Below are 72,089 nucleotides of genomic sequence, written 5' to 3'. Positions count from 1 at the left end.
TTGACCAGAAAAACTCATCACAGCCTTCAGCATTATCTTCTGCTACTAATGCTGTCAGTTCGGCTGTCTGTTGCTGAGAAACTCCTTGAACTGCATAAACTTGATTTGGAGTCGTTTGGACCTTTTGATATACAACAGCCTTTTCCTTGAGGACGTTGGTCTTTTCTTTGGATAAAGGAGCGAACTCAACAGAATTTTCAGAAATAAGATTTTTTTTTTGTTTTGGGTTCGCTCTTGACAAATTCGGAACAGTCAACCTCATCTTCTACAGATATTACACTCATATCATCATCCTCATTGAATTCAGAAGTGTTTTCAACATCAATTTTATTTTCTGAACTCAACTTGGCATTCAAAGAGTTAAATTTCTGTACAGTTTCGGTTTTGATTTTTAATTTGTCATTTTCATCCAACAAAATTTTGAGCATGTCCTTATGGTCTTTTGACTTTATGAAGGACTCTATTTTGTCAAGACCAATTTTGTAAGCAGGAGATATATCATTAGAAGAAACAACGTTTTCACAGTTATATGCATCGGCATCGATTTCATCCTCCTTTAACTCAAGGAAGGGTAAAATCATACGATGTATCTTCTTCCCTATTTCACAATCAAGATGCAATTGAGTAATGTTGGAATATAATCGTTTAGCAATTAAAAAAAGCATTTCGTTGTTTTAAAAGCTTTAAATTATCTCTTTGCAAATAAATTGTTTCATCCCTAGACCTAATCAACTCTTTCTCCTTCTTCTCAATCCACATACGCCTCTCCTCACTCTTCGATGATACCCTGCTGATTTGATCAGTTAGGTTAGAGTTTGTGACGCGAATTTGAGTTAAACTACCACTTATACTAGAAAATTTAGATTTTAATCCATTTATTTCTTTTTCATAGTTTGTGATGGGAATTTGTAAGGAAAAAAGAATAGATTGTACCTTCTTGATCAACTCATCACATTCGTTGATCTGCTCACTGACAGGTTTCACTGCAAAACACCTGTCTTCTCGCTCCTTTGCTTCATCCAGTACCCCATCCCCCATCAGTGGTATAGCCTCTCATTTGTGACACCCCAGAAGTCACCATTAGACACTTTCCTGCAACGTCCTCTTCTTTAACCAACAAAGCACTTCCATGAGTGGGCTTCCTCACTTCTTCATCTTCTGAATCAGTGGACCAAACTTCAACACCTCCGAATTCATCGTCAACAATATTTCCCTGTACAATAAGAGCATTCATAGTGTTATTAGATCCAGCTTTCTTCTTCTTGATTTCTTCCAATCGTCATGTGAGGTTCGCTTCCTCGTCCTCATCATCATTCTTTTCTGACATCTTTCTCAGCATGCAATCTTTGGCGAAGTGATTTTTGCCTCCGCAGTAGTGACAATTAATGCCTGAGTCACCACCAAGTTTTACTTCCTTCTTTGGTTCTTCGGTCTGAGAAATACTCTTCGGTTCCTCCTTTGCTTTCTCGGCACTATAGCTACCTTGCCATTTTCGGTTCTTATTTGTTGGGAACCTTCTTTTGATGAACTTCTTGGGATTTGACACCATCAAAGCATACTCTTCACTTGTTAGATCATATTCAGAAAGATCCAAATCTTCTTCTTCTTCAGCATCATTCTTTCCTTTGGAGAGGGCCAAGGAACCCATGCCAGAGACCACATTCGTTTCTTTAGTCACGGCACTCTCATGTGACTTTAATATTCCCACCAATTTTGCTAGAGAATAAGTCTTGAATTCTTCATGTTCCTTCACAGTAGACACCACAGCCATCCATTCGGGTCTAAGGCCATTCATGAATGTCACCTTCTGTTCAATGACTTTCCTTTAAATCCCATGTTTTATCATCTTACTAAGGAGATGAATGAAGCGATCGAAGGCTTGAATAAGCTTCTCTTCGGGCTTCTGCTTGAAGTCACCAAATTCTGAGAGCAACAATGTTTGGATTGAATGCTCAAGATCTTCATCCATAGAATACAATTCCTTCAATCTGTTCCATAATTCTTTTGCCGTTGTGCATGAGCTTACTAATCGAAACGTGTCCGATTGTAAAGCAAACCTAATCATTCTTAAAGCTTTAATGTTGCACTGAAACTTTTCCTTCTCATCTTGGGGAATGTCTTTCACATCATTAACGAGTTGATTGTACTCCTTTTGAGTTTTAACAATTCTTGAAGTGCTTGAGTGAGCGAATGGACCTACAGTAATCGCCTCCCAGATCAAGTATCCATTGTCTTCTGAGCCAATCACGTAGTCTTCAAAGTGATGCATCAAAACCTCATAATCATGAGTGTACAATATAGGAATCCTTGTCGTCGATCCTATGCTGTTGGAGATATTGATTGGGTTTGACTGAGAATCATCCATGGACATGACGATGTTTGTTCAAAAACCTACTTAAGATCAGACTTGTAAATAACGTTAGGGTAACATCGAATATTTAAAGAACTACGTCAATAGCAAATGACGGCTCTAACAATATCAATCAAAGCAGAAAACCCTAAGATCTTCTTCAACAGAAGAGATGTGTATGAATTACACAGTCTCCTGCTCTGATACCAATTGACGAGATGAAAAACTCTTAGATCGATTAGATCTTCAACAGGCTAAACAATAAAAGCAAACAAACACAATAAACACGATATAGAATCAAGTAATACTTAATGATTCAAATGTAGTCACGCCTCAGCAGAGCTCGATGAAGAACTTCTACTGTAGAGGCGAGCTAGGGTTTGTAGTAAAATGACAAGAATAATAATTAAAGCGCTTACAATAAAGGATGCATGCATGCACCTTAAATACTAAACCCTAATAAAACAAACACGGTTGGATAGGCCCAAACCGGATAACAAAACTGGGCTAAGGACCGAGCCCAAGGACGTAACCCTACTAGACCCAACAAACCTCAAAAGAATCTAGGAATTTCAATCCAATTAAAAAGTTAATAATCAATTTCATTTTTCATGGTGGAAATTGGTAAATCGTCATTTACATACCTTCAAATATTTTGCAACTAGATTACGACATCCCTCTTCCGAATTGTAAAATATTGTGTTAGGTCCTAGCCTTAATATTTCATTTGGGTGTTATATTAAGGATTCTTATCTAATCTAAACTTTGTCTTTCTTTTTAGATGTTTTCCAACACCGCTTCTGGCTCCAACCCTTTTGACTCTTTCTCCCCCATAAACTTGTGTGGGAGGGTCATCTTTGACGGTTCGGATTTCAATGATTGGATTCGAAAATTTAGGATGGTTACTCGTTACGAGGACAAAGAATATGTCCTCGACAAAGAGCTTAAGGAGGTTGATGAAGCCACTGCTACTCCTGAAGAGATTGTAGAATATAGGTCACATGAGAAGGATGCCACAAAGGTGTCATGCATCATGCTCGCCACTACGTCAGCTGAACTTCAAAAGTGCTATGAGGACTACTACCCTTTTGAGATGCACCAAGACTTGATGGAAAGATACCATCAAAGTGCTCGTCAGGAAAGGTATGAAATCATTGCCTCCATGATAACAACAAAAATGAAGGATGGAGAGTCCATCACGGCCCACTTGCAGAAAATGCAAAGGTTTGTGGACCGCTTACTGAAGTTGAATGTTAACTTCGATGAAGGTTTGGCCATTGATATTATCGTACACTCTTTGCCTCCTTGTTATGATCAGTTTTGTATGCCTTATCATATGAACAAGGAGGAGGTCACTCTTAGCAAGCTTCAAGGACTTTTGAGAACTGTTGAAAGTAGTCTAAAAGGAAAATTTGTTGTATCTACTCCTACTCCTACTACTGCTGCCCCAGTCCTGGCATTTGGACATGGGAAAGGGAAGAAGAGGAAGGCTCCTTCTAAGAGCCGTAAGGGAAAGTCTCATGATGGATCCTCTTCTAGTGGGACCAAAGCTGGTTCTGCTAATCCCTCTACCAATCTAAAAGAAGCAGAGTGCTTCTACTGTCATGATAAGCGGATCTGGAAGCAAAGCTTCCCCAAATACTTGCAGGATGTCAAGGATGGGAAGATAAAGCTCACCCATGCAGGTATTTACACTATTCTGTCTAATAACTCATCACATGCTAATTCTTGGGTCCTTGACACGGGTTGTGGTTTTCACATTTGTTCTGATATGCAGTGATTAAAAAGAAGTATGGATGTGAAGCACATAAAGATGAAATTGATCATGGGGAATAGGAAAATGTCGCATGTCACCAAGATTGGAGTTTATTCTTTATTGCTTAGTAGTGGGTTAGAATTAGATTTGAATAATTGTTGCTACTCGTCCGATATAGCGAGAAACATTATTTCCTTTCATGGTTTGTACAAACAAGGTTTTAGATTTTCATTTGATAATGAAATTGGTTCTATTAATGCTTTTTATAATGGTGTATTTTATTTTAAAGCATTGCCTTGTAATGGTGTATATGAAACTGTGATGGTTGTAGACAACTTAGGAAATAAAGTATTGCATATTGCTTCATCCAATAATTTGGACAAGGCATGCTTGTGACACTTTCGTCTTGGACATGTCAACAAGAAGCGCATAGGCCAACTCCAAAAGGCTGGTGTGTTAGAGTCATTCGACTTAAAGTCGGATGACACTTGCGAATCTTGTTTGCTTGGAAAGATGACCAAGTCACCCTTCACCGGTACTTGTGAAAGGGGTGAGGGTTTGTTGGATCTTATACACACCGATGTGTGTGGACCCTTCAAATCCGCCACAAGGGATGCTAACAGCTTCTATGTGACTTTTATTGATGATTACAACAGATATGGCTATATCTACTTAATTAAGCATAAGTCAGAAACCTTTAAAAATTTCAAAGAGTTTAAACAAGAAGTGGAGAATCAATTGGGCAGGAAGATAAAGATGCTCCAATCCGATCGGCGTGGTGAGTATCTTAGTATCGAGTTCCACGACTATCTTAAGGAATGTGGAATTGTTTCACAATTGATGCCACCTAAGACGCCACAACTTAATGGTGTGGCTAAGAGGCACAATCGAACCTTGTTGGACATGGTTCGTTCCATGATGAGTCGAGCATCGTTACCTATCTCATTCTGGGAGTATGCGTTAGAGACTACCGCCCATATCCTTAATCTATTCCCAACTAAAAAGGTTTCCAAAACACCTCAAGAGATGTGGACAGGGAAGGTTCCCTCGTTAGCACACATCAAGGTTTGGGGTTGCGAGGCTTTCGTGAGGCGTGAGACTCACGACAAGCTTGAACCTTGTAGTGAGCGTTGTATTTTCATCGGCTACCCACTGAAGTCTTGTGGATATCTCTTCTACAGACCAAGGGACAATGTTGTCTTCGTTGTGAGTAGAGGGTTTTCTGAGAAAGAGAAATCATATTCCAAGAGGACAGAGAGAGGAAAGTTGACCTTGAAGAGCTTCAAGAGTTAAGTGATGAAGGAACCTCAAACACTAGCGCTCAACCTGAGGAGGAAACTCCTTTTGAACCAGTTAACGATTCCTTACCTCTGAGGCGTTACAATAGAGTTAGTGTTCCACCTGTATTATATGGTTTCCATATTACTACAGATGGTGATACATTTATCAGTGATAGCACACTGGTAATTTGAATGAACCTAACAACTACAAGGAAGCCATCGCAGGCCCCGAGTCTGCAAAATGGAAAGAGGCTATGGACAGCAAGATTCAGTCCATGTATGACAATCAAGTTTGGAAATTGGTCGACAATGTAACAGGTCGAAAGATAGTTGGGTGCAAATTGATATTCAAGAAGAAGACCGATATGGATAGGAAAATACACACATATAAGGCGCGATTGGTTGTGAAGGGCTTTACTCAAACTCATGGAGTTGACTATGATGAGACCTTCTCACCAGTAGCGAAGATTAAATCCATAAGGGTTATGCTTGCCATAGCTGTATTTCATGATTATGAAATATGGCAAATGGATGTCAAAACCACTTCCCTTAATGGGAAGTTGGCTGAAGATGTTTACATGAGTCAGCGAGAGGGTTTTGTCAGTGCAAAGTACCCTAATAGAGTGTGTAAGCTTGAGAAATCCATTTATGGATTGAAACAAGCATCTTGCAGATGGAATCTTTGTTTTGATAAGAAAGTCAAAGAGTTTGGATTTTCGAGAAGCGAGAATGAGTCCTGTGTATATGTCAAAGCTAGTGGAAGTATAGTTAGCTTTCAGGTGTTGTATGTGGATGACATACTTCTCATAGGAAATGACATCCCAACCTTGCAGGAGGTTAAGTCTCCTCACCATACCAATGGGTCGAAGGCACCAAGGCCGACCCTCTATTTGCTATGTGGTATGCTAGTTGATTATGTGGTATGTGGTATGCTAGTTGTATTTGTGATACTTGTATGAAAGACCTCGGGGGATTCCTGAGGCACTTGGGTGTAAGACCTTGGAGGGTTTCCATGGCATCCTTAGTAAATACCTTGGGGAGTTCCCGAGGCACTTGGGTTTAAGACCTTGGAGGGTTTCCATGGCATCCTTAGTAAAGACTTCGGGGGCTTCCCAAGGCACTTGGGTGTAAGACCTTGGAGGGTTTCCATGGCATCCTTAGTTAAGACCATGTGGGGGTTCCCATGACATTGGGCTAAGACCATGCGGGGGTTCCATTGGCACACGGAGTAAGAACCTGGAGGGTTTCCAGGGCATCCTTATACGTTTGTATTTATGGTTTATATGGTAGTGGGCTAAGACCATGTAGGGGTTCCCATGGCACCCGGATTAAGACCTTGGAGGGTTTCCACGACTTCCTTATATGTTTTTATGCATGGCTTATGTGATTGATATGGTTTATGTGATTATATTGATTGTCTGGGGTATGTTATGGGGAACTCACTAAGTTTCGTGCTTACAGTTTTGTTTATGGTTTCAGGTATCATCAGTTTGGAAAGGAAGGGCTCGACTTGATCGCACCGCACACACCCTTGTTTTCCGCATTATGTGATTTTGGGATGTAACTCTGATAAATGTTTTAATTAAGCAATGTTTTTGGAATGCTTGGATTTAAAAGATATATGTGTTTTGACTATAATAAAAATAAATTTTTTACCCTAGATTTTTAGGTCGTTACATAAAACCTATTGTCTTTGATACCACTGTTGGGTTTTATTCAAACTATACAAACTAGAATTAAACAGAAGATAGAATTACTAACTTCCTACTTTTAAATTAAATAGAAGATAGAATTACTAACTTCCTGTATTCTTGATTGTGACCTTGGGACTGTCGGTTTTTGCAATGGATGAAGGACCCAAACCAGGAATCCCTGGAGTGAAATCAAACCCAAGACTCCAATAAGCAAATAAGGAATATCCTTTAGAAACGGATTTTCAAAATTCCTATAAACCAAGAGAGAGATTATAATTTTTTAACTCAAGGAGAGAGGAGAGAAGGTGGGATGATTTCTAGCGAGCAAAAAGAGTAAAGGGTTTGGTACCTAGAACCTTATTTATAAGCAGCAACTTAAATCCTTAAGTTTGTCAGATTCCTAAGGATAATCCTTATCATGTTCAAAGCATGCCTTATCCCTATTTGGGACTCTCAAAACCGTCCACTCCTTGTATCCAGGAATGTTCTAGAATATCTTAATTAATCTACAGGAATTAATTAATATTCTACCATTTTAATTCATTAAAACTATTAAAATTAATTCCAAAATAATTCCAATTAATTTATTAATAAATTAACAACTTATTTTCTCCAATTTCCTAATTGCTTATTGTGTCATGAGGCCAACCCAAAAGTACCCTATTATTATTATAAATATTACCAGTTAGTTGATGACCTTGGACACACTTTCCAACGAGAAGAAACCTGGTGATAGTCATTGGACGATAGTAAAGAACATCCTTAAATATCTGAGAAGAATAAATGATATGTTCTTAGTATTTGGAGGCAAGGAAGAGTTGAGAGTAACATGTTACAGTGATGCAAGTTTCCAAACTGACATAGATGACTCTTGTTCACAGTTAGGATGGGTGTTCCTGATCAGTAGAGGAGCGGTAACTAGGAAGAGTTCCAAGAAGAAGACTGCGACAGATTTCACATGTGAGTCCGAGTATATAGTAGCTAGTGATGCTGCAAAAGAGGCTACATGGTTGAATAACTTCATTGGTGATCTTCGTGTCGTTCCTAGCATCAAGGAAACCATTAAAATCTTCTATGATAACGAAGGTAAAGTCGCTTTGACGAAATAACCCAAGGATCATGGGAAGTCGAGATATATATATATATATATATATATATATATATATATATATATATATATATATATATATTCAAGTGGTACCACTACATTTGGAAGCTAGTTGAGGATGCAAACATCATAGTGAATATAATATCATCATAATAGAATTTGGATGCACCCTTCACAAATCCACTATCGAGGACCAAGCATGATAGTCATACTAGGTCCATAGGCATTAGATTTGGAAGTGATTATTTTATGGTGATTTAATAATGTGTTGGATTACTTCATAGATAAGGCTATAAGTAATTCTAAGATAATAATATCTCTTATTTTTCAAACAGAGATACATGAGGTTTACTCAACAATTATGTTATGTATTTCTCAACAACAACGATGTCTACAGTTGGAAGTAATACAAAGTATGTCCATGTGTGATATGTTGTGTAGACAAAAACTATGTAGTTAAAGCTTATTTGTTCCTTCTGCCGTAATAGGGGAAGCGATATTTATGTAGCCCTTGATGATTTGGTGTTGGCATAAAAAGTCCTTAGTCGAACCCTGACTGAAATTAAAATGTTTAATTTAGTAGTGAGATGCGGCCATCAAAAATCTTTATCAGGAAACATAATCTTCAACATTGAGATTGACCCTTATCCTTGTCTCGGGTTTATACATATATCTTGTCGAATTAAGAAATATTTGATCACTTGTATAAGGGTTGAATCGTGATTAGATCAGAGTTCAACAATTGCATTGGATGACATACTCTCTATTGATTATTTGAGAAGTATTAGACGTCGTATAGTTGATGACTTTTCTAAGTAGGAGACTTTTAGAAAGAGTGTTCATGGTTATTAACTATTCGTAATAATTCTAATAATAGTAGGGTCCCTTTGGGTAGCCCTCATGACCCATTTGAGCAATTAAAAGACAAAATAGTTTAGGAGAATTTTGTTTATTAATTTTTCTTATTATGATAAATTAAATAGAAACTATTTTGAAATTAATTGAGAATTATTCAATTGGGTTGAATGTTAAGTAATTAAAAGTTAATTAATTAGAGCATTCCAGAAGCCTAAGAGTTAAGGGTGGATGGTTTTGATAGGTCTTATATAGGGTTTTAGAGTTGCTTTCGGACTAAGCAGTTGAAACCTATAATTCAGATGATAGTGATCAAACCCTATTGCTCACTCCCTTCAAAAAATTTGGCCATCCCTAGCCTTTCTCTCAAAGTGGAAAATTCCTAAACCTTCTAGGCTTTATGACATTTTTTATTTTTACCTCCCCTTTCTTAGGGCTTTTTCATTTTTTTTTCTCTTAGGTGTTTTTGGGTGTGAACCATTAGAGGGATCTTAGTTTAGGTCCTCTCATCCAAGCAATGTGGCAAGAATAATATCTCAGGCAAGAAGATCTCTAGTTAAAAAAGAGTTATGTAATTATTTTTCATTACTATAGTTGTTGCAAAAATAAAATGAACCTTCGATCCTCAAAGATTGCATGAACACATAGGATTTTGTTAAGTTTTTCATTGCGATGATGATGTTTTTAGAATGCCCTATAACCTAACAAGTCTTTCATATACACTTGAGTACTTTGTACTTAATGTTAACCTAATATTTGTAAATGTCATGCAGATATTTACAAATTAACCAACTGAGCACAAACTACTTAGAACTGCACTATCGAAGTCTAGTTTATTTTATTATTTATGCTTAAAACATAAAGTACTTGTAATGTAAAACAATATTTATTTTGGAAAAATATATGTTTTAATTTAGCCTGTCTAAATATATAATATCAGTTAATTTATAAATGATTGATTATTTACTTAAACCATTTTTCATAACAATAACCTCAGATTTGTAATGATTAATTTTTTTTTTTAAATTGTAAAATGCTTCCATTGTTAATTACGTCAATTTTATTATTAAAATTATATTACTTTTGAACAAAAACCCAACAAGTGTCATACATATACTAGCTCGAGTCATCATCTCTTAGAGTAGACGGTGGCACATTGCCACCTTGAATCTGCTGATTTCCAATCCACCCATCCTTATATTTCCTAATGCAGCTTAACTAATATTTCATCAAGAGACATCTTGTTATCGCATCAAGGGTAGACCAACAAATGGCATAAAATGGTCCAACAAGTGCAAGTTATGTCCTACGACCTCAAGGACAACAGGTAGATGTAAACCCACAGAATGTTTTACTTACATTCGTATCCATGACAAATCGATACAAGTATATAAAAGTAAATCCAAACTTATTAAAAAAAATAAGAAGGCCATGCTCTTAGTTATAGGATTACGAATACACTCTCATATGTTTTGGCTCAAATTTAGTAACTTGTAAACAAAACCAATGCCTTCATTTTTGGCTTCCAAGCATATATCTGCTCTATAGATACTTCACTTAAATTTGGTCAAAACTTATTTGTGTATGCAATAAAAAAAATTATGGTATGCCAAGCCTTTCGCTTTGAAGGTCAAAAAAATAATTATCAAAGCCAATGAGTTGTGTTAGGGTGCAAAGTCACTATTGGATGTAATGTTTTAGGCTTACCTTCTTGTATGTGTAAATGGGTTGAGTCTTTCCTATAAATAGGAAGTGAGTGACTCCCATTAGGTAAGGAACCATTTTGGAGTGTTAGACTAGAGAGAGAAATTATGTACAAACCCATTTGTATATCCTTTCTAGATCTAATATGAGCTGAAAAAGATTTATTTACTCCTTGTGTTCTTAAGTTTGAATGATGATTCATTAGATCTTTCTAATTCCGCACATGCCATCATAATCAACACCACAACAATTGGTATCAGAGCGGGTGTTCTTGATTTCATCAAGAATTGATCCTTGATGGCTATCTTGATTTGGTGATTCATTTTTTGATCTTTGATCTTCGTGATTTGGAGAGTTTTTGGATTCTAGAAATCAAATTCATCATTGTTTTTACTCATAATTCGATTTTCTTCACTAGAATTCAAGTGATTTTCACTTTCTCTTTCTAGAAAACCCATTTGAAATCACTTTCTCTCTCTAGATATCTTCAAGTTTTTGTGATCATGGTGAATTTGCCTTACAATTCTTGGATTGTGATCGTTGAAGATATCAAATACAAAGTCAATAAAGATCAATATTATGGGTTGGTGTTAAACAATTGGATATTTTGGGAAACTATGGTTTCTTATGGAGGTTTGAAGGATGATCATGGAAACTTGATATTTCAACCACTTTGTGAGATCAAATGGTTGGCTGATATTACATGGTCCATATCATCACATAGTAGTGATAAGATTGGAGAAGAAAAATATTTGTTCAGAAAGAAATATATTTCTCTTATTGAAGACCCAAATGATCTTCGTGCTCTTAAGGTTGTTGAAGTTGTTGACAATGGAGTTCAATGTGATGTTCTTGATGTTCTTGAAGTTCATAATAAGAAGATTCAAGTTGATTTTCAAGATGAAAAAGTTTTTTGCTCAATTGGAGTTCAAACCGATGATATTTTGTGTTCTTGTGATTCGTTTGAAGGAGTGATTCCTTATCGGAAGCCGGTGATCCAAGAAATTCACAAGTATCAAACTCCAAAAGATTTGATTCAAACTCATAAAGTTGATGTTGTGGAAAGTGGGTTTGTTCATGAAATCAAGTCTTCAAGATGCAAAAAGATGAGAAAGAAAAAGAAGAAGAAGATTAATCGGAAAAACAAGCGGGTTTACTCACAAAAATTGTCAAATGTTGTGAAGTCTAAATCCGTGAAGCAAATTTGGGTTCCAAAGCAAAAATCTCCAAAGGTTGAATTGATTTTGAAGTCAAAACCCAAAAGTGGTGGTGGTTCTTTTGAAGATGTTCTTGGATCGTTGAAGAACACGAAGAACGAGTTGTACACTATGCATCACGGGTGGTACAATGTTCAAATTGGAGATTTTCTCGTTCCGACAAAAGAACCAAGATCTTCTAAATTCGATTCGTTTGTTGCTAATGGATCTCGATTCGTCAAAAAGGTATCTCAAATTCTCAAATGGATTCGAAAACGTCCATGATTTCGATTCGTATTTTGCGTTTTCATTTTTGATCGATTTGTCTCGTTGGATCTAATTCGTTTCAACCCCATTGATTGATCCAATATATTTTGTTTAAGATCAAGCCCAAACATCAAAATTGATTCAATTAATTTTTGAGCCCGAACAAATCAAATGATCTTTCATCTATTCAAAATTAGCCCAAATCTCAAAATCTTGTTCCTGATTTGTTTATTAAGCCCAAAAGTTCGAACAGTTACTGTTCATCTTGATTAAGCCCACATCGAAATCTATTTTTTTTTCTTATTTATTTCTTGTGCATCAGTCGTATAAATCATTTCTTACAATCGAAGTCTAATTGTTACTCACTGGAATCTAAAGTCTTGTTGCTTGGTAATCAAAGCATACTGGCTTGAAATCACGTGTTTGGAATTGTTTGAGTTAAAGATCGAAATCTGTGAAGTATTGTTGATGTTCTTCGATCTTAAGTTGTATGGAATCTATTTTGACTGAAATTGAATTTGGCTTGAGTCATCAAAGCCTAAAATCGAAATCGATTTTGATAATATTTGTTGATTGCATCTTCATCAATGGTGATTTCGTTGATTTTTGTTGTTCGTTTGTATCAAAAGTCTTGTACTTGAAAGTCAAACGCGTTTCTGAGAAGTCAAAATCGAAATCAGTTTTGAAATCGAAATCGAGTTCAATGATAGATGTTCAGAATCGACTTGAAAGTGATTGCCAATGTGGTTTGTGATGCGTATTGAAGTGGTAATGCTTCAATCGATGAGTCAAGCTCAAAGTCAAACGTTAATGTTCATGTTAAAAGGGAAAACTGTATTGAAAATTGAGTAGGATGATTGATGAATTTTGGGATCAAATTGGTGTTGGGAAGTCGATTTCAATGTGTTTGAAGAAAGTGAGATCGATTTCAAAGGCTTGATTTTTGAAAAGCTAAAGCTTAGAGTCGACAGTTGAAGCTTGAGTTGATTATGATTCCGAATCATGTGACTGTGAAAGAGACGAGTTTTTGGATTCATTGATTGTTGTGGATGGTTAAGGAAAAAGTCAAGCATCTAATTTCGATTGATTGAAGAACGAAGGGATGGTTGAATCTGATTTCGAATGGTTAATTTGGGGTCAACCATCGATGTTAAAACGAAGCTAAGAACAAACTGATTTTGATGAATGAATAGATTTTGGGGTCTAAATCGAGTTTGCTGTTGGTGTCGATTTTGGTTGCCTAAAAACGAAGCCCTACTGATCGCTGTGTAAAGGAGTGTTAATTGTCGATGTGCAAAGGATCGATTGTTGATTTTGGTTGTTAACCAGTCAAGAATCGATGTAGACTGGGATATCTTGGAATCAAAGAACGAAGGGTCAATGTTTGTTTACAGTCGATTTGTGATTAGGTTTTTGGTGTTATGGATTCGTACGAAGGGTGCTCTGATTGAACGAAGAGTTACTGTTTATGGATAAGTCTTCGTATGCTTAGTATGATTCAGAATTTTTCGTTTGTTAGGGGAAGATGAAGTTTCATACGAAGAGGAGAGAGAAAATGGAAAGGATGATTTCGTACGAAGGGTAATAAAATTTAAATGAAGGGTTATTTGGGTATCTAAACTGATGAATATTCGAAGACGTTGTTTGTGTATGCAATTGGGGAAGAAAGAAAGAAAAGTTTCGTATATGGCCCTTATAGTTTCGACTGTTTGACAAATTTTAAACACCCCTTCGTATGATTGGTAAAGGATTCGTATGATTGATCACAATTTCGTATCTTTTGACAAAAGAAGCAAAAGTTTCAAAAACAACCCCTGAACCTTCGAAAATTTGACACTTAGAGGATTAATTGAAGTTTCGAATGTTTGACACTTTTCACCCAAATTCGAAAATTTTCTGAAAATTCGAATGTTTGGGTCAAATTTTCGTATGTTTGGTGCACAATGGCAGAATTTTTGAAAATAGTCCCTGAGGCTTCGAATGTTTGGCGGTTCATACCCATTTTCGAAAAAGGACTGTTTTTGCTGAAAATTGAAGAAAATGCATTTCAGGCTCCTGCAGTTTGTGCAAATTGACGCTTTCTACCCAGCTTTGGAAAAGGGGGAGAGTTTTGCATATTTGGCTGTTTTTGGCGCAACGGGTCCCTGAAAGTTTCAGAAAGTGATGATTTTTACCCAGTTTTTGAAAAATCTTGCAACTTTCACCCAAAAAGTCAAAAAAATTTCATAAATTGGAAAATTTTTGTGGCTTTTTCGTGATTGTTTTTCCGTGCAAGATTTTTGGTGATTCATTTTTGGTACACATCAAGGGGGAGTATTGTATTGTTCATTCCTCGAGCGCTTCTCACCCTTAATGGGTTTTATAATCATTTTTTTATTATAAAAAGGGGGAGAATGATGGGTATTCGAAGCGGGTTTCTCGGATATTCGTTTGTGGATTTGAAGACCGGTGTTACTTCGAGGGGGATTTTGGTCTTGATCGCTCTAGCTCGTTGGAAACTGAAGCCGGGACATCCAATCCTAACTTTGAGGGGGAGAATGTTAGGGTGCAAAGTCACTCTTGGATGTAATGTTTTAGGCTTACCTTCTTGTATGTATAAATGGGTTGAGTCTTTCCTATAAATAGGAAGTGAGTGACTCCCATTAGGTAAGGAACCATTTTGGAGTGTTAGACTAGAGAGAGAAATTATGTACAAACCCATTTGTATATCTTTTCTAGATCTAATATGAGCTGAAAAAGATTTATTTACTCCTTGTGTTCTTAAGTTTGAATGATGATTCACTAGATCTTTCTAATTCCGCACATGCCATCATAATCAACACCACAACAAGTTGGGCTAAAGCAAATAAGTATTTACAAACCAACAAAACCAAGGAGTAACTAAGTATAAATAACCAAGTAAAATTTAAGCAGTCTAATCAATAACTTAAATATTTGAAAACACTTTCAAACCACAAAATGAAAAGGTAATTTTCAACAACCACGTGTAGTGAATAATCATATTCTTGGGTGGAATTCTTCTCTTAGACCATTGCTTCTTTGTACCATTCATACCGAAAACTACATGTAGTGATTTTCCAAGTATTATTTAAAAATAAAATTTAAAATTTAAAATTTATAGTCATGAAAGACGACACCAATATTTAGTACCCATATTGTTTAAAGGAGTGGGAAAGAAGCTTTCACAGACTTTGAGCCAACCACATCCGGATGATCCATTATGGTAGAGGCTCCATCAATCTTTAAATATTCATACCTCCTCTAGTTCATGTAGTCATGCATCAATCAATGTAACAAATGATAATTAATTCACCTGCAACTAGAAAAGATATGTATGGATCTTAAAAATACTTTCTTCATACATGTTGCTACCATAGTTTATGCTTATAAAGCTTGTAATAAGAGGAGAAAGAGGCTTATTAGGATATTTGATAGTTATTTAGGAAAAATTATGGTTTTATTACTATCTTATTAATCTTTGTGGGCATGAATCTGTTACCAATAGTGTCCAATGTCATAACTATTGTTAATATTTCTAATATTACTATCTTATTGATCTTCATGGGATGATCTGATTGACCATGGAGAAGCTCCAAATCCTGAGACCAAAAAATCCAAGTAAATGGAAAGTAGTAATATACGAAACACTATAATCTAAAACACACAAACATTAAAATCGAAACCAAAAATCAAAAATCAAAATCCATTACTTAATAAATACAGAAAAATTAAGTTAGACCTGTAATCTTCACTTCAATATTCATCAATCCTACTTTGATTATACCTTTAATCATCTAGAACTCACAATACAACAAAACCATATGGATTAGCTAGAAAATAACATGAAGAGAAAAAAACAAATTACCTTTTTTATTTGCTTAGACATTTTTCTTTCTTTCTCTAATAATAGGTTGATGTTCTTTTTTGGTAAGTAAGGGGATGTGACATCTTCAATTTTACAGCCAGAAAAAGACCGATATTTTAATACTTATTTAAGAATCAAAGTATCCATTTTGAAAAATAGTATTGCGGAATTTGTTCCCAGAAAAACATAATAATAATATTATCAAAGCATTTCCGAATAAATGTATTTTTATTTATATTAAAATATTGGAATGTCATCGTCAACACAGGAACATAAGCATAATGAAATATTACAAGCCTTATGGTAATTAAACTAGTGGCCTAATACTTCTTGAATCTCTCAGCACAATGTATCTTTCATATAGCCACCTGTGATACAATAAACTGAATGGGTCAGGTCGGAAAACCTGGTGAGTACATAGGGTTTTCACCCCAAAATAATATACTTAATTAGTTTCTTCACATACTTCATGTCCAACAATTAACCCGATTACCCATCCCCATTATCTTCCTTATTCTTAAGGATCTACCCTTAGAATCATCTATTCTTCCATATTTATTCCTAAGGAATAGGAAGGAAGTCCATTGCTGCCAGGGTTTATCTAATAGGCACAAAGTCCATAGCTGCCAATGTTATCTGTTAGGCACAACTTCCAATGTTATCCATTAGGCACCAAGTCTATAACTTCCAATGTTCATTCATAAGGCACCAAGTCCATAGTTTCCAGGGTTTTTAGAGTAAATCAGGTGAACACGTAATTCAAAAACACCTACATGTTGCGAGCCTTCTAGCGTTCCAATTGACTATCTAGAATAGTCTGTGGTCGTCATCTATACTCTGCTAGATGACTGGATCAGCTTTAAAGTCAAGGCTTCTCATCATCTTTCACCTCTCATCATCTATATCATCTTTCATCTCTCATCATTCATATTCCCATGGTTACCCAATATATTTATATCTATAAAAATACATATACGGTTTAAATAATGTAAAACATGTATAACTCGTTCATCTAGCACAGATATCAGGAACACAGATAATAAGCACATATCGCATGTATTAATATTAAATACTTTATATATATATATATATATATATATATATATATATATATATGTGTGTGTGTGTGTGTGTGTGTGTTTGTGTGTGTGTGTAAGATGAAAGTAACTATGCACTCACTTGTTAAAGTGACGACTCGAAATTCAGATAGCGTTTCGCTTCTAGCAATTGTCTTTTCCTTTGATGTAACCTAGTATTATTATCGCTAAGTTTTAGTCTAATATTTATTGCGGATAATTATTAGTATAGATTCATCATTAACTCAAATTCTACTTTAATATCTATCAAGTAAGGAACAATCAGGTAGTATCATATCGGAGGTAGGGTCCATTTGGTACACGAAGTATACTGTTTGGAAATCCTACATTAAACACCTCACTAAATCACAGCCTAGATATCATCCTCGTAAGTAGATCAATAAGTATAACGAATTGGAATCACTGATAAATATTGTATATAGGTTCATAATAATGATAATGAACTTAAACATAAGTTATACCAAAAGTATGGTAAGCATACCTTAGTTACAAGGGGGTTTAGTGAGGAACCGGGCTCTACGCGGGCAAAACTTCTAAGCCGAAAGCTCTTCTCGGGGCCTTCCGATGCTCACTACTAACTCCTAGGGAGGGCTAGAGAAAAGGTCTTAAGACCTTGGGAGATTTGGGAGAGAATTTGTTGAAGAAGTGTGAAGAAAAAAGTGAGAAATGAGCTCTATTTATAGCTGCCAGCGCCAAAGTACGCTAAGTGTACTCAAGAATTACGTTGGGCGTAATGGCTTTTTAAGGGTTACACTGGGCGTACTCAAAATTATGTTATGCGTAATGTTCCACGTGTCGCGATCTCGTGCAAAGCCGTGGGGAAGAAGTAGTGGCCCAGATCTTGCCACGTGTCACTCACTAGTTAATCCCAAAAATTAATCATCTTCTAAAATCCATAACTTTCGCATACAACTCCGTTTTTTACGTTCTTTATATCCACGCATAGGTAGAAATGAGATTTACAACTCTCATTTAGACTCTGTTGGATAATTTTGGTTTTATTTTTAATGTTATATTTTAATAGGCTTAGACGGTCAAAGTCCGTTAAAAATTCAAAACTTTGTCATCCGACGTCCATTTTCGACTGTCTTTATACCGTTGAGCTCATATTAATGAGATCTTCAATTCTCGTTTAGGTTGTGTCGGCTAATTTTCTATGGATCTAAAATTCGATTTTCGGATTGTATACTACTACGCTGAATCTTATAAAAATCATAACTTCCTCTAACGAAGTCAGATTTGGACGTTCTCTAGATGCACGCTCTCGGTTTAACGTATACTAAGACTTTTGTTTAGATTTCTAAGGCTAAAAAGTATTTCGTCAAAAATTTACTTTTTACGATATGCGGAGCCGTGCCGGTTTAATCGCAAAACATCGACGGGTCATAACTTCTTCGTTATAAGTCGGATTTCAGTGTTCTTTATATGTACGGAGTCCTTGCAACATATACTATAACTTTGGGTATGATTCTTTATTCTAAATAATATTCTATCAAATAGTCATTTTTAATGCTTGTTATCTTTAAATTGACTATCCTGAATGGCTGAATCTGCGGGCGTTACAATTATCTCCTCAGATAGGATGATTATGTCCCGGAATCATCAACAAAACAGGGCTTGTATAATGACTCTATATGTTATCTTTTCATCCTAGGTAATAATCGTAACTCTTTTGTCCTTTCATATGAGTATCTATCTCTTGGACTTCTTGACTGCTGGCGGTGCTCAATCCTGCACCCGTTCTTTATATTATGTTGGAATTTCAATCATAACCTTCGAGTTACAGACTCGATCTTTATTGGAGACTCTTGCTTTTTCTTAACAAACTAAACTTAAGATAAGTTCTTTACTTCGATTACCGTAACAGACTGATGGTTCATGTTCTAATGACCTCTCATCGTATGATGCAACGCTTAGACTCAAGTCTTTTTGAGTTAGATTCTATTATGGAAGATACGTTCATTCATGTTCTAATGTGGTCTAACGACATTCTAGCATGTAACACTTCTAGCTATAAGCTTTTTACTTTCACGGTGATTGCAATACTTCTATTGATCGTTTCGATTATCTTTCACTTCAATCTTTTGGCTTAAGTCAGATGCTACATCGATCTTGATTCTCTGAACCACATAACATACTTATCGTATTCGTACTCGATTCTATATGACTACTAGGATCGGAATAACAATCATCTTCTTAGTCATTACCGAAACGATGGTAACGACAGACATGAACAAAACAGAATCAATTACTAGCGCTTTAGTAACCTTGTGACTATCCCTGATCCAAGTACGCGTCCTATGCTTCCGATAGTATAGGCCTCTACTACCTTTCACAACTACGCATACTCGTCCCTAGTATTGTATCTCAATTCTCCAAGTCACCATACAAGAAAAATCATATAGCAACTTAACATATCAGCTAACATAACCAAGGTTTATATTATTTATTAAAACGATTGCACAGATGTTCAAGTACACCCTACACTAGGCCTCTTATAATTGGCTACACCACATGATACTATTTACATGGCTACTTTATATCTCGATCTTCTATATATATATATATATATATATATATATATATATATATATATATATATATATATATATATATATATATATCCTCACTCCTGATCCCTTGAATCGTTGCCTGCTTCATTAAGGATCATCTGGAATGCTCTTGCATTTGGCTTCGGCAGCGCATTGGGCCTTGCCGCTTCATTTTTATTTCACAAATCTTTTGACATATGTCGCTCGTCTCCACATCCATAGAATACCTTATCATTAAACGTACAATCCTCGGAATAGTGACTGATCCTCCCATACTTATAACAAGTCACTTATCCGTAGCATCTCACATAGTGCTTTGTTTTGCACTTCTCACACCACTTTTCTTCATTTCTATCCTCATACCTCTTGCTGTTGGGGTCATACTTTGGGAACCTATTTTTCTTGTCAGATCTTGAAGACCCCTCCCACTTCATCTTGTCCACTACCTCAGCTCTTTCCTGACCTTTTTCCCTAAGTTGGGTCTCTATATTCTTGGCTGCTCTAATGGTTGTCTTCAAAGTAGTTGCCATTTTTACCGTTGCACCAAAGTCCGCTGGAAATCCATTAGCAAACATATCTATCTTGGAGAGTTCAGTCGGCACCAAGTAGGGGAATAGCTTAATCTTGTCGGTGAATGCAGTGGCATATACTCATCAACACTCATCTTCCCTTTCTTCAGGTTCTGAAACTTGTTGTTTAAGTCTATCAGATCTATCTTTGAGCAGTATTCCATTTTCAACTGCTCCATGAATGCTTCCCAACACATCCTCAGGGCTTCTCCCCGTGGCATTGTATTTGCCAACAACTTTTCACCAACTTAAAACTCCGGTCTTTAGTTTTATGACTGCAAAGACGATTTTCTTCTTGTTGCTACAATTGCAACTTTCAAATACCATCTCCATCTCGGAGATCTAGTCCATAATCTCCATTGGCTTTGGGCTTCCATAAAGACTTTGTGGCTTGGCACCCAAGAAGTTCTTACACATATGCCCATCCTTATCAATCCCTCTTTCTGGGTCATTCCTTCTTGCCACTTGGGGTTCAGCTTGACTCAATGTACGACTGTAATTTCCCTCCTCTGATAGTTCTTCATTCAGTTCAGGTTGCACGACAGGAACAGTAGGTTCATCCCTATTATTAAGAAACATTTGTCTCATCTCCTCCATTTTTTCGGCCATCATAGCCTGAATCATTGCTTGGAATCATGCCATCGTGATTGGCTCGGGTGCAGCTGCTACCTCTGGTGCACGCTCAATCACTCGTGGTTCAGGATGCAGGTTTCCATTAATGTTTCCTAATCCGCTGTGGGCTCTCACGATGTCGATCTATACACTCTAGTAGATTTTTAGTGTACAACGACGAGAATTAAGATAGGGAAAGCTTTATTTACGACAGACGTATAAATCCCCTTATCACTCCGAAAAGTTATATGTCAGTTCTAATACCGTAATTAAACGTTTAGAAATCTGAACACATAAAATTTCCAGATCCGATCAGCAATAGAACACAGATTTGATAGCATCATAAAGCGTATATGGGATATTATAACATAAATCATTTAGCACATAAAAGCAATTTAGGCATCTCCCCTAAACAAGCTAGTGCTCGTGTCTATTCATGCATACATCCTAAATATAGGAGGCACTCATCTCACAATCATCGTTTAGAATTCTAATTTGGGATAATGCCATAAAACGCCTTAAGTTTGACAGAAAATGTCAGTTTTACCCTTCGACAGATTTTTGTTCGTTTATACTGCAAAATTGTCATTTTTTTGTCGGTTTTGCTCTTTTTGCCTGTAATAGCAGGTTTCCAGGTTACTGTGAATTATTTTTTTACGAAAAAACCCTTAAGTTTCCAAATATTTTGTAAAAAAACCCTTAAAATTATAAACATATAAAATATAAATATATATTCAATATTTGATAAAACCAAATAGTTTTTAAAAATTTAAATGTCAAAATTTTATATCAAACTAATATAAGTTTTACTGGACTTATATTATGAAACCAAAACTGAATCATATTTTTAGCTTTACGTACGATAAATTTTATATTGGTTCGATATAAAGTTTTTATATTTAAATTTTAAAAAAGTTATCTAGTTTTATCAAAATTTGAATATATTCCTTAATTAATACTTAAACTTTTCAAAGTAAAATTAAAAACCATTGGTCAGCTAATAATTAACTACGTTAAAATAGTTAAACATATGAATAATATGATAATTAAATTTAATTAGTTTTTTAAAGGAAAATAAAAATATTTATATGTTTAAAAGGTTTGTATTGCAGAAATAATAATGTATCATATTTTTTTTGGATTCGTTGTATATATTCATCGCTCGTAAAGCAATTTTGGAGGTGATCATAGTCAATATATGGTGACATTATTTCCATGCAATTTTTTTAAAGGAGAATGAAAATATTTTATATGTTTAAAAGTTTTGTATTTCAGAAATAATAATATTATCATATTTTTTTTTTAAAATAAATATAGTTGTATAAGTTATTATTTCTAAAACACAAACATAAGCATTTTAAACATATAAAATATAAATGTATTTGTCTAATTTATTATATAAATATATTTATTTTTATGAAAAATATGATACATTATTATTTCTGAAATACAAACCTTTTAAACATATATTCATAAGTTTACCTATTTTAGCATAGTTAATTATTAGCTAACAGGGGTTTTTTAATTTTGCTTTATAAAGTTTAAGTATTAATTAAAGAATATATTCAAATTTTGATAAAACTAGGTAACTTTTTTAAAATTTTAATATAAAAAGATTATATCGAACAAATATAAAATTTACCATATGTAAAGCTAAAAATATGTTTCAGTTTTGGTTTCATAATATAAATACAGTAAAACTTATATTAGTTTGATATAAACTTTTGACAATTAACTTTTTAAAAACCATTTTTTTTATCAAATTTTGAATATATATATATATATATATATATATATATATATATATATATATATATATATATATATATATATATATATATATATATATATATTATACTTTTATAATCTTAAGGTTTTTTTGAAAAATATTTGTAAACTTATTTGCAAAAAATAATTTATGGTAACCTGGAAACCTGCTATTACAGGTAAAAATGGCAAAACCGACAAAAAAAATGACAAGTTTGTGGTATAAATGAACCAAAAATCCGTCGAAGGGTAAAACCGACATTTTCTGCCAAACTTATGTCTTTTTACGACATTAGCCCTTCTAATTTTAAGTCTAGAAATAAAAATTTACTCCAAGTTCGCTTAAACTAATTCTCTGATACCAACTGTGCCATCCCCAATTTTACGGCCATAAAGAGACCGATTTGTTTATGCTTATTTAAGAATCGGAGTATCCTTTTTGAAAAATAGTATTGCAAAATTTGTTCCCAGAAAAACATGAAAATAATATTATCAAAGCATTTCCGAAGAAATGTATTTTTATTTATATTAAAACATTGGGATGTCATCGTCAATACAAACACATAAGCATAACGAAATATTACAAGCCTTACAGTAACTAAACTAGTGGCCTGATACTCCTTGAATCTCTCAGCACAATGTATCTTTCATATAGCCACCCATGATACAATAAACTGAGTGGGTCAGGTTGGAAAACCTGGTGAGTACATAGAGTTTTCAACCCACAATAATATAGTTAATTTGTTTCTTAACATACTTCATGTCCAACAATTAACCTGATTAGTCATCTCTATTATCTTCTTTATTATTAAAGATCTACCCTAAGAATCATCTATTCTTACATATTTATTCCTAGGGATTTTCTTAAGGAATAGATACACAGCCCATTGCTACTAGGGTTTATCTAACAGGCACTAAGTCCATAGCTGTCAATGTTATTTGTTAGGCACAGCTGCCAATGCTATCGATTAGGCACTAAGTCCATAGCTGCCAATGTTCATTCATAAGGCACTAAGTCCATAGCTTCCAGGGTTTTTAGAGTACATCTGGTGAACACGTAGCTCAAAAACACCTACAGGTTGCGAGCGTGCTATGTTCCACTGGTCTATCTAGAATAGTCAGTGGTCGTCATCTATACTCTGCTAGATGACTAGATGACTGGATCAGCTTTAAAGTCAAGGTTTCTCATCAACTTTCACCTCTCATCATCTATATCATCTTTCATCTCTTATCATTCATATACCCATATTTACCCAATATATTTATACGTATAAAAATACATATACAATTTAAATCACATAAAACATGTATAAATCGTTCATCTATCATAGATATCAGGAACACAAATAATAAGCACATATGGCATGTATTAATATTAAATGTTACATATATATGTTTAATATGAAGGTAACTAGGCACTCACTTGTTAAAGTGACGACTCAAAATTCGGACAGCGCTTCGCTTCTAGCAATTGTCTTTTCCTTTGACGTGACCTAGTATTATTATCGTTAAGTTTTAGTCTAATATTTATTGCGACTAATTATTAGTCTAGATTCATCATTAACTCAAAGTCTACTTCAATATCTATCAAGTAAGGAACAACCAAGTAGGATCATATCGTACGTAGGGTCTGTTTGGTATACGAAGTATACAGTTTGGAAATCTCACTTTAAACACCTCACTAAATCACAACCTAGACATCATCCCCATAAGTAGATCAATCAGTATAACGACTTCGAATCACTGATAAATCTTGTTTATTGGTTCATAATAACGATAATGAACTTAAATATAAGTTATACATAAAGTATGGTAAGCATAACTCACTTACAAGGGGGTTTAGCGAGGAATAACTTCTGAGCCAAAATCTCTTCTTCTCGGGGCATAACTTCTGAGCCAAAATCTCTTCTTCTCGGGGCCTTCCGACGCTTCGGGGCTCAATACTAACACTTAGGGAGGGCTAGAGAAAAGGTCTTAAGACATTGGGAGGTTTGGTAGAAAATTGGTTGAAGAGGTGTGAAGAAAAAGAGTGAGAAATGAGCTCTATTTATAGCTGAGTGTACTCAAGAATTACGTTGGGCGTAATGGATTTTTAACGGTTACGCTAGGAGTACTCAAAATAATGTTAGGCGTGATGTGCCACGTGTTGCGATCTCGTGCAAATCCGTGGGGAAGATGTAGTGGCCTAGATCTTGCCACGTGTCACTTGCTGGTTAATCCCAAAATTTATTTATCTTCTAAAATCTGTAACTTTCGCACACGAGCTCCGTTTTTTACTTTCTTTATATCCACGCATAGGTAGCAATGGGATCTACAACTTTTGTTTAGACTCTGTTGGCTAATTTTGAAATTATTTTTAAAGTTATATTTTAATAGGCTTAGACAGTTAATGTTCGTTAAAAATTCATAACTTTGTCATTCGACGTCCGTTTCGACTGTCTTTATATCGTTGAGCTTCTATTAATGAGATCTTCAATTCTTTTTTAGGTTGTGTCGGATAATATTCGATGCATCTAAAATTCGATTTTCGGGTTGTATACTGTTACGCTGAATGTTAGAAAAATCATAACTTCCTCTAACGAAGTCAGATTTGGAAGTTCTCTATGTGCACGCTCTCGGTTTAATGTATACTACAACTTCCGTTTTAAATTTCTAAGGCTAAAAAGTATTTCGTCAAAATTTTACTTTTTACGATATGCGGAGTCGTGCCGGTTTAATTGTGAAACTTCGACAGGTCATAACTTTTTCATTATCAGTCGGATTTCAGTGTTCTTTATATGTATGGAATCCTTGCGACATATACTATAAATTTGGTTAAGATTGTCTATTCTAAATAATCTTCTATCAAAAATTCATTTTTAAACGCTTATTATCTCTAAATTGACTAGCCCGAATATGCAGGCGTTACAGTGGAGCACCTTGTTGGCAGTTTGTTAGGACATAATTTGTGGTTTATACTTTACTTTTGATAGCTTTTAGAGTTCTCGTTCTAGGACCGAAAACACCATGTTCTCGGTGGTGTTTGGACCGAAATCACCATGTGATTTCAGTGGGCTTAATGAGGATTTTAGTTGGGTTTTGGGCTGGGCCTTTGTAATTAGGTCTAGGTATATGTATATTATTGTTTCAGCCGTGAAAAGGCTTGGTCATTCTAAGAAGCTGAGATCGAGTTTAGAGAGAAAGAGAGAACCGAGAGCAATTCAGAATCTTATTTATTAGACTATTATCAATATAATGTGCATTGAAGATTGATAAATGTGTTCTTAATTCATAATAACTGTTTTTGGGTTAATCATTAGATTGGGATTCTGCACCAACTCTAGTGAATTCGATTGATACTTAAGATCGGGTTTTTCAATTGGTATCAGAGAAATGTTTTGTGTCAATCGAATTTGAAGGATTTTAAACGATTGTTGGAATTTCTCTTAGTGTTTTAAGTTCTTTTTGACGAAAAATTGTTGCTGCTGTTCTTCGTGTTCTTCATTCATTGGAGACTTTGATCGAAATTGGTTTTGATTAATTACCAATTTCGTGTTTTCGGTATTTTGGTAGTTTTGCGAACAGGTCTGGACGTTTTCGGCAGTTGGTAAAAGTTCTCGGTAAAAGGTTTAAGTTCTCGGCTAGATTTACGGTGATTTCGGAGGCTACCTGTGTTCTCGGTCAGCAACTAGGTCAATCGTCTAGTTCTCGGTTAAACTTTATGTTCGGTCAACGATCTCGGTGAAAACATGTTCTTCGGTTCAACATCTCGGTTATTGAGATTTCGGCTAAGGTTCTCGGTCAAGAAAACCTCGTTCTCGGTCAGGTTTCTCTTCGGATAAAGAATTGACCTTCAAGGTTCTCGGTCAACAGGGTGTTGACTATTGGTGCTTTCGGTCAAAGAGCATTTACTTTTTGTCTTCGGTCAAAATAAATTCACAATCAGATTCCTTTTTGTTGGTAAACAATGAGCCTGGACAACAGTTCAATCACCAAGGAGGTAAGTAAAACCTCATGCTCTCAATCCTGTGAAGATAAAAAAAAAATACCGCGAACAAAATGAATTATTACTTAGAGAAGTTTTTGACCTTAAAAATGAAATTTATGAAATTAAGAAAGTCAATAAGCCTCTTAAAGAAAAACTAGATGCTCAAAATAAAGATTTAATTAGGATTAGGGAGGAATATAGCACCAAATGTGTTCACCATCGTTATGGTAAAGAGGAAATTACCAAATTAACTGCCGAACTTGATGCGTTAAAATCTAAATTTAAAGATGCTAAATTTAACTTTAAGAAATTTGATGTATCAAGTGAGATAGTTGAATCTATGATAGAAAAACAATTGAAATGGAAAGATAACCAGAAAAATGGCTTAAGGTATCATAATGTTCCACCTCCTTTTAATGATAATTATATTTCTACCTCTGAAACTATAGAATTAGAAAAACCTGCTCAATGTGGCCAGCCCCTATATCAAATTCGGTTAAGACTGAACAATCTGGCCCCACTAAAAGTGTTGATGTGAAGGATACTAATGTCTCTACCTCATGTGCAGATAGAGTAACAGTGCAAGATGGGTTCGAGCAGAACAAAAATAGTTCCAGTTCTGCCGAAAATGCTTCAAAAACTTGTGGTGACAATAATCCCACTGTTAAAAAATTCAATTCACAAAAATTTGTTAAACAGTCTAATAAATGTGCATGTGCTTGTGCTTGTGCTTGTGGAAGTTCTTTGAAACAAACTTCATTTGGACAAGGACCAAGTCACAATCGTATTTATTTGAAAAGACATACTTGTTTTAACTGTCGGACTCCCGGTCACATTGCTAGAAATTGGCCACATCGTTCATATGTTCCCTACTATGAACAAAGTTGGCAGAACATGCTAAGGGGGAGATCTTCCGAAAGAAATCCTTCGAGGTCACGTTCACGCAATGGTGATTCGAATGCTAAAAAGGCCAAGAATCAAACTTCCAAGGAAAAAGGGGCATGTCAGACAAGAATCCTAATTCGAGAGATGGTTTTGCCAAACCGAATTTGGTGAGGTCGAAGTCATCTCAAGGGTCGTCATCTAGCTTACACTCACAACACAAGCCCAAATCAAAAGGTAGTCCCACCCCAAAGGCAAGTGAAAAAGGTCCCACTCGGTCCAACAAGAAAGTAATCAAACCAAATTTCCAATGGGTACCCAAAGTAAATTCTTTGAAATCAGTATTTGATAAACAAGATATGGTATGGGAAAGAGTATCCCAAGTTGATAGTAATGGTCAACCCAGTTTCAAGATGGACTAGGTTCCTAAAACTAATTACTCCCGCAACTTGTACATGAACAACTATGGAGGAATATCATCAGACCTTGGTATGTTGATAGTGTTTGTTCCAGGCACATGACAGGAGACATATCACAACAGCACAACATTCAAAACATTAATGGTGGTTATGTCTAGTTTGCGGGAAGAGAGAAATAAAAGATCACACAAATGGGGATCGTATTTAACGGCGTGATGAATTTTGAATATGTTAACTTCGTTCCGGAATTGAAACACATTCGAGGCTAAATACGTTGTTGATTCTAAATATTGCTGCTCTCAGGTTATCTGGATGCAACTTCAATTGCTGAATTATGGTTTGAATTTTCTTGATACTCCTAGGTTTTCTTAAAATGATTCGTTTTGAAGACTGACAAAATTTTTTTTTGTACATTTTGTATTTTATTTTTGTTTTATTTAAATTTATTCATATCTTTTTCTTTCTTTCTCCTCTATGCACAAATTTAGGGAGAGAATTAAAACCAAACAAAAATCATAAAATTACAAAAATTCCAAAAATATGTTTATTTTATTTCTGTTTTTATTTCTTTTTCAGGAAAAATAAAAATCCAAAAATATTTATATTGCTTTTTGAGCATATTTTAATTTTATTTTTTTTCTTAGTTATTTTTATTGTGTGTTAACTTTATTTTATTTTTTATTTTTATCTCAAAAATTGCATTTGTCTTAAAACGCGAACTCAAAAGAAGAAGAGACTCAAGGAGACCGTATCATAATTTTCTGTGCTTAAAGTGATCTTGAAAGGAATTGACGGAATTACACTTCACACTACTTTCACAAGGAATTGAAGGCATGAAACCGTACAAATTGTCAGTTAGGCAGTTTCTCGCTAAGAACTGTCGTATTCACATAATTAAAGGCATGAAACTGTACAAACTGTCAGTTAGACAGTATCTTTCTAAGAACTGTCGTATCTAACGAATTGAAAGTGTGAAACTGTACAGATTGTCAAATTGGTCTTGTCAGTTATCTTTACCTAAGAACTGTCATGGTACCAGAGCGATTCACCCATCCAGGAAATAGATATCGCTGAACATCCCGCCTAGGGTCTTGACATTCTTTGTGTCCTGCAAAACTACGGAGACTCAAATGTATTCTCGGATATGTTCTCCACAGGTAAGGAATTAATGATTATTGGCACTTGGGCGATGCACCTCGCAAGGCACGATTATCGTTGAACGTCCCTCCAAAGGGCCCTGACCTTGTGTCATGCTAAACTGTGGAAATATGTCTTCATATATTTTTTTCACAGGATGGTTTTGTGAGTTATTCCTAATTAACTCTCACTGGCACTAGAATGGTACACTCAGCTGAGATTTAGAAACCATTGAACGTCTCGCCAAGGGCCAAGTTAACTTATTAACTTGAAAATTTGTATTGAGATCTTTGATCAAGGATATGCAGGGGCTATAATAAAAAATAGCCATGAGTAGTTCTCCGATACTCAACAAATCGCAGTGCGTTCCTCCGTATTCACATAGATACTGCGAGTAGTCTCCATTTGAGCCAAGGCTAGGTCCTTGAACAACTGTGGTGAGAAGGGTATTTATGACTCTATGATACACAGGGTTTTTTTATTCATGGTTACTTTTCAAGACACATATGTGATTGTTAAAGAACATTCATTCGAAGGAACTAGAAGTGAAGATTCTTTTTCAACACTCAATCTTTCAACCCCAGAAGCAAGGTGAAGTTGTATTTGAAGTTATGTGACGAATTGTATTGAAGCCTCCTTCATCAATTTGCTGCTATTTATGAACCTGCTGAAGTGATCCAAAAGAATCGGTCTCTATTTAATTATATATGAAGTATTTCAAAGCTGATAGTGCTGATTTTCAAGAGCCTTTACAAGAAGCCTTTTTACCCAATGTTCGTTCAATGTAAAACTTTAAAGGAATTCCAACTGTTCAAGATGAAGTCATTCATGTAGAAATTCATATGTTGATCTTGAAGTTGTGAAGAAATCGAAGATAAAAGCTGAAGTCAAGAACAACGAGATGATTGAAAAGAAAAGAAAGCTATAAACCCAGGGGGAGATTGTTAGGACATAATTTGTGGTTTATACTTTACTTTTGATACCTTTTAGAGTTCTCCGTCTAGGACCGAAAACACCATGTGATTTCGGTGGGCTTCATGAGGATTTCGGTTGGGTTTTGGGCTAGGCCGTTGTAATTAGGTCTATATATATATATATATATATATATATATATATATATATATATATATATATATATATATATATATATATATATATATATTATTGCTTCAGCCGTGAGAAGGGTTGGTCATTCTAAGAAGCTGAGATCGAGTTTAGAGAGAAAGAGAGAACCGAGAGCAATTGATAATCTTATGTACTAGAATATTATCAATATAATGTGCATTGAAGATTGATAATTGTGTTCTTAATTCATAATAACTATTTTTGGGTTAATCATTAGATTGGGATTCCGCACCAACTGTAGTGATTTCGATTGATACTTAAGATCGGGTTTTACACAGTTCAATGGAAACAGTAAACGGTGTAAGCGGTAAATAATAGTTGACCGATTAGGGTTTCGATGAGAGAGTACGGTTGAGAAAGGGGAATTTCTTTTGGAAAGAGTGTGCTAGGGTTTCGATAGGATTTCTAAAACACAAAATTCAAATTTTGCAATAGGAATGAATGGTGGATGGTGGCCATCGTAAGGTAAGATTTGGGGAGTTTTTGTGGTGTTTTGGTGATAGCAATGTTCATCGAAAGTGAAGCAAGAAAGTTAGGAGACATATATTTAATCCTATGATTTTAGGGCTTCAACTTTTGTTTGATTCGATCATAATACACATCTATAATGGCAAAGAAAGAAATTAAAGGGAAACAAATAGATCGGTGTGTGGGCCATCATCTGAAGCGTTGGTGGAACCCTAACACCACCAACGCTTGTCTAGAGGTCGACAGCAGTCCAAGCAGCAGTGGTGGGTCGTTAACACAACCTTCGATGTAGGGATTTAGCAGCGTGTGGAGCCTTAAGTAACGGTCCGGTATCACCCTTTCTTCTCGATTGAGGGTGAAGAAGGTGGCGGTTTTAATGGAGGAGAGAGCTTTGCAGCGAAGGTAGGAGAGGGGAAGAGGTAGGAAGCACTGTGAGGTGGTGGTAGCAGATGAATTGGCCAGTCATGATGATTAAGAGATGATGGGAAGGGTGAAGGTAAGGGATGGGACATTTTTTTAATAATATTTTTTAATAAATAAATAATTAAAAAATGGATAAAGAAGTAAAAAGGGTAATATAGTCTTTTTAGGTGTGGCATGGACCAAACGCACAACAAAATCTCATTTTAGGGACCATCCTAGTTAAGAAAAAGAATTACAGACCAATCACGTAGATTATTGCAAACTACAAGGACTATTCTTGTAATTTACTCTAAATACTAAATAAAATTAAGAAATTAGGTGGGTCCTCGGACCCACATTAGTATATGGTAGCTTTGCCCTTAATGTCTGGGGTTGTTCGGTACAAAGTTTTATAGAGATTTTGAGAGATTTAAGCTTTTATCTTTCAAAAAGAAGTTAAAAAGAAAAACTTCGTCAGTAGGAGCTATTATCTATTTTCTTTTTAAAGAAAAAGTTGTTAATCTAAAAGTTACATCACGTAGTTTTTTGAAGCTTTTAACTTTTGGTTTTATGTAATTTCAAATCTTTAGAAACTAACAGTTATTTTTGCTGAACACATGTGTATAATTAAAGTTATATTTTCAGCTTCTATCTATTAGCTACTAGCTTTCGGTTAGTTTTGTTAAACATCTCCTATATACACAACCACCATCATGTAGCTGGCTACCGATGTATGCAATGCAAAGAATCCAAATAAAGTTGAAATTAAAATTCAAAACATACAACAATTGTTCAAATCCAAACCAACAACTATTTTCTGCATTCAACTGGTTTGTATATGTTTTTTTTTAAACTTCAAATCTAATATACTCCTAAACTACTCATTAATTTCATTTATATCAACGACGAGGCTTAAACCCTCAACTTCAAAGAGGGAGGACAACACCGAATATCATTGGGCTAAAAGCCCTTTATTAACTCTTCTATATATGTAACGGCGGCAGTTACTATATTAATACTCAAGATATAAGAGTTTTTATAGAATTATTGTGGATAATTATAGTTGAGACAGTTCCGTAAATTAGAATTAAAGATACAAGATTTTTTTATACAAGTAACATAACTATTGTTTAATAAGAAAAAGACCAATGGTCCCAATGATAATAGGTATTGTAGGCAAATATAGTAAAAGCAAAGCACGTTTGAGGGTAGTTATTGGTTGCCAATCTCCATAGTGATTCTTATAGATCATATTAAACATCATTGTTCTGCCTGTAATGGACAAAATTTGGTTTATTCATCATGAACTTAACATCTCACCAACAAAATATCACTATATACTAAATAAGTTATATCATTTTAAACATCACTTACTATCTTAAAATATTTTTATGCCACTTGTGACTTCTAGTAAAACATGATTATGGATAGAGATAAAAAAATCAATATGGTAGCGTTTGGTATATGGTACTTGATGGAACGGGACCGAAGTGGATTGAACATTGGAGTGGACCGGATAGAACTCACGAAATTATCCATATAGCGTTTCGCAAAACTAAAAGAGTATAAGTCAAGACATTCAAATTACCAAATTGTCCCTAGAGTTAACACATAATTCATGTACTTTCTAATATTTTTATAATTACCGTAAATGATATATATATATATATATATATATAATTTACATCTTCAAATTTAAGAGGTATAAGATACAAAGCTTTTTGTACAAATCAATTATGCATAAATAAATCATTAATATTTACCAAAAGTTTGAAGACATGAATTAAAGAAGGTTATTAAAAATTTTTTTTGGAGCAAAATGACAATTTTAAAATATTAAATTTAGGTATATAAAGTAATTTACATTTTTTACACTAGACACTGATATTAATTAATTTACATCAACTGTATAATCAAACAATATAAATATAAAGTCTAAACATATATATTTTATTTAAAAGTGGTAATTCTTTTTATTACATATTAACTAATAGTAAAATATATTAACTATTTCCCCATAACAAAACTATTTTCCCAAAGAATTATTTATCGTCGCCACTTTGCGTGGACACACATATATATATATATATATATATATATATATATATATATATATATATATATATATATATATATATATATATATAACGGTGAGATCCGTTGAGAAGTCATAATTTCCTGAGAACTCGAGAACTAAAGGCGGAACGTTAGATCAATATTAACTAATTTAGGCCATAATCGTCATCTTACCAATTTCATTTAATGTTTAATTTTTTGTGTTATTAAAAATATTAATAAAAATGTCTAAAAATTAACATAATAAATTAAACTTACGAATTTTCTTAAAAAAATAATAATTTTTTATTTTAAAAAAAAATGCAGATTTTTTACATTTTTTAGAAAACATGAATTTTTAAAAAAATAAAAAAATTTATTGTTTTTTAAAAACAGCAAATTTTTAAAAATCAGTAAACTAAAAAAAATGAATATTTATTAAAAAAACTATAATTTTTTTAACCAGAAAAATCAAGTTTTTAGGTGTATATATGCATATTTTTTCAAGTGCATATATGCATATCTCTTCTACTACAATATTCATAACTAAATCATAAAAAAACGCATTTTTATTACTAATCTATAAACATAGTAGTACAAGTATTTTATTCGATACAAAATAAAATGAAAAAAAACAAAAAAAAATGCTACAAAATTTCATAGCATTTTCATGTCTTCGTGTCAAGATTTTCATATTTTCTTCCTTTTATCATTTTCACGTCTTCAATATTTTCCACAAATTCATCCACATCTAAAAGAAAAATAAAAAAAATGAATAAATGCAAAAAAAATCACAAAAATGCATATGTATATATCATGTAAGATTAACATTTGATTATATAATGTAAGATTCACATGTGATTACATAATGCAATATTCACATGTGATTGTATCTTTTAACATTGAAATGAGAAATTCACAAGAAAATATCTTTAAAAAAATTAATGAAGAACACTCACACAAAAGGCATGTATGCATATAGACGTTATTCATATGTGATTCACTTGTAATTTACATGTGAATCACATGTAATTCATATGTGATTCACTTATGATTTACATGTGAATCATATATGTTTCATATGTGAATTACATGTGAATCACATTTAATTCATATGAATTACATGTTAATTACATGTGAATCACATGTAATTCATATTGAATTACATGTGATTTATAGGTTAAACACATGTACTTCATATGTGTTTCAATTGTGATTTACATGTGAATCACATGTAATTCATATGTGATTCATGTGTAATTTACATGTGAATCACATATGAATTATTACAAATCCACGTGACTAATCAAAATGTATAAGTGATTATAAGCATGCATCACGTTTCCTACCAACGAGGCACATCTTTTGCATGGATTCCAATGAAGAAATAAGCTATAAGTCCAAGACATGTTGCAATCTGAGTGAAGCTCCTATAAGTGCCTCACACAAAAGTTGGTGAAACCTAACTTTTGATAATAAAAGGTCAATAAAAAAACACATAAAAGAATTTTATTAACTTTCGTACCTCTATAATGTATAAAGCTGCAACGGGAGAGAAATCACCCATTGTTGTTCACACAAGAAGCCTTCCAAAAATCATACATCCAAGTCCATCTGTTGTGGCACTACAAGTCATAGTTTTGATATTATTAGGAATGCCAACACTATAAAATTATATTAAGAAGCTTAAGAGCATAAATAATATATACACCTACCTCACTGAAGCATCGATTATCACTGGTATGGAACAAATTTGGAATGACCTTTGACATCCAATCCCATCAGCAATCCATCCACTAACTACATAATTAAAGTGCTATCTTTGTATGATTCCTCACTCAAGGAGTCAAGCTCTGATATAGCTTCGTCAAATGATAGTTTCGCCAGGTGGCATGCTCTAACAACACCAACATTTAATAAAACAACATTTTAGTTTTTTCTTTTGTTTAAAAAATTATCAACAACTTTAATGAAAATCCGACATTACCTTTCAGGAGAATTCATAAGCTCATAATAGAAAACATAAAAGTTCAAAGCCAAACCCAATTAGATAGGATGAGTAGGAGATAAATTCGTCTACAACAGTAGATGCCAACTGGGGTTAAATAAGTCAATATGTTATTTATCAAAAAATCTAAAACTCATCAAGAATTTTAAAAATAAAAAGCAAATTACTTGAAAAGCCTCCAGCGACTTGACTGATCAGGTGCCACTTTTTTATCATTACCATACTTGAACTCTACAGGATACCTATAGTAGTCTCCTTTCCTGCATACCATAATAAAATCCCATAAATAAAATCATATCGAGAATGATGTTCTGGACTTTTTGTCATAATTGTTATATACATAATCTAATATACTTACATTTTGTAGTAAAAAATAGTGGATTGTCCAACAGATGAAGATGGAATGAGATGCTCATCAATCATAGTCATGATATCACCATAAACGTTGGAAAACTCTGTTTCCACCTCCTGTCTGTATTCCTTAATCCTTTTAACACTCACTTTATTGCCTTTGGATTCCTCTTTTTTCTCAATTGAAGGTAAAATCCTCCATGATGCCCTTCGTGATCCCACCAAGAATATTCTTGTATCCAACTGAGAACATATTCCTCTCCTCAATAGTCAATTCAATATGCAACTTTGCTACCTTTTTCACCGTGTCCATCATTTCTGAAACAAAATTAATAGTTAAAATCAACCAAAATTATCCTCCTAATCTTAATGTTTACCTTCCTTACCAATTGCTAAGTTTCTAAAACAGTCAACATTTGATATGTTAAGGACATCAGAGCTTTTATTTCTTTCAACAAACGACCTCAAGTTTTCTAATTTGGTACTTTTTTACTTAGATTAACATATGTATCAATAAATTTATATAAAATTTCAAAATTGAATATCGATCTGAATATATGTCTAGGAACGAAAAAGTTAAAAATTTAACTCGTGTTTAATCTCCATTTTATAACCCTAATTTACATCTTAAATTCAATAGCATCGATAATATAGGTGTCTATGTGTTGAACTTAAACAGTTGGCACAAATATACATCTACCACAGATTATATTTTAGACTTTGAATATAAATTAAGAAAATCAAAAATTAAACCTTAGGGCTCAGAGCAGTCTTCCTATCTTCCTGTCTTCATGCGGCTTCAGATTTGGTGGTAGCGTTGCGATGGTGGGGTTGAGATGGCCGATGGTTAGCACAATTTATCTTCGTGGTCGTTATCCTCCGTTGAACCGACGATGAAAGAAGGGGAGGAACCGCTCATCGACCAATGGTCAACGACCATCAAAACCGAATCAATTGTAGATCTAGATCTGAAACAGAGTGATGAAGACCTATGTATGAGTGTGTGAGAGCGAGAATGAGATCTGATGAGGAATGGTGATAAGAAGACGTGTGTATGAAGTTAATTTCTATAACCCTAAAATTCCCCTGATGCCATTTAATTTTGATGCCCCCTTCTCTTGGTTTTCCAACTTATTTACAAAAATATCATGTTTAATCATAGCCTTCAGTTTTTTTAATCTAACCCTTCACCGTTAGTTCACGGGTTCTCGGGAAACTATGAGTTCTCAAATAAAACATGTTGTTTGGTATTGTGAAAACGTTCAATCTTACATAACTATTGTGATTATCACGCATTCTTACTAATTAAATCGTCTATAAGTTTATTATAGACATCTTTTTTATAATTCTCATTCTATAAGAATGTTGTCAGAATGTTTATTGATTTGTATACCGTAAGAATGATAATGAGTAAAAAACGGTGTGTGAGAACAAAAATGAATAAGAATTAGTGAGAATGCATGAAAATGACGATAGTTGTGTAAGGTTGAACGTATTCACGTTAGCAAACAACCTATTTTCTTAGTGATTCCCATAGAATAGCATTGTCCACACGTCCACACTATATATATATATATATATATATATATATATATATATATATATATATATATATATATATATATATATATATATATATATATAGTCTAAGTGGTGTGAGTTTGACAAATGAAGATCCACATTCTTCTTAATATTGGATGATTATTAAATGCAATTTAGTATCTTTAATGACGGTGGGATATATAATTGTTTCAATTCGTTCATGATTTAAAACATATTCGGTAATAAAATAAAATAAAATATCGACGTGGATTGCATAATAAAACACAATCACAAATTAGTGTAGGTTTGAATGTTTATAAAATAATAACTTCGATTAGATTCAAGTTTGATTTTAAGATGAAAAATATGTGTTTAAGTTGATTATTTAAGTTGATTATTTATATTTGAAGACAACTATGTAAGAATTATTTTGGTTTTGATTTGACGGTGTTTTAGTTAATAATTGTTTGTTCCACTCTCTTCCATCTTTTTTAGGATTTTAGTCTCATTGGACTTGGTCATTGTTTCACCTTGTCTATGTTCCATCACCACTAAACAGTCCTGAAGTTGGTACATTATGTTTTGTCCTGTTCAGTCCCGCCTACCAAACGTTACCTAATAGAATAATTATGGGGTTCATTTGATGCTAACGTGCGAAAACCTTATTATCATTTCTTAAATGAGTTAAATTGTGAAAGGTGTTTAAATACAAGAGTATGAGTTTATGGTGTAGGTTCTTGCTTGTTTCAAAGTCACTTGTTATATTATTGCTACATCAGTTATTCTCTCTAATCTCTCTTTCATCTCTCTCAGTTCACAACCCATGTAAACCCAACTTTCACATCTTTCCAAACTCACTTAATTTTTTTATTTTAAAATAAATACAAATTAATTAATAAAAACATATTAAACTAATTCATAAAATATTAAAAATATACAAAAAAATTCACAAAAACATTTAAAACATACGAACATATTTTGGTAAAAGCCTTAAAGCATGAAGTATAAGTAAACAACGTGTAACATCCCAAAAATCATAACAAAATTTTCAATTTTAAAATCATTCCAAAATCCATAAATTATACAAAAACATAGTTTCCAAATACCATATCATGAATCTAAGTATCCGAAAATCATAAGTCAAATAAAGCCTGGGATGATGTGCACAATTACATCTTCGTCTTGCCCCTGTCCTCTGATTTACCTGAAACTATAAAATCAAACTGTAAGTCAAAACTTAGTGAGTTACCCCAAAGTAACCTACACAACATAACATATACACATATTGCATGTTGGGTCCACAATCTCCCGACTGGATTACCCTGGCCCACAGTCTCCCGAATGGATTACCCTTAGCCCATAGTCTTCCGACTGGATTGCCCCTGGCCCACAGTCTCCCAACTGAAGTCCCCCTCTGGCCTATAGTCTCCCAAATGGATTGTCACTGGCCCACAATCTCCTGAGTGGATTGCCTCAGGTTTGTTGGCGTACAACACAAAGCAGTAATGCCTCAACCCACCCATACTATGTTGACATATGCAAGAGATAAACATACAACCAACAAGTACATGTAATCATACACATCTACCTAAATAACATATAACCATCGAATACAGGTAATCATACGGATCTCCCAGTCTAACATATAACCAACATAGCATCATCATATATAGCAGGATACATAACCTAGTAGGCCAACATTAGTGCCTTCGACTGATGAGTACAATGAGGAAACTCACATGAACTATTCAACAGAAGCCCAAGAACTACCTCAGCATCAGACCAATCCACCCAAACTTCCTAAAACCAAATTGAGACCAATCCTTAGTCAAATACTCAAATCTACCCAAGTTTAACCAATAGTCAAACTTGTCAAAAATCCAATGGTCAAAGCCAACGAGGTCAACAATCAGCTTAGTCAAAGTCAACATCACATCGTGACCATTCCTTGGTCACGTCGTGAGAATGCAACGACAAAAAAATCATGATTATGAGCACCGTCACGTCATGACACATCCTATGTCACGTCGTTACTTCTAGTCAAAAGGCCAATATTTAATACATCTTTTTCACCTAAATCCATTAAGTCCAAGTCTCCAACCTTCAGATCTAAATCAACATGAAGTATAGATGGATAAAGTTTCCAACTTTATCCATAATAATGTCTCAGGCTTTCAAGATCTAAAATTTAATACACCAAAATGACCTAAATGACCAAAATAACTTACATGCTTGAAAGGGAAGACAAAAGATCAAAACTTTCCTAGTCCCTGAGGTCCAAGAAAACATTTTAAACTGATCAAAAGGTGTTGGAGTCCATATATGAAACATACAATGTTCTTGGGACCTAGGAGAGTAATAAAGTTGCAATCTTTATTCTCAACTCTCACTCAAAACTCATTAAAATGGACCTAAACACCAAATACACTTAAATCCAAGATGAATATGCAATATAACTTGGAACTTTATAACTTAGAAAGGTCTAAAAGGTAGATGAAAGTTGAGATCTTCAATTACCAAGCTTCAAGAATCAATATTACATGAAAACATTGCTCCAAAACCACCAAAATAGATGAGAGAGGAGAAGGGAGGCTCAAATCTTGAAAATGGAGGCTAGGGTTCTCCTAAGGGGTTCTAGATATGATGGATGCTAAGAAAATACCCTAAAACATGAATCCTTACCTTTAAATACCTTGAAAACCCTAAAAATTCATGGGCTTGGGTTACACAGTTCTTACGTCGTGAGAATATATTCTTACCTCGTGAGGACGAGTTTTCACCCAATTTCACTCTAACTTCAAACAGTCATAACTTCTTCGTTTCTACTCCGTTTTGGATGATCTTTATATGAATGGAAATGTATTCACGAGCCCTACAACCCTATCTAATTACTTTTGACGTAATACATGTCGAACTAAAACGATAATCCATACAAGAGCCCGGAATATACTTTTCCCATTTTACCATTTTTCTTCCAAGCACAAATTGAAGGCTTTAATCACTTGTCCAACATTATCATCATCATATAAGGTTTAAAACCCATTCCCATGAAGCGTATGGCCTTTACATGATCCATTAACTGTCCACAATCCCGAAATAAGAGTATTTTCGAAACAGGATGTTACATAATACATAGTGTTTGAGCGGTTATGTAAGTGGCAAAGCCACCATCCTCACCCTGTTAAAGGAGAAGTCGTTGCGTGGAGGTACCGGGGTACCTCCCTAAAATTCTTTCAAGTCGCATGTCATACCATCAACCCATAGGGTAAGGGTATTCATCACTCTCAACCCACTTTTAGCATCAATGTCACATTAGTTTTTCTCTCTCCTCTCTATTCCATCTTTCTCATCACATAACACATAGAAACATATCTTTCTCATCTTTCCTAAACCACTCAATTTTTAAATTTAAAATAAAGTACCCTCACCCTTAGATTGAGTTAAGGGTGAGGGTATTCATCCCTCTCAACCCACTTTTCACATCAATGCCACATTGGTTTTTTTTTCTCCTCTCTCTTTTATCTTCCCCATCCCATAATACATAGAGATCTATCTTTCTCAGCCCTCATAACCGACTCAATTTTTAAATTTAAAATAAATACAATTTATTTAAAATCATACAAAAATTAATTAACAAAAACATACCAAACTAATTAAAAACATACAAAAATTAATTTGATACAAATATAAAAGCATGTTGTGCAAAGATAAAATGCATGGTCTTAAAATAATGGAGCGGTTTGTAGAACCTTTTGATACTATCAAGTAAGCAGTACTACAATAAGGCGGAACCGTCATGATGAAGGTACCCATCATCTATAAGTTTATTATAGACATTTTTTTTTATAATTCTCATTCTATAAGAATGTTGTCAGAATGTTTATTGATTTGTATACTATAAGAATGATAATGAGTAAAAAACGGTGTGTGAGAACAAAAATGAATAAGAATTAGTGAGAATGCGTGAAAATGACGATAGTTGTGTAAGGTTGAACGTATTCACGTTAGCAAACAACCTATTTTCTTAGTGATTCCCATAAAATAGCATTGTCCACACGTCCACACAATAGTTGTCTATATATATATATATATATATATATATATATATATATATATATATATATATATATATATATATATATATATATATATATATCTACCATCTTATAAAGCATACATAATCAATGTCTTAAGTACAAATTTTAAAGCCTAAGGTACAAAAAATTAAGCATGTTATCTTAAAAAACAAGTAGAGCAGATCTGGACCGTTGAATCTACATTGGACGGTGAGGATTCTATCAATGGTGATCCGTGTGATTTGTTTACAACCAATCAAAATAGAGCGTTTGGGCGGCATTTTAATTTTAATATAGGGTTGAATTCTAAGAGGGCAATTCAATTTTTTTGAAATCGGATGGCGTCTCATTTCCTCTGTATCACTTTTACCTCGCCCCATTCAAGATTGTATACCTCATTCTCTCTCATTCTAAACCCTAGGTAACTGGTCAGAAGCATTGTGCCGCCTCCTACTTCCCTTAAGAGGTTACTTTGTGTCTTCTAGGTTACTTCTAGCCGACATATTTCCTCTATACTCAAACTCAAATGAATATTCCTAGAAAATCAAATTTTGATTGTTTTCATCATTGATTTTCAATTTTCATCGAAGTCGATCAATAGCAACCTACGAGCCTGCGTGCGATGACCAGCAACAGCAAGAAGCGACCAGCAAGCAGCGACAGATACGGACTGAGCGACCCTACTTTCTTCAATGAATCGACGACCCCTTCATTGATTTTCATACCTCGCACAAGAAACAATCACAAGTCTGACTTTTCTGAAATCGATAATGGACCTCTTCTCAGAATCGATCGCATATTTCTTTCTCTTCATTTTTTCTTTAAATTGATCATAGGTCTTATTGTTTGTACTGTTAATATATTTTGTGGTAATTTGTTTGTATTGTTAATCTGATTTTGTGGTAATTTGTATTCTTGAAATTAATTTCCGATTTGCTGATTTCAAATTTAAGCTTATGTGAACTGTTAGAATTTGAATTTTTTGCTAATCTGTGCTTCTGTCGCTGTTGAAACTGATTTTTGAATTTCTTATTTAGAATATGTGCTTATTTCAACTGTTGATTCTGATTTTTGTACTGTTGAAATTGTTGAATTTGATTTTTGTGCTGTTGAAATTGTTGAATCTGATTTTTGTGCTGTTGAATCTAATTTTCTTCTCTGCTTCCACATGACCACCTTCAACGACGACCACCATCCATCGATGTCGCCTTTTTCACTTCTACTACGCCTCCCTCGATTTCTTCTTCTATATATCTGTAAATTATTAACCACACACCATTTATTTGACGCTCTCTTTCTCTACTATAGAAACGGGAAAGATACATGGGAAAAGACAAAAAGACCATCGCCGCCTGTTGTAGAATACATCATCTCACGATTAAATATCTTCCCCGGTCGATCTACACAAGTAAGTTGTATATCTATTTTTTTTGTTTTTTGAAGACAAAGCCAGTTTAGGGTTTTTACGTTTTTCTTATTTGGTTCATGTCAATTGAATGTATTTCATGTTTCTCCAGGGGATTTTGACGTTTCTAAGATTCAAATTGAACAGGGGATTGGCGTTTCTCACATTCAAATCAAACAGGTTATTTTATTTTTAATCTTTTCATCTATATGGGTTTCAAATCAGAACCCATGGAATTTTGTTGTTTGTTTTGTGAAGGTAGTGAAAAAACTATGACAGGAACTGGTGTTCTCTTTGGGTAAAATGTACAACCATGGCATATATAAAATTACATATAGGCTAAAGGGAATGGGCCTCACTAAGGAGGTCGTCACCGGTCGCCAAGGGCGCTGAGCACCGCCCCCTTGTTTACGCCAAGGGAGTCGCCAGCACCCTAACGAGTAGAGAGAGAAAGAAATTTGGTGGTTTTTGGCTGTTTTTGAGAATTTAGGTATCGATCCCAATACTCGACTTCAGGTACTCCACATCAAACGCACCACAACTGTATTCTTCTTATTCTTCCAATTTCAGTATCTATTGCTTCTTTGAAAAACAAATTGATTTCTCGGTCTGAAACCTAGATGATTTTATGTTTTTTCATTGGGGATTCATTACGTTCTTCACCGTTTTTTTAAATAGTGCAGTAATTTTTAGTTTAACTATGTTTGTTTTTGAGAATTTACGCTGATGTTAATTGAATTAGCTCTTGAATTGTGCTACATTCATGTCCATTTGGGAGAAAGGCTTCAAGACCTGTTGCTTTATGATTAGGTTTCGAATTTAGCAACCCATTCAAAGGTCCCGAACTAGCTTTTTGCCCAAAAAGCATTAGCGTTTGTATTTCCCCTTAGTGTATCAATTTTGAAGACATTCATGTAGAAATTGCTACCTTGTAGTTTATGAAAGTATTTAGCTTTAGATGGCTTCTTAGAAGTGATCTATTTGATACATAATAATCACAGTCAGATGATTAAAACATGCCATAAGAGATCAAACCAGATTATTTAAGTATCTAATGGTGTATTGAGCATTCTTATATATAGTTGGATCATTTGATGACTTGGTATATATTGTGTACTTGTTGACATTTGCAGCTTCATGGAGAACTTCATACAAGAATTGGTGTTCCAACTTTTTTCAGCGCAATCCTTAGATACTTTCCTCCAGAAGTAAGTTACCTTTTCTTTATATTAAAATTTCACAACTAATTGTAGTAATTAATAAATATTTATCTTTCTTTTTATTCCCCATATATTATATATAGCTTTCTGCAAAAATAGGAGCAGGATTACAATATGATAGACGTGAAAAACTCCATTACACCATGCATGAAAAAAAGTCATTCCCACTAGGCCACTAACACCTGATGGAGCTGTCAATTTTGTTGTGAAAGGGCGTTGTGATCTTGACAAAGAATTTAAACGAGTATGACTTATTATTATTATTATTATTATTATTATTATTATTATTATTATTATCAAAAAACTAAACTATAATTTAGTTAATTTACTTACTTTTTATTTGTTTACAGCCCACACCAAGTGGAGCAGCTGAATTGGTTTGGAACATTCTTGAGTTTCAGAAAAATATTTGTTTATTAAAATAAAGTAATTAAATTAAATTACAAAAAGTAAATAGAAAAAATATATTTATTAAAATATCGTAATTAAATTAAATTAGAAAAAAGAAAATACAAAAAAAGTGAGGGTCAAGCTTATGCTGTTGATTGTTACTTAAAGTTACTGGTCAGACTTTGCCATATATTTGATACCAGGGGTGGGGTCAAACGAGTCAAAGACGGGGCATCTCAAGATCAGATATTTAACGAAACCCGTTTACAAAATTTGCAAAGACAGCTTGTCAATGATCTGCTTGAGGTTTGTGACTGAATGTTTAGAAATTATGGATTTTTTTCCTTATGTGAATGTGTATTTGGGCAGGTGAATACTCCTAGAATTGCTGCCCGACTTATTTGGGCAATTTCAGAACACATTGATTTAGAAGGTTTGGATCCTCTTTTAGCTGATGACCCAGAGAATGCATTAAACATTATCATATCAAAAATCCAGAAGATCTTGTTCAATGCTGACTCATCTGCGACTGAAACGAATAAGCTCCAAGATGTTCAAGCGGTTCTTTTATGTGCTCAAATATTGGGTTCACGTAATTCTAGGGCCGGCCAGTTGCTCACAAAAGAGTTGTTTGATAATTTTCATTTTTTATTGAGAATGTAAGGCATCCAAACTCTTGCACAATCTTAATTAAAGGTAATTAAAATTTTCATTTTTTTTATTTGAAAAATCTTAATTCAATTTTGTTTTTGTAATGGTTATAATTGTTTTATTTTCTATTATTATTAAAGGACCAAATGACCACACAATTTCACAAATCAAGGATGTTGTTAGAGATGGTCTGCGATCAGTAAAAAACACCATTGAAGATGAGGCAGTTGTTAGAGTAAGAACACCCGTTGACTTTTTGACTTTAATTAAATTGAGCTTTATATATGTAACATTATATTTTCTAACATATTTATTATTTAAAATATGTATTTCAGGGTGCTGGTGCTTTCGAGGTTGCTGCCAGACAGCATTTGATAAATTTCAGGGTGAAGAAAACTGTTAAAGGGATAAATTGGACAATTTCTTCTCATCATTTGTAGCTTTTTTAATCCATGTGAACCAAATGTTAATTAGTTTTATAAATTTTTGGTGGTTATTTTAACGTGCTCAACTTGGTGTTCAAGCTTTTGCGGATGCTCTTCTTATTGTGCCAAAGACACTTGCTAAAAATTCTGGACTTGATACACAAGACGTCATAATTTCTTTGACTGTAATTCCCATTATACCCTTGGTCTCTTTTCTTTTTTCCTTTCTTTTCATATAATAAAGTCTCTTACTTAATTTGATTAGGGGGAGCATGATAATGGGAATGTTGTTGGATTAAATCAACACACAGGTGATCCAATTGACCCTCAGATGGAGGGCATTTTCGACAATTACGCTGTCAAACTCCAAATCATCAAGTCAGCATATGCAAATACCTATAAAAACTTTTGCTAATTTCTTATTTTCCTTTTCTTAAATTAAATGTAAAAAAAAGAGAATAAATATATAGCTTACGATTTTTTTGTAGACCGGTGATTGCATCACAGCTGTTACTTGTGGACGAAGTTATCCGTGCATGGCGTAACATAAGATAGCCAACTTAAGGTGTTTGTTTGTTTAGATCAAGCACAAAGAAATTTAAAATGTGAAATTATCTTGTTTTTTAATAGGGTTTGAGCATGTTTTTGGTAGCTACATTGACATTGCAAAAAAGTTGGGAAAATATTTTTGTAGTGAAATTTGTTCAATAAGTATGCAGAGTGTTTCGTGGTAGATTTGTAATTTATTACCACAATGCATAGATTCCTGGATGTATGACTCCACACTGTTATTTGTAGTGAAATTTGTTAATCTGATATGTGTTAGAAATGTTGGTTTGCCATGGCTGGATTCATGGATGTATGACTCCACACTGTTTAGGCTTTTTACTTTATAAAACTTATTTTCGAAGTGTAAATATGGTTCATCAATAAAGTAAATGCTTTTGTAGTCGATGTAATGAGAAATCGTAAAATAATGCCACATGCCATTGTCGTTTCAAAAAAAAAACAAAAAACAAATGCCCCATACCATAAATCAGATGTAAATACATCTAAAATAAGAGATCTCATAAAATAATACAAATATTCAATGTCATTAGTGTTTATTTCAGTTAAATTATATATGTAAATAACTCTTTGATAAACAATTATATATATTTAATTATGTGTGGTAATAGGGAAGTACACTATGGACAACATTTAACTAAATTGTTTTTTATGTGTTGCTAATTTGCTATAGGTACACAAAAAATAGTCTAACACATTGTTGATTGCAATAGATTTAATTATGCATATTTTTAGATGTTTTTAGACTTTTAGTAAACATTTTAAGGGTTAATAGCATAAAAACCATTATATTTGTCATGCGTTTAACTATCCAACCATTTTTTATTTGTGCTAAGTTCTATCACGAGCATTATGACCTCTCATTTGAAAGAGTCATTCTTTAGCGCTAGGCCTAAGGCCCTTTGATATATGACATTTCAGTTAGTAAATTAATTGACGAACTGAATCTTTTTGCAAAAAAGGTCATACACTGCAAAGAATTTGACCATGAAACCGTTTAATACTTTCATGTTGGTTAGATGATAAACAAATGCAAACTTACAAAATTACAAAAGAATTATGAATTGTTTTTACTGTATATGATTTTGAAGATGATGAGTTTGATAGTCAATAATAGACTAAGATGGAGACGAACAATGCAAACGTAGTCCCAATGTTCAAAAATAACAAATACATTTATTTTAATCCGGACACAGATTGTCGAAAATAAAACTAATCACCGTGAGATAGTAATCACCGAATTAACCATTGGTCGCTAACGTATCGTGAAAAAGAAATCAGAGCAATAGATAAGGAACTATTCCTACACTACACCTACGTACTTAGCTGTAGTGGTGGACACATGATTTCGTAGTAGGTGTTACCGGTGGCACATAGGTGTTGGTGGAGACATTTTTATTACGTAGTGGCACAAAAGTATAAAAAATGAAAAATTCAAAAAAATTTACACTACGTCCGAAAAACATAAGGGGTTGCAGGTGCCCCTATTGGCACCATAGTGGAACCGCCCCGACTTAGCTCAAAACTATTTGCTGAAAGGAGCTATCCAAACTTAAATAATCCATCAAAAGGCTAAAACGAACTATCTAAAATGAAAAAGAAACTAATCGCCGTATAAACATTATCTACCGGAAGGAACTATCTGGCGTCGCCGTATCGTGCGGGTATCCTACTAGTATATATATATATATATATATATATATATATATATATATATATATAGTCTAAGTGGTGTGAGTTTGACAAATGAAGATCCACATTCTTCTTAATATTGGATGATTATTAAATGCAATTTAGTATCTTTAATGACGGTGGGATATATAATTTTTTCAATTCGTTCATGATTTAAAACATATTCGTTAATAAAATAAAATAAAATATCGACGTGGATTGCATAATAAAACACAATCACACATTAGTGTAGGTTTGAATGTTTATGAAATAATAACTTGATTAGATTCAAGTTTGATTTTAAGATGAAAAACATGTGTTTAAGTTGATTATTTAAGTTGATTATTGATATTTGAAGACAACTATGTAAAAATTATTTTGGTTTTGATTTAACGGTGTTTTAGTTAATAATTGTTTGTTCCACTCTTTTCCATCTTTTTTAGGATTTTAGTCTCATTGGACTTGGTCATTGTTTCACCTTGTCTATGTTCCATTACCACTAAACAGTCCTGAAGTTGGTACATTATGTTTTGTCCTGTTCAGTCCCGCCTACCAAACGTTACCTAATAGAATAATTATGGGGTTCATTTGATGCTAACGTGCGAAAACTTTATTATCATTTCTTAAATGAGTTAAATTGTGAAAGGTGTTTAAATACAAGAGTATGAGTTTATGGTGTAGGTTCTTGCTTGTTTCAAAGTCACTTGTTATATTATTGCTACATCAGTTATTCTTTCTAATCTCTCTTTCATCTCTCTCAGTTCACAACCCATGTAAACCCAACTTTCACATCTTTCCAAACTCACTTAATTTTTTTATTTTAAAATAAATACAAATTAATTAATAAAAACATATTAAACTAATTCATAAAATATTAAAAATATACAAAAAAATTCACAAAAACATTTAAAACATACGAACATATTTTGGTAAAAGCCTTAAAGCATGAAGTATAAGTAAACAACGTGTAACATCCCAAAAATCATAACAAAATTTTCAATTTTAAAATCATTCCAAAATCCATAAATTATACAAAAACATAGTTTCCAAATACCATATCATGAATCTAAGTATCCGAAAATCATAAGTCAAATAAAGCCTGGGATGATGTGCACAATTACATCTTCGTCTTGCCCCTGTCCTCTGATTTACCTGAAACTATAAAATCAAACTGTAAGTCAAAACTTAGTGAGTTACCCCAAAGTAACCTACACAACATAACATATACACATATTGCATGTTGGGTCCACAATCTCCCGACTGGATTACCCTGGCCCACAGTCTCCCGAATGGATTACCCTTAGCCCATAGTCTTTCGACTGGATTGCCCCTGGCCCACAGTCTCCCAACTGAAGTGCCCCTCTGGCCTATAGTCTCCCGAATGGATTGTCACTGGCCCACAATCTCCTGAGTGGATTGCCTCAGGTTTGTTGGCGTACAACACAAAGCAGTAATGCCTCAACCCACCCATACTATGTTGACATATGCAAGAGATAAACATACAACCAACAAGTACATGTAATCATACACATCTACCTAAATAACATATAACCATCGAATACAGGTAATCATACGGATCTCCCAGTCTAACATATAACCAACATAGCATCATCATATATAGCAGGATACATAACCTAGTAGGCCAACATTAGTGCCTTCGACTGATGAGTACAATGAGGAAACTCACATGAACTATTCAACAGAAGCCCAAGAACTACCTCAGCATCAGAACAATCCACCCAAACTTCCTAAAACCAAATTGAGACCAATCCTTAGTCAAATACTCAAATCTACCCAAGTTTAACCAATAGTCAAACTTGTCAAAAATCCAATGGTCAAAGCCAACGAGGTCAACAATCAGCTTAGTCAAAGTCAACATCACATCGTGACCATTCCTTGGTCACGTCGTGAGAATGCAACGACAAAAAAATCATGATTATGAGCACCGTCACGTCATGACACATCCTATGTCACGTTGTTACTTCTAGTCAAAAGGCCAATATTTAATATATCTTTTTCACCTAAATCCATTAAGTCTAAGTCTCCAACCTTCAGATCTGAATCAACATGAAGTATAGATGGATAAAGTTTCCAACTTTATCCATAATAATGTCTTACGCTTTCAAGATCTAAAATTTAATACACCAAAATGACCTAAATGACCAAAATAACTTACATGCTTGAAAGGGAAGACAAAAGATCAAAACTTTCCTAGTCCCTGAGGTCCAAGAAAACATTTTAAACTGATCAAAAGGTGTTGGAGTCCATATATGAAACATACAATGTTCTTGGGACCTAGGAGAGTAATAAAGTTGCAATCTTTATTCTCAACTCTCACTCAAAACTCATTAAAATGGACCTAAACACCAAATACACTTAAATCCAAGATGAATATGCAATATAACTTGGAACTTTATAACTTAGAAAGGTCTAAAAGGTAGATGAAAGTTGAGATCTTCAATTACCAAGCTTCAAGAATCAATATTACATGAAAACATTGCTCCAAAACCACCAAAATAGATGAGAGAGGAGAAGGGAGGCTCAAATCTTGAAAATGGAGGCTAGGGTTCTCCTAAGGGGTTCTAGATATGATGGATGCTAAGAAAATACCCTAAAACATGAATCCTTACCTTTAAATACCTTGAAAACCCTAAAAATTCATGGGCTTGGGTTACACAGTTCTTACGTCGTGAGAATATATTCTTACCTCGTGAGGACGAGTTTTCACCCAATTTCACTCTAACTTCAAACAGTCATAACTTCTTCGTTTCTACTCCGTTTTGGATGATCTTTTTATGAATGGAAATGTATTCATGAGCCCTACAACCCTATCTAATTACTTTTGACGTAATACATGTCGAACTAAAACGATAATCCATACAAGAAGCCCGGAATATACTTTTCCCATTTTACCATTTTTCTTCCAAGCACAAATTGAAGGCTTTAATCACTTGTCCAACATTATCATCATCACATAAGGTTTAAAACCCATTCCCATGAAGCGTATGGCCTTTACATGATCCATTAATTGTCCACAATCCCGAAATAAGAGTATTTTCGAAACAGGATGTTACATAATACATAGTGTTTGAGCGGTTATGTAAGTGGCAAAGCCACCATCCTCACCCTGTTAAAGGAGAAGTCGTTGCCTGGAGGTACCGGGGTACCTCCCTAAAATTCTTTCAAGTCGCATGTCATACCATCAACCCGTAGGGTAAGGGTATTCATCACTCTCAACCCACTTTTAGCATCAATGTCACATTAGTTTTTCTCTCTCCTCTCTATTCCATCTTTCTCATCACATAACACATAGAAACATATCTTTCTCATCTTTCCTAAACCACTCAATTTTTAAATTTAAAATAAAGTACCCTCACCCTTAGATTGAGTTAAGGGTGAGGGTATTCATCCCTCTCAACCCACTTTTCACATCAATGCCACATTGGTTTTTTTTTCTCTTCTCTCTTTTATCTTCCCCATCCCATAATACATAGAAATCTATCTTTCTCAGCCCTCATAACCGACTCAATTTTTAAATTTAAAATAAATACAATTTATTTAAAATCATACAAAAATTAATTAACAAAAACATACCAAACTAATTAAAAACATACAAAAATTAATTTGGTACAAATATAAAAGCATGTTGTGCAAATATAAAATGCATGGTCTTAAAATAATGGAGCGGTTTGTAGAACCTTTTGATACTATCAAGTAAGCAGTACTACAATAAGGCGGAACTGTCATGATGAAGGTACCCATGGTCCCTCTGATGTTAATCTCAAAACTCAATATTGTCCACCCTTAAGGTGAAGGGAGGAGATCATTTCCAACTCACTTTTCACTTCAACCCCACAATAGCTTTTCTCTTTCATCCTTTTTTCCATCTATCCCAACTTACAACACATGAAAACTCTATCTTTCCCAAAACAGTAAATTAAAAACACACAAAACAATATATGGTACGACTTAACAATCACAATGTACAAGAGAAAAGAGAGAGAGGGAAGTGGCGGGTTGAACAACCCGCTAGATTCTTTGTTTGCGAGACTGATGCTCCGAGGGAAACGGGCCATTATAACAATGCTCCGAGGGAAACGGTACCGACGGTATCGTCAGCCGCAATGCCTCAACTCGCAGTGCACCCTTACTCAACTTAAATTAATATAAAATTAACACCAAGGAATGATGTAAACAACATTATAACAAGATTATGTGTTACCTTTCAGAAAAACATATCCTAATTACGAAATACGTATAATCTGCGATCAAATGTGTTATTTAAAAACTATTTTCATAAGAACAGACATAATTGATTCCTGTTCGTCCATCAACATTTCCCTATTCTATTATTGATTCTTGTTGATCACGTTGAAGTTGATTTTAGCGGACAAAAATTGGTTTACTCACCATCACCTTAACATCTCACCTACCAAATATCAATTGCCAATACTAAAAGTTAATTGTAGTAATCTAGAATCATTACGATTCTTGATAAAATATATAACCAATGAAATAGAAATCAATTTATAAGCAACCATGGATAGTTTAATATTGTGGATATGATGGTATCACATTTTTTTTTATAAAGATATTAATTAAAGCTAAATTATAAATTGATATTTAATGATTTAAAATGATTTTCAAAATAATTTAATAATATTGGATGCAATAAGAAAACTTAGAAATATTTTGCAACTAGACTTCAATATTAAGAAAAACTCAACCAGCACTTCAATTCTATTTCACTAAATTGTCCTAAGTATGTGTTTGTATGTTTATATAATTATGAATTTAATAGGTGTATTTTGAGAAAAAGAACTATCTTAATATTTTATCAAAATTAGTTAAATACTTAACCCTGCCAAGCGGAGAACTAGAGAACACTATATATATATATATATATATATATATATATATATATATATATATATATATATATATATATATATATATATATATATATATATATATATATATATATATATATATATATATATATATTTTGTTAGGTTTATGTGAGACCATCATATTTTGTGAGACATTCGACACAATCCTACTCATTCATTTTAGAGATAAAAAAAATATTTTTAAAATGCAAAATAAATGAAAATTTTCGAATGTTTTTATAAATATTATTTTCGTCATTTATTTTATACAAAAAATAAAAAATAAATAAAATAAATAAATAAAATTACCGTTTTTATTCAAAATATACGAGAAATATTATAATAGAATATTATACTGTAAATATTCAAATCGTATTTTTAGAATATTAAAATATTCTACTAGAATATTAAACTATAAATATTCAAAAAATTCTAATAGAATGTTAGAATATTGTAGCAAATCTAACAATTTAAATAGAATATTAGCATATTTTAGCATATCTACCAGTTTTAGTAGAATATTAGAAAATTCTAGCATTCTAAAACTTCAATTTTATTATTTACAGTGTAATATTCTATTAGAATATTTCACTTATATTAAAAAAACGGTATTTTATTTATTTATTTAATTTATTTATTTATTTATTTATTTTTCGATAAATTAATTAACGAAAATAATATTTAAAAAAAGAATTGTAGGATTTTTCCTTTTATTTTGCAAATTATAATTTTTATTTTTTTTATTTTTTTGATCTCCAAGATAAGTGGTTAGGATCGCGTCCCAATATCTCACAAAATTAGCATGGTCTCAAATGAACCATTACCTTATATATATATATATATATATATATATATATATATATATATATATATATATATATATATATATATATATATATATATGTTCAATCGAAAACACTAAAAAGATTGAGAACACAAGAACATTTTTACACCACTCATTTTATAAGGACATAAATAGAATGATTTACGAACTTTCCTGATTATATTATTCAGAATGATTTAAGACGTGCATGTGAACGTATTGGAAAAGTTTATAATGTTTTTATTTCCAAGAAGTTGTCTCGTTTGGGAAAACGGTTTGGGTTTGTTAGATTCTTGGGCAAAGTTAACGTGGGGGATACGATTTAGAAGTTATGTGACATTTGGTTTGGTTATCATAAGCTGTTTGCTTCTTTTCCTAGAGAAAATTCAGTTATACCATCCTTGAATATAGCTCCTATACAGAATTTTAGGGTTGAGAATGTTGCATCCCTGGCTCTTTCTTATGCTAATGTGGTTATAAGCTCTTCCAACGTTAACTGTGATAAACCACATTTGGATGAGGTCCTTGTTCTTCAATCCGATGATTATATTGTTGAGAAGAGAAAAAGAGCTTGCCATGTAAAAGTTAGAGACTTTATTATTTTACCAAATATCCGCATGCTTTGTTATGATGAAGGCTTTGTTGATTTTGATGTTCGGTATGTTGGTGGATTGTGGGTTATGTTGGAATTTAAAGGTAGGGAAGCTTGCAAAAATTTCATGACTAATGATGCGTTGAATCATTGGTTAGTGGAGAAAAAAGAATCGGATAGAAAATTTGTCCCATTAGATAGGCTTGCTTGGGTGGATGTTGAAGGTGTTCCACTTTGTGCTTGGAGCAAAGATGCTTTTCGAAAGATTTTAGCTAAATTGGGAATAGTTGCACATCTTGATGACGATCTTGGTGAAGATGTTTATAAGAATCAGGTTTGCATTTTGACAAATTTCCAAGGGATTATTTCGGAAGAGGTCAAGATTAAAGTTGATGATAATGTTTATACGATCCGGGTTAAAGAAGCTTCAGGGTGGATTCCTTCTTTCTCTTCCGATTTTCCTAAAACTACATTAGAAAATCGGGAGACTCATGGCCCGTTTGAGGAGGAAGATTAGTGTTCTCAAGATGATAATGATAAAGATGTAGTATCGGAGGATCCTTTTGGTATTTATGAAACTCTGAATAATATGCATGAAGAACTATTGGGAAATGGTATTCAACCCGAGATACGTGAGGAAGGTGTTGAAAAAAATACCCCTCCCAAATCAGCCCCCGCAGCCGACCATTTCAAAACAGCTTCCCCACGTGCCCGTCCCACTGATTAGTTTCGGTCCTCTATTGTTCACTGTCCCGATATTCCAGCAGCCCATGCTGCCGATATTGCTACTGATGACAAGGCTGGAGCAACCTCGGGTTGTTCCAAAATTGCTCATGCGGTAAATAATGGGATGAGGGCTGCTCCGGTGGGTTTTATGGAGGGTTTTGGTAGAATGTCGGATGTGTGTATGTCTAAAGAGTTACTATATCATCCTCCTGGTTTCTCTAATTACATGGGGTTCGAAGAAAATGGGAATGCTCCTCCTACGAAGCATTCTTTCCTTGTTGAAATACAAAAAACTTTGGATATTGGTAGAGCTATGGGATTTAATTTGGATGATTGTTTTGATCGTGTGAAAGAAGTTGTTCAAGGTTACAGGGTTACTCAAGTAGTAACATGAATTATCTGTCCATTAATATTCAAGGAGCAGGGTCAAGAGAGAAAAGGGTTTGGATTCGGTCTCTTTGTCAAAAATTTAAGGTGAATTTTTTGGGTATTCAAGAATCAAAGTTGGAGGTGGTGGATTTATTTACTGCTCGTTCTTTTTGGGGTAACCCTTCTTTTCATCATGCTTTCTCTCCCTCTCGTGGAGCTTCGGGTGGGTATATTTCTATGTGGAATTCGGATGTCATATCTCGAAAAAATGTTATTATTTATGATTATTTTGTTGTGGTGGAGGCTAATTGGATGAGATCGGGATTAGATTTGATGTTTATTGTTGTTTATGCTCCTCAAGATGCAATCTTAAAAGAGCTCTTTAGATACAAATTCTTCAGTTGGTGTCCTCTTTTTCTAGAGATTGCATTATTATAGGAGACTTTAATGTTGTTAGGGAGGAGTGGGAGAGATTGGGGTCATAGTTTAACCCAACGACTGCTTCTGTTTTTAATCTTTTCATTGAGCAGGCTGATTTGGTTGATATTCATCTAGGGGCTCTAAATTAAGTAAACCATATAGATTTTTAGTCACGGCTGGAGTTTTGGATTACTTCCCTCATATTGATGGTTGGGTTCTCGAGAAGAACATCCGTGATCATCGGCCTATTCTTCATATGGAGCATAAAGGTAACTTTGGCCCTCTTCCTTTTCAGGTTTTTTAGTCATGGTTTGATATGGAAGGTTTTGATGATGTTGTCAGAAATTCTTGGGCGATTGGTGTGGAGTATAACAATCCTTAGGTTAAATTTAAAAAGAAGCTTCAACTTCTTAAATCTAATATTCGGGTTTGGAATTCTGATTCACGTACTCGGTGTGGGTCCAAAAGGAAGATGTTACAAGATTCTTTTGATTCGATTAATGCTAGGATTATGGAGGGTGATGGGTCGGCCTCTCTTAGGGAGCTTCGGGTTACGACTCTTAAGGAGCTTAATGAGCTTGATCATCTTTCTAACATTGACCTTGCGCAAAAAGCTAAGGTTAAATGGGGAATTGAGGGGGACAAAAATTCAGGCTACATTCATGGTGTAGTTAATCGTAAGAGGCGCCAGCTTGCTATTCGTGGGATTTTTATTGATGGTGTCTGGGTGGATGATCTGGGTCGGGTGAAAGATGAATTCCGGCTTTTTTATCAAAACCTTTTTTCTAAGCAGCCAGGGCTTAGACCTAAGGTTGATGGGGCTTATTTATCCATTCTAAATGAGAGTCAGATTCTTTGTATCCGGTCTCCTTTTTCTAGGGAGGAGATCAATAGGGCGGTTTGGGATTGTGGTTCCTCCAAATCCCAGGGTACGGATGGTTTTTCTTTTGTATTAAAAGATATTGGGATCTTCTTGAAGATGATGTTGTAGATTTTGTATTGCACTTTTATCACCATTCGAGTATCCCTAAGGGTTGTAATGCTTCCTTCTTCACGGTTATTCCTAAAGTACGTGACCCTAAAATTGTTCGGGACTTTAGACCTATTATTTTAATTGGTTTCCAATATAAGATAATTGGTAAACTCTTAGCTAACAGATTGGCAGATGTTATTGGGTCTGTGGTGAGCCTAGAGCAGTCTGCTTTTATTAAGGGCAGACAGATACTTGATGGTCCTTTCCTCTTTAATGAGGTGGTTTCTTGGTGTAAGGCTTCTAAAAATCGACTTTTGATCTTTAAAGTGGATTTTGAAAAGGTTTATGATTCCCTCTCATGGGATTACCTTCTTGAATTATGGGCATTATGGGATTCGGTCAAAGGTGTGGATGGGTTATGGAATTACTTAGATCCGCTAGAGCTTCAGTGTTGGTAAATGGTTCTCCTACGTAAGAATTCCATATTCATAAAGGGTTAAGACAAGGAGATTCTCTTTCTCCTTTTCATTTTACCTTGGCTTTGGACGGCTTCATGTTGCTCTTAAAAGGGCTCGGACCGCGGATGTTTTTAGAGGCATCTCTATTGGCGATGTAGAAATTTCACACATCCTTTATGCGGATGATGTTATTGTTCTTTCCCCTTGGAGTCTTTATAATGTTTCCCAGCTTATTCATATTTTTAGATGTTTCGTTCTGGCTTTGGGTCTCAAAATCAATCTGCTTAAAAGCAAATTGATTGGGGTAGGGGTTTCTTATTCGTTGGTTACAGATGTGGCTAGAACTGTGGGGTGTGGGGCGGATATCCTTCCTTTTGTTCATCTTGGAGTGCCGGTGGGTGATAATATGGGTCGGGTGAAGGATTGGTCTACCATTATTGATAGATTTAGTGGTAAACTTGTGGTGTGGAAAGCCAAATCCCTTTATTTTGGGGTCGGTTTACTTTAATCAAGTATGTTCTTGGCTAGGTGGGAAGATACTTTATGTCCGTGTTTCTTACTCCTGTTATTGTTCTTCACATGTTGGATGTTATGCGAGCTAAATTTTTTGGGGGCCATTTTGAAGGAGAGGAAGATTCATTGGGTGAAATGGAACAAAATTCTAGCTTCTAAACAGGATGGTGGTCTTGGTGTGGGAAGTCTCTTTGCTTTTAATATGGCTATGATGTTTAAATGACGTTGGAGATTCTTTCATGATTCTCAGCTTCTTTGGGTGAGAGTGGTTAAAAACATTTATGGGATTGATGGTGGACTTGCTACTTTGTCTCCTCATTGGTCTGATTCAGGACCGTGGAATAGTCTTATTCGTATGATTGCTAATCTACAGGATAAGGGATAGATCTCCTTAACCTTTGTCCGACTAGATTTGGAGACGGTGCTCTTACTAGTTTTTGGCATGACAAGTGGATCTCTGATAGCTCTCTTGCAGTGACATTCCATAGAGTCTTCGAATTGGATGTGCATAGAGGGAAATCTGTGAAAGAGAGATTTCTTGTAGGTTGGGATCCGGGTAATCTCCATTGGTTACCTAGGGGTGATGTTGAGCAGAGTCAATGGGATGCGTTTATAGAAGTGGTTCAGAATGTTCCTTTCCTTGATAGTTCTGACATATTGGGTTGGCTTGCTAATGTGTCGGATATGTTTTCTGTTTCCTCAGCCGGTACCTTTATTGACTTTTCTACTCTTGTTGACACTGATATTCGGTGTGATACTCATTGGAACAACTGGGTTCCAATAAAACTCAATATCCTGATGTGGAGGATTAAACTTGGAGGTATCCCAACTAGGGAAAGATTGTTTCATCGTGGTGTGGAGGTGCAATCAGTCATATGTCTGATATGTAGTGCTGCAGTGGAGACAATTGATCACCGTTTTGTTGAATGTAGAGAATTGTTGGAGATTTGGAGCCGTATTGCTATTTGGTGGGATGTTCGTATTTCAGATAGGTTTGGTATTGATGGTATCATAAAGTGGGCTGATTCTACAAGTTTGAGGACTTGTAAAAGAAAAGCATTTGATGCGGTGATTATCTCGGCTTTTTGGTGTCTTTGGAATTTTAGAAATAATTTTGTTTTTGGCCCGACTATTCCTACGAAATCCGATCTTTTTGATGCCATTGTAGAGAGGACATTTTTTTGGATTTCTAATAGGACTAGCAAATCTAGGATCGGATGGACTTCTTGGCTTCATAATCCGGTTCTAGCTTCTATTTTGATGTAAATTTTGTTTTTCTTTTTCTAGATTCTTGCTAGTTTTTTAATAAAATATTTCGTCGTTCTAAAAAATAAAACTCATTTATAATCATAAATAAATACGATTCTAGTCTTAAATAAATACAAAGTTGTAATCATAAATGAATAAGTTACAATATAAAACTAAACATTTAATTTAACTATAATCATAAATGAATATGTCGATGCAAGTGTTTTTTTTTGTACAATCTCCAATCTATTCATCTTTCTAATCCTTTAGGTCATCCTCGCTAATTTGTCTAATAAAGTAAAAAGAACATATATATTTTAGTTGTAACATCCTAATTTCAGGTATTTTTATTATTCCTTTTATCTTTATCAAAAGTTGCACAATTGGTCCCTTAAGGAAAAGGCTTACATTTTTGGTCGTACGCAGGGCGTACTTAAGAGTACGCACAATGTACTCGTGCAAAATGGAATCGCGGATGATCCGCTAGTACGCTGGGCGTACATGTGGTACGCCGAGCGTACTTGCCAGACTCCAAACCCCAATCTTAATGGTTGCTCGCTATTTAAACAACATTATATCCCCATTTGATCATCCTTATCAGCCACCACTCCCTTCCCAAACCCTAATTCCAAGTCGAAGTTGCTTGTGTAAGCTTGGTGAGCTTATTGAATGTTTTGGTGCATTTGGTTGAAGAAGGAGTCTATAGAAGAAGTGTTTGCTTACAAGCTTGTAGATCCAGGATCCTTTCCTCCTTGGGCATCTTTATCAGGTATAAATTTTTTACCTTGATGAGTTTTCTATTTGATCTACATGGTTGAAGTTTTATGAGCTTTTGTCCCCATGATTGGGCCTTTATGAGTTTGGAGCACTGTAGGGAATTGTAGATGTCCGTTCATGCATTTTAGGACCTGTAGATTCATAAACATGGTTGCTTGATCATTATTTATGGCTCATGCATAAGTAAAGCAGCTTAAAGTGTGTTAGAAGTTAAGGTTTGTTGCATTGAGTCCTTATTAGCCATGCAAAGCCTTAAAGTCAACGACTTTATGGATTAAGACATCTTAGATGGGTCAGATCTGAGGTTTGGTTAGTTGTCTTAAAGGACTAAGACACAAAGTTGGTGAAATAGAAGCAGACGGAGTACGCCGAGCGTACTCCTGGCTACGCCCTGCGTAGCCGGTTTCGCCCCCGATGGGTTCTAATTGAGTTGTACGCCCCGCGTAAGGACGTGTACACCCAACGTACGCGGTGGGCAGTTAACTTTCATTAACTTTTTGACTTTTAGTCAAGATTTAGGGTTTTGGACCATGTGAAGGGAAAAATGGTATTTTTTCCCGTGGAGGACTTAGTTGTAGGATAAGGACTCGCGAGTTGAGTTTTAAACCTTAATTATTAATTAAGGTTAATTATTTCGTTGATTAGGCAGAGTCTAGTTCCGATAGTTCGGGTGCGAGATTTACTTGTCGACAGTGTCAGGTGAGTCTCCTCACATATTCTTACTTGTGTGGCAGGATAGATGTATATGTAATGACCAGCTGCGTCTAGATGTTATTATTATGTTATGTTGTTTATATGTGACTGAGACTGCTAACAATCTCTAGGGTTGCTAATAACCCACCGGGCGTGCTGTTAGCCCTTTGGGACTGCTAATAGTCCCCGAGGTTGCTGATAACCCATAGCTGTTTGTTTGTGTTGTGCTGTGTGTGGTATTTTTGGGGAACTCACTAAGCTTCGTGCTTACAGTAACATCCATAAAAATTCATAAAATTTAAACTTTAAAACAACCCTTTTTCTAAAAAAGTGTTTACAAAAACCGTTTTTCCCAAAACATTATTTAAAATCAGAATCTCTTTCAACATAGTTTTCAAAACATTCACATTATCAGAGTTTCCCAGAACTCATAAGTCCAAAACGCGAGGATGTGTACGGTCACGCCTTCACCTTGTCACGATCCACTGAAGTACCTAAAACCATAAATCAAAACTGTAAGCACGAAGCTTAGTGAGTTTCCCCCAAAGTACCAACAGCCAAACATATAACATATACAAATAACAACATGCTCAAATACTCATCCCTGGCCGAATCAGCCTCGGGCTGGAATACCAGGCATGTCTACGATGGGCCCAATCATCCTTGGGATGGAATACCCTTATATCATAAGCAGTTTGGTCCAATCAATGATCGGGTTGGAATACCAAAGATGTCGGGTCCATTCAACCATCGGGTTAGAATACCCCAGGCCTGTTAACTGACGCACAAAGCAGTCCAGTCTCACCACAATCCACACTATCATATCGGTTCCAATCAACCATTGGGTTGGAATACCCCAGGCCCAATCAACCCTCGGGTTGGAATGCCAATAAGGAGCCTAGAAAAAGGACTTAAGGACTTTAAATAGGGTGTAAGACCCTAAAAATTAGGGTTTCCTTCCAAGCTGCCAACTCGTCGAGTTGAGGCTCCCCAACTCGTCGAGTTGGTTCATTAAACCCTCACGATCCATCCATCTTCAACACGACGAGTTGGTCCCTCCAAATCATCGAGTTGACCTAGAAATAAGGTTATTCTCAACAATTTCTTTTCAAGATTTCGGATGTTACAGTTACAGTTGTTGATTTATGTGTTTCAGGTACTTCTGAGGACCGCGGGAAGGCGAAGGTCTGATTGTACACACTCGCCGAGGGATTTGTTGTTAGGACAGTTTGTGAACTCTAATATTTTGTGACAATGTTGTTTTGAATAATTATGTAATTGAGAACTTGATTTGTGAAAACCTAATCTTTGGCAAATTAAAAATGATAAATTTGGTTTAAAATTTGAGGTGTTCCAATTTGGTATCAGAGCCCTGGTTTGAAGGATTTGGATGAACCTCAGGATGATTCCAAACTCAAACTAAGGATCTGAAAATTATTATACAAACTTAACCGAGAAATGAAGATTTTATAGGGGAAAAACCCAGTGAAGCAGTGTGTATAATCAACAAGCACTCGAACGGTAGTTTCCCAAAATACCTCAATTATTATAATATGAGTAGTGTAGAGCTGATATTTTATGAGCCGTTAGAATTGTGTGCTAGTTAGTGGTAGGCTAAGGAATCCTGCAGGAATGATGTTATAATGTCTCCTAATATGTGACGCCTTTAGCCTAGGAGTTCATTCTTATGAGATTGAATCTATCACATCGATTTGCTTAGTGTATGCTATATAATTGTATATAGTTAGGATTTTATAGCCTTAGAATGCCTGATTTAGCCTTTCTTCCTGTTCCTTGTATGGTTGTGGATTTGAGGTAGGATCATTTATTCTAATGTCTATTGAGTGTCATATTATGTACAATTGGCATGCGTGAAGCAAATGGCGAGGACATAAGAGATCTTGTGAGGCAGAGCTGTGACATACCCAATTTCACTGTCATTTTAAAAATTTTATTTATGCTTATTTATAAATCAGAGCATCCATTTTAAAGAATAATATTGCGGAATTTGTTCACAGAAAACATGATAAATATATTATCAAAGCATTTTCGAGGAAATATATTTTGTTTATATTAAAACTTTGGGATGTCATTCTCAGTACAGAAACATAAGCATAAAAAACCTTACATTCATTTACACTAATGCATTACATCTCCTTTAATCTCTCAGTGTAATGTGTCTTCGTATCGATACGTGTGATACAAATATATACCGAGTGGGTCAGATTGGGAAACCCGGTGAGTACATAGGGTTTTCAACCCACAATAATATAATTATGCTTAATCATCAAACAGTTAAACCAAGGAATAGGCACGAAGTCTATCGCTGCCAGGGTTTATCTAACAGACACTAAGTCCATAGCTGCCGATGTTATCTATTATGCACTAACTCCATAGCTGCCAACGTTTATTTGTGAGGCACTAAGTCTATAGCTGCCAGAGTTTTTATAGTACATATGGTGAACACATCATTCACAACACCTACAGGTTGTGAGCCTGCCAGAGTTTTTATAGTACATATGGTGAACACATCTATACTCTGCTAAATTTCTGGGCCATTGCTTTAGTGGCTTCTCATCATCATTCACCTTCCATCATATATATCATCTTTCATCTTTCATCATTCATCTTATCTTTGATCTCTCATCATTCATCTCATCTTTCATCTACCCATCTTTACCCATCATAATTATAGGTAAAAAATACGTATATAGTTTAAATCGAATAAAACATGTATATTTTGTTCATCCAACATAGATTTCAAGAACACAGATAATATGCACACATAGCACGTAATTTATATTAAATACTTCATATCTATGTGTAAGACGAAAGTAACTATGCACTCACTTGTTAAAGTGATGACTCCAAACTTGGGCAGCGCTTCGCTTCTAACAATTTTATTTTCCTTCGACGAAACCTAGTATCATTATCACTAGATTTTAGTCAAATATTTATTGTGACTAATTATTAACTCAAGATCTATGAGCTATATTTTTTTATAAATGTAAAATAATACTTTTCAACTACTATGTACAAACAGGGGCCAGACATGAAACACCGGAGGGCAGGACAATTTTGGCATTTAAGTTGTTCTGAAATCCAACAACCCTATGTCGCCCTTTAATCCGGATTCCCCATAGCACGAGCAGTTAAAAGGTATTATAATAACACTTTTTATAATTTATACTTAGCACATATATTGCTTATATGTTCATAATAACGATAATGAACTTAAATATAAGTTATACTTAAAGAAGTGTAAGCATAACTCACTTACAAGGGGGTTTAGCGAAGAGCTGAACTTTGCATGGGCAGAACTTCTTAGCAGAAAGCTCTTTTTCTTGGAGCCTTCTGGTGCTCCGAGACTCGCCTCTAACACTTAGGAAGTGCTAAGGAATGGGAGGGGTTATGTCACACCCCCGAACCAGACGGCGGAAACGTCCGGGGGCTCGTGTGACTAACAATTGAATAATCATCAAAATGAATATACATGAATCATAACACGATCATCTCCAAAATTACATAATACAACTAGCATTGTTTACATCAAGTACATTGTTAAAATACATAAGTTCAAATTGTTAAAAATATGATAAGTGTTGTTACATAAAACAAAACCATACACACTTGCAAATCTTCCAGCTTAACGATTACCTGAGAATACAAGTTATTTTGAAAACGGTTAACATATATAATGTTGGTGAGTTCATAAGTATGTTTGAGTAAAAGTCTTTGTATCTTTCATAAAAACCCACAAAATCCGATATTTTCTGTAAAATGTCTGAAAATGTTGTGAAAATCAAGTATAAATGCATGTGTGAATTTCATAGTTATAACTTATAAGAGAGTAGTTTAGATTCATTGTATTGTGAATAAATGATAAATGTATATGAATAATTTCCCCCAGAAAATCCGATATTTTCTGTTTTATAACAATGTCTAGATTCTTGTATCGTTAAATGAGTCGTTTTGCATTGACACAATGGAAGAGTTTATCTTCGAAAGGTTACTTTTGGTATTAAATCCCTATATGAGCCGTTATAACCATGCATGATAATGACTAGGTCGCCCGTCTTAGTATTTTTCCTAATGCCGGTCTTGCTAAGGATGTTGTCGCCCTAGACTGGCCTAGTGTAGCTGTAGCGAACAGCTAAGGCATGGGGGGTCACCCCATATAGATCTATACACAAACTCCCGCTTTCCTACCAGGAAACTCTGATTATAACTACAGGCTACGATTGTACACTCAGAGGTGCCAACCGACATGTCTCACTAGATTCTCAACCCCTTTTTGTATTATGTTTAATGTTTACGTATATGTGGTATGTTTTTGTATTCGAAAGGTACATATATAAGTATACGGTGTTTAATAATTACACAAAGGTATAGTTACGGCCTACTAACATGTGAAATTTCCATTCCAAGCCCTATTAGCATGCAATTAGACCACAAAGGCCCAATAACATGTAAAGGGTAATTTAGGCCCAATAGGCATGTAAATGGGCCACAAAAGCCCAATAAACATGTAATCCATAACTTAGGCCCAAGTTAACATGTAAGTGGGCCGCAAGACCCAATAAACACGTCATGGAAAACATCGGGCTCAACATACACTTAATTGGGCCCTTAGGGCCCAATGGCCAAGAAACGTGAATATTAGGCCCAATAAATAGTTATCGACGTATTTTGTTCATTTGTTTTGTTCCGTTGTTTGTTTTAGCTCAAGGTTTACTAGATGGATGATAAGAAGCTTTCTTTTGTAAAAATGACATTTTTGGCCAATAAACCTCCAATTTTTAATTAAGGCCCAAAGTTTTGTAAAAATGACACTTTACTCCATAATTTATAAAAATTTGTAATTTTGTCCCAAATGTTTGGAATTTCACGGATTTAGCCCAAAAAGTTATATTTTCACATTTAGAACCATGTTTTGCAGAAAAGTACATTTTCAGCCCTTGTTTGTAAAAATTTACACTTTTGGTCCAATTTTGGAAAATTTTACATTTTTGGTCCAATTTGAAAATAAATGTTATTTTCACCCCTAAATTTGGTTTATGTACATTTATGACTCAAACTTTGGCCAAATGACATTTGTAACCCCAAAACTTCATTTTTTTCGTAAATTGGGCCCAAAGGCCGTGAGGCCCAAAAGTATTGGCCCAATAAGCTTAAATTTCCATTTTTGGCCCTTTTTAAAGTATGTTTAACATAAAAATACCTTTTTATACATGTAGGACCTGTTTGGCCCTTATAAAAACATAATGTCACTTTTTGCCCTTCTCTTTTGTTTTCTTGACAGTTTTGGCCTTTAACAAGGTTTTTGTTGAAATCTTTTCTATATTAAACATGTAATCACTTTTGCCTTGATAATGTGATGTATATAATGTTATAGTTCATAGATCTTTACTAAATAATGCTTAAAATTTCGAGATTTACTAGGATCTAACACATTTTTACCAAATAAACTAAGAATTCACACAAAACATGCATATAACACATAGATCTACACATTTTACTTGCATTCTCCCCCAAAAATCATATGAAAAACAAAAACAAGGGGGTATGAACTCACCTTTGCTTGATGTTTCGTTTTTTGAAGAAGAAGTGGAAAGGATTTTTGGTCTTAGCACACCTTTGTTGTGAATCTCGAGTTTATGAAGCTTCTAAGGTGTGATCATGGAATAAAAACCATGTAAGAAGGAGTTTTTCATGTTAAGATGAAAGAAGATACTTGTGTTTGACAATAACTTACCAAAGATTTGAATGACTTGATGAAGATCCTTAGAACCCTAGCAAATTTTTGAGATCTAGTAGGAAGGAAGAGGATGATTTTTAGAGAAGTTTGGAGAGAATTTTTCAAGTGTGTGTGTGTGTTTTGGCTCTAGGCCGAGGGTAGAAGAAGAGAGGGAAGAGAGGTGGTGAGGTGAGTAGCATGGAAGTATGGGAGATCTTAACATTGATACATGTTGGACAATATGGAGGTGGCACCTCCAAAGTCAACCCCCCCTTCATATCACTTCTCTTTTTTTTACATGGGCCGAGATTTTGGGCTAAGAAGAAAGGGTGGAGTGGTTTGGGCCCATTAACTTTAGTTAGGATCTTTGGGTCCTAAACATAAAATTTTTCGGCCCATTGGGCCCTTGGAAGCATTCACGGCCCAAATAGAATAAAAGAATGGGCTTTTGGCTCACTAAGGTTAATTGGATTAGTTATGGCCCAATAAGGCCCATTAGGGTTAGAATGAACCATTCTAGACCCAAATGGTACAAAATGTTTTAGATTTATGAATTGGGTCCAATTAGGATCCAATTAGGGCTTCTAAGTCCAATAAAGTTGAATTGGGTGCTTATTGGCCCATTAGGCCCAATAAGGAAATCCTAGTCCAATATGGACTTAAGCCATGGATCTTAGGGCTTCAGATTCTTCGATGAACATGAATGGTGAATCTAAATGTGCATTGAGTGAGATTTACTTAGAGTATATGTTTTACAATAGTTGAATGGTTACACATGAATAGAATTTCCTAGCTAAAATGACAGTTGTGACAGGTTAAGAGAGGTAATTGAGAGAGAAAGAATGGGAAAGGTGTGAAGAGAAATGAAGAACCTCACATCCATTTATAGCCTCCCTCCTCGGACTACGCTGGGCGTAACATCGGAGTACACTGCACGTACTCAGTATCTTGTGACTACGAGGCCTTACGCTATGCATATGAGGGCTAGGTGACACCATTCAAAGCGGAGCCGTTGAGGGAAAGAGAAGGCCATGATTCGGCCACGTGCCACCCTCGCATCCTTCCATGAATTAATAAACTTTTAAATTCTGTAACTTTCGCATATGAGCTTTATTTTCGACATTCATTATATCCACGCGTAGGTAGGGACGTGATCTACAACTTTCGTTTAAACTCCATAGGCTAATTTTGACTTTATTTTTAAAGTTATATTTTAACAGGCTTAGACAGATAAAGTCCATTAAAATTTCGTAAGTTTGTCATCTGACGTCCGTTTTCGTCTGTCTTTATTTCGTTGAGCTCCTATTAATGAGAACTTCGATTCTCGTTTAGATTGTGTTGGCTAAAAAATCGATCGATCTAAAATTCGAATTCCGGGCTGTGCACTTCTATGCTAAATCTTAGAAAAATCATAACTTCCTCATACGAAGTCAGATTTGGACGTTCTCTATATGCACGATTTCGGTTTAATATCTACTATGACTTTAATTTAGATCACTCAGGCTAAAAGTAATTTATCAAAAATTCACTTTTTACGTTACGCGGTGTCGTGCCGGTTTAGCCGTAAAACTTCGACGAGTCATAACTTCTTCGTCATAACTCGTATTTTAGTGTTCTTTATATGCACAGAATCCTTGTGACATATACTATAACATGGTTAAGATTATTTATTCTAAATAATCTTCTATCAAAAAGTTATTTTTTGACGCTTATTGTCTCTAAATTGAGTAGCCCGAATCTGCAGGCGTTACAATTATCTCCCCTTAAGGATGATTACGTCTCAGAATCATCAACGAAAAATGGCTTATATAATGACTCCATATGTTATATTTTCATTCTAGGTAATAAACATAACTCTTATGTCCTTTCAAACGAGTATATAACTTGTGGAATTCTTAACAGCTGGCGGTGCTCAATCTTGCACCCGCTCTTCGTACTATGTTGGTCTTTCAATCATAACCTTCGAGTTACAAAGTCGATCCTTATTGGAATCTCCTGTTCCTTCTTAAATAGGCTCAACTTAAGATAAGTTCTTTACTTCGAATATCATAACAGACCGATGGGTCATGTTCTAATGACCTCTCATCATATGATGCAATACTTATACTCAGGTCTTTTAGAGTCAAATTCCAGAATGGAATATACCTTCCTTCACGTTCTAATGTGATATAATCACATTCTAGCATGTAACACTTCTAGCTACAAGCTTCTTACTTAAACAACGACCGCGATACTTCTATTGATCGCTTCGATTATCTTTCACTTAAATCTTCTGGCTTAAGTCAGACGCTACATCAAACTTGGTTCTCTGAATCGCGTAACATACTCATCTTTTTCGGATTTGATTTGATATGACCACTAGGGTCAGAATAATAATCATCTTCTTAGTTATTATCGAAACGATGATAACAGCAGACATGAATCAAACAGAATCAATTACTAGTGTCTTGTTAATCTTGTGACTTTCCCTGGTCCAAGTGTGAGTCCTGTGCTTCCGGTAGTATAGGCCTCTACGACCTTTCACACCTACACATACTTATCCCAAGTATTGTCTTGCAGTCCACCAAGACACCATACAAGAATTTCACATAGTCATTTAACACATCAGATAACATAACTAAGGTTTATAATATTTCTTGAAACGATTACATAGATGTTCAAATTCACCCTATACTATGCCTCTTATATTAGGCTACACCACATAATACTATCTATATGGCTACTTTATATCTTGATCATTGAATATATAGACCCTTATTCTTGATCCCTTGCATGGTCACCTGCTTCATCAAGGATCATCTGGAATGCTCTTGCCTTTGGCTTTGGCAGTGCATTTGGCCTTGCCGCTTCATTTTTCTTTGGACAATCTTTTGACATGTGCCCCTTGTCTCCGCATCCATAGCATACCTTATCATTAAGCGTACAATTTTTGGAATAGTGACCGATCCTCCCACACTTGTAACAAGTCACTTCTCCGTCGCATCTCCCATAATGCTTCTTCTTGCACTTTTCACACCACTTGGCTCCATACTTTTGGTCATCCAGGATGGACTTCGAGAATCTCCATTTTTATCGGATCTTGAGGATCCTTCAAGCTTCCTCTTTTCTCATGCCTTATCTTTTTCTAGACCCTTTTATCTTATCTGGGTCTTTACATTCTTAGCTTCCCAGATGGCAGCCTTTAAGGTGGTTTCTTGTTTGACAATTGAACCAAAGTCTGCTGTTAATCCATTAGAAAACTTGTTAACCTTGAAGACTTCAGTTGGAACTAAATAAGGAACAAGCTTCATCTTCTCCGTAAAACTTGCAGCATACTCGATGATGCTCATCCTTCCCTTCTTTAGATTCTGAAACTCGTTGTTGATCTCCAATAGATCCTGCTCAGAGCATTTTTGCATTTTTAGTTGCACCAAAATGTCTTCCTAAGATATCTTACTAGCTTCTCCTTTGGGCATGGTATCAACTAGTAGCTTCCACCAGCTTAATACCCCAGTCTTCAACAGTGTTACCGGAAGGGCGGTCTTCTGTTTGTTGCTGCAGTCGCAACTTTCAAACATCATCACCATCTTGGAAATCCAATCCATGACTTCCACCGGTGTTAGGCTTCCAGAAAGACTCGGTGGTTTAGATTCCATGAAATCCTTATACATACATCCACGTCCACCATTTCCTCCATTGGGGTAGTTTCTTCAAACCACACGTGGCTCAGCTTGACTGATAGTCTGACTATCTGACTGTTCAATGTTCACTTCAGGTTGTACAATCGGTAAGGTATGTTCATCCATATTAAGGAACATTTTCCTCATCTCCCCCCTTTGTTCAGCCATCATAGCGCGAATCACTACTTGAACTCCTGCCATCGTGATTGGCTTGGGTGCAGCTGCTACCTCTGGTGCACTCTCAATCACAGGCCACTGATTAGCATTAGCTTTTCGATTAGCGTTTCCAAATCTGTTTCGAGTTCCCCCCATGTCGATCTATATACCAAATCAGACGTTCGGTGTGTAGCGATGAGAATTTGGATAAGGAAAACTTTATTTATGACAGACGTATAAATATCCTTACCATTTCGAAAAGTTACATATCAGTTCAAATATCGTAAGTAAACGTTTCGAAAGCTGAACACATAAAGTTTCCAGATCTGTTCGGCAACAGACCATAGATCCGATCAAACGATAGCATCGTAAATCATCACAAATCATTTAGCACATAAAAGCAATTTAGGCATCTTCCTTTGTAACAACCTGTTACTTTTCAAGTCAATAAAAGTCAAACCCTTTTAAATAAAATTCGAGTTTTATTTTTTTTGTTAAGGTCATAAGGGTTAAATATGATTTAAATTATATAAATGATGTTTTTATATAAGTATTTGGAATAAAATGCATTTAAAATTCAAAACTTTTCCCTTGGAACCGATAACTTTCACACTGAAAACCTCTTTTCGGCCGCAAACCCTCGGACCGCAAACTCCTCGGACCGAAAACTCCCTTTCGACCGAAAACCCACCCGATATATATGGTTTCACTCGAAAACATAGTCATTTTCTCACTTTTCCAACCGAAAACACACTCATTTTGCTCTCAAATATCATACAAGAATCTTCATATCTTCAAGAAAAATCCTTCAAATCTTCATAATTTTCACCAAGAACACCAAGAATAATCTTCAAATCTTGAAGCTGACCGAAAACCACTAGACCGAAATCCTATCCTGACCGAGAACCTTTCGTGGACCGAAGACTGATTTCGGTCAGTACCGAAATCAAGGGATTTCGGTGAGGGCTAAACCGAAAACACCTAACAACACTCCAAACAATTCTCAGTAATTTTTGTAAGCATTCCTTACATAAATAAAGTGTTATATAACACTATAATTAATTATCTCGCTAATTTAAATACGATTACGTGTTTAAATAATATTAGGATACCGTTATTTCCATGTACGCTAGCCCGATGATCATCTCTGCCGTTTCGATAGCTGATTACGAACACACACTAGATGTGAGTTCATACCACTACGTTTTCACTATTTTTCAATGTTTTTAGGGGGGGGGGGGGATACAAGTAAAACACAATGAATCTTGTGTTAGCATATAAACGATTTCAAATCACTTGCAATTACTTCAAAACCGTTTTAACTATTGAATTGTATCAAAATATATTTTATTATATTATTAACCATTTTGTAAAATGTTGAGCAAAAGGGTGATTTCACAAATCTTGTATTTCCGATTTATACACACTATTAAATTGCAAGGGTTTTCACTTCATTACAGAACATACATACAAACTATAATAGGTATAGTTTGGGGAATGCTACACTATTTTGCTAAGTTCAATAAACGATACAAGAACATACATTTAAACTATAATAGGTATAGTTTGGGAAACACTACACTATTTTACAAGCTCAAGGAACACTATACAAATACAAGTATATAAACTATAATAGGTATAGTTTATGGAACACTACTCTATTTCACTAATTCAAGGATACACTACTAAAATAATTATTCAAGTATAATTATTTTACATTACAAAGTATACTACTACAAGGTAATACATACAATTTCAAGTACAAGAGAACACCACTACACTACACGTAAACTAGTTAATACAAGGTTGTGAGGCACTACTTCGGGGTACCCATCAGGGTACCGGTTCAAGTCCTATAAATTATAACCAGAGTCTCTTGGAGAGAGAGCGTGAATTTGTGTATAGATCTATACGGGACTGACAATCCCGCACCTGAGCTGCTTGCAACAGCTAGGCCGGCAGGCCTGTGGTGACAAATGTCAGAACATTCTGACGCCTGAAGAACGTCGTAGAGGCCACTAGGTCATATCAAGCATGGTTATATGAAACTCACAATAGTATTAACTAAAAGATTTGTTTATGGGATTAACACTACTTCAAAGGTTTTATTTTAATTAATAAAACTACAGTACATTACATTACACTACAGCCGGTGGACTCTCGGCACTCATACAAAAGGTTTTATTTTAAATAATGAAACTACAGTACACTATTTTACATTACAACCGGTAGATTGCAGGTATTTATACAAGAAGGTTTTCATATAAACACTACTACGGATACTACTACAATACTCTACTTTTCTAGTACGGAGTACACTAGTACAACATACAATTTGCTAGAACATTCATGAATTAGTTTTATTTATTAATAAGACTACAAATTACTATTTCAAAGTACAGTAACAAAGATACATTTTGGTCTTAAGGCCTAAGACTACATTTTATTTACTAAAGAAAATATTGGATTTTTTGGAAGAACACTATAACATTTACAAAGAACTAAGACAAGCTTTCCATCTCAAAAACATACTTATGAAATCACCAACTTAAATGTTGATACACTTTCAAAACCACTTGTATTATCAGGGAACCGGTAGACAGGTACACCCACATGTTTTGAG

General features: G+C 34.6%; 1 protein-coding gene, 1 long non-coding RNA gene and 1 pseudogene across 3 annotated transcripts; 2 read left to right on the top strand and 1 right to left on the bottom strand.

Annotated features, from left to right (window-relative positions):
• Window positions 1-33,674: 33,674 nt before the first annotated feature.
• On the bottom strand, window positions 33,675-35,802 carry LOC145124028 (14-3-3-like protein B; annotated as a pseudogene). The gene is made up of 6 exons (XR_013715438.1): window positions 35,494-35,802; window positions 35,303-35,395; window positions 35,115-35,222; window positions 34,843-35,024; window positions 34,477-34,752; window positions 33,675-33,878 (listed from the first exon to the last, which is right to left on the bottom strand). The product of XR_013715438.1 is annotated as a 14-3-3-like protein B (transcript).
• Window positions 35,803-45,275: 9,473 nt separating this feature from the next.
• On the top strand, window positions 45,276-45,867 carry LOC145124077 (uncharacterized). The gene is made up of 3 exons (XR_013715497.1): window positions 45,276-45,380; window positions 45,461-45,573; window positions 45,684-45,867. It is a non-coding gene; the product is annotated as an uncharacterized LOC145124077 (long non-coding RNA).
• Window positions 45,868-54,587: 8,720 nt separating this feature from the next.
• On the top strand, window positions 54,588-58,462 carry LOC145127607 (uncharacterized). The gene is made up of 8 exons (XM_079062771.1): window positions 54,588-54,828; window positions 54,960-55,236; window positions 55,388-55,547; window positions 55,635-56,190; window positions 56,232-56,320; window positions 56,567-56,679; window positions 56,795-57,135; window positions 57,672-58,462. The coding sequence occupies exons 1-8, from the start codon at window positions 54,588-54,590 to the stop codon at window positions 58,460-58,462; spliced, it is 2,568 nt and encodes an 855-aa protein (XP_078918897.1).
• Window positions 58,463-72,089: the final 13,627 nt, after the last annotated feature.

The sequence above is a fragment of the Lactuca virosa genome, chromosome 7 (genome assembly GCF_052849685.1).
Source record: "Lactuca virosa cultivar CGN04683 chromosome 7, Lactuca_virosa_CGN04683_v6, whole genome shotgun sequence".
Lineage (NCBI taxonomy): Eukaryota > Viridiplantae > Streptophyta > Magnoliopsida > Asterales > Asteraceae > Lactuca > Lactuca virosa.
This window is presented reverse-complemented; position numbering and strand designations above follow the sequence as displayed.

What these genes read in the sequence shown, in the direction of transcription:
- LOC145127607 (XM_079062771.1), top strand. Translation starts at nt 54,588, where the DNA reads ATGAGGGCTGCTCCGGTGGGTTTTATGGAGGGTTTTGGTAGAATGTCG. An exon ending in CAAATCCCAGGGTACGGATG is followed by an intron (nt 56,191 to 56,231) that starts GTTTTTCTTTTG and finishes ATCTTCTTGAAG; the next exon opens with ATGATGTTGTAGATTTTGTA. An exon ending in CATTATTGATAGATTTAGTG is followed by an intron (nt 57,136 to 57,671) that starts GTAAACTTGTGG and finishes GCTCTCTTGCAG; the next exon opens with TGACATTCCATAGAGTCTTC.